This window comes from Lagenorhynchus albirostris, chromosome 6 (assembly GCF_949774975.1).
Source record: "Lagenorhynchus albirostris chromosome 6, mLagAlb1.1, whole genome shotgun sequence".
Classification (NCBI taxonomy): Eukaryota; Metazoa; Chordata; class Mammalia; order Artiodactyla; family Delphinidae; genus Lagenorhynchus; species Lagenorhynchus albirostris.
This window is the reverse complement of record NC_083100.1, coordinates 83071339-83143427: the sequence shown is the minus strand read 5'-3', so window position 1 is coordinate 83143427 and position 72089 is coordinate 83071339.

Here is a 72089-nt window from a genome sequence, read left to right as displayed (position 1 = left end):
CCCTCACCCAAAATTTGGTTCTGATGTTGAGACTGATAATGTCACACATACACCAAGAGGGTATAAAAAGTTTTAGTGCTTACATAATTGAGGAATCTGGGAGGAGCAGGGCAAACCTCTCAGGCAGGTTTGAAATGGTCTGAGAGGGCAAGGAAGAGAGACTAGGCACCTAGGCTTTCTTATCCAGATGTGGGCAATTAGCTTATCTGGCAAGGGGAAGAGAGGGGGTGAAGATTAAAAGCTATTAGGAAACATTTAAAAAGGGCTCTGGCCTACTCATTACACTGAGGCATTGCATATAGGAAGGTCTGGAAGTCAAGTGGGAGCACTGACAATGGGGACAGAGGGAAGTGATTTCTTAATATCACCTTAACACCTCAAATAAGGTTAGACTTTTTTTTTTTCTTTAAACTAATCAATACATCAGTTTTGAGGAAAAGAAAAGAGAAAAAAGGAAATAGGAAGAAGGAAACTAACATTTCCTGAGCTTGTAATATATTCCAGATGCTGCAATATACATGTCAAGAAATTTATTGAGATATTTGTGTTTTATTCTAAAATAATTTGCATATTTTTCTCTTCTCCTCTCCCAACTCAGTAGTAACCACAGCTATCATTTCTTTGCCTAAGGGACAAATTTGTGTGGAAAGTCCCAAAGAAAAGTTGTATGAAAACAATATTCTTTCCCTGGATTTTGCTTTTCAAGGTTTAAGTTGTAAGGATCAACCTAAATCATATCCATAGGAAAAGGGAAAGAGGTGGGTGCCCTAGGAGGTGCTCAGAGGAAGAGGCGAGTCTTCTGGGAGCAGAAGGAAAATAAGAATTATGACTTTGGGGGAAGGGTAGCAGATGCTCAAAGGTCTACATACCACCACCAAGGAAATGCTGGCTGTGCCAACAGCTCAATATCTGCAGGTCTTCTTAACAAGCCATGACTTGCTATAAATTTAACAAACTTAACAACCCAATAATCATAACAACCCCATTTTACAGATGAGGAAACTGAGGCTCAGAGAAACTGTACAATTTGCCCAAATTAATGTGATTAGTAAGAGTTAGTACCGACACTAAAATTTAAATCTGTCTGACATCGAAGATTTTTGCCTTTGTCTTAAATTATGTTACCACCCAATAAATTTTTTTTTTGGATATTACTGGACAAGATTTAGATGCGTTTACAAAGAGGATTAAAATGAAAACACAGTGTGATATTAAGGAGAGAGATTGTCTGAAGAGGAAAGAGGTAATCTTAAATAGCAAAAACCAAAGGAAATTCACGGGAAGCAGGACTGTTGATTTTTTTCTACTTCTGCCCAAGAGGGGTACCCAGGCAGGATGCAGGCTGGTGGATGGACTTGGCTTGGGGACTGAAAAGATCAGAATTATGTGGTAAAGTCTGATAACCTGGAGAAGAAAGAGCCAAGGAATGAACAACTAAGGGTCAAACAGACAACTCAGGGATACAGAAAATGTTAAGTATGGAGCCAGTCCCTGAGGAAAAAGTAAAGGGGTACAAAACCACCTGGATGGGGTGGTAGTAATAATTGGAACAAATCAAGGGGTCAGAGACAATGGAATAAACCTTCTAAACATAGATCAGTCACTCAACTGACTAAAACATTTCAATTGCTGCTAATTGCCCTTTTGATAAAATCCAAATTTCTTATTTTGGTATAGAGGGCCCTTCAGGAGCCAACCCAGTCTATTTCTATATACTTATTTCTGTCCAATCTGCCCTTACTCTTGCATCTACTTTTCTTTATTGGCCATGCTTTGTCCTGGACTTCACAGTTGCTATTCCTGTCATGTGTAATATCTTCAGCTCCTCAGTCTATAATAGCCTAAACTCCCTAGTCTAAGTTCTATCTGTTCTTCAATTATAATAAAAATTGCTCACTTAATCAACTGTTCAGTCCATTCTAGACATTATGTAAAGAATTTAATGCATTATAGCAAGCTTTGAAGATAGGTAGCTTTCGCATGTTATGGATAAAAAGACTGAGATTCCGAGAGGTCAAGTATTATATACATCGCCCATAAGTTACAAAGCATGGATTTAACTCCCAAGCCCTTAAATACATGATAAACCATTTAATGCTGCTTTTAAAGCACAAAATAAACCTCACCTATTCTGAATAAAAAAATGTATGAGAGACCACAATCAACTTCAAGTTCCCACTGGATTGTGTGTGTCTCATTAGCAAAAACATTAAGCAAACACAGTCCATTTCATCTGTAGAGACTGCCACTCAGACTGGGGAACAAATCTTCAAATCCATGATGCAAACCTCAGAAGAATCTTTTCTCCTAGATGTCTTAGAGAAGATCTTTCTATTGTCCATGAGCATAGTAAAGGCATAAGAAAGGTGACTCTTAGAAAATGTGTATCTACTCTTGGTTGTAGACATCTTTTCTATTTCTAATTTAAATAATGAAACAACTATTTAAATATAGATATTACAAGACCATTAAGTGAGACAAGTTATGGTTTTCTGTTAGATATTAAGTTACATATGGAAGTCTTCTGGTGCGCTAGACTGTTGCTCTTAAGAGTGTGCAAGTGCAAACTCTGATGAAGATAATAACAAGCCTACAACTGAAAAGGAAACTAAGGCACAGGAAGAGGCTTTCAATGGCATCACAATTATTAATAGTTTTTCCGACTTCTCATCATGGGATGATAGTACTGCACTTTCTCTTAAAAAGAAATTTTATACGCATAATTTAGCATTAGGTTCCAGAGCAATTTTCATTTGATAAGTGGTTAAATTTTTAATTATGCATTTCCCTTGAACTTAATTTCATATTAGATCCTTCCTGGCCATCCTCCCCTGAACTATGCCCCCAAAGTAATCACTATCAATGTTTATAGAATCATATAATTTTAAATAATCACTTACTAAAAGTCCCCTGTTTTAAATACTGGGAAAACAAGGCCCACAGAGGTTATGGGAGAATTTTAAAGTATAGCTGGGGGCCAGTACCATACTGTTTTAATTACTGTAGCTTTATAGTACAGTTTGAAATCAGAGAGCATGATACCTCCAACTTTGTTCTTCTCCCTCAAAATTGTTATGGCTATTTGACGTCTTTTGTGTTTCCATACAATTCTTTAAATTATCTGTTCTCATTCTATAAAAAATGCCCTATTTGGATAGGGGCTGCATTGAATCTGTGGAAAGCCTTGGGTGGTATGATCATTTTAACGATATTAACTCTTCCAATCCATGAGCACAGTTTATCTTTCCATTTGTTTATTTTATCTTCAGTTTCTTTAATTTGTGTCTTACAGTTTTCTGAGTATAGGTCTTTTACCTCCTTAGAGTTATTCCTAGGTATTTTATTCTTTTTCATGCGATTTAAATGGGATTATCTTAATTTTTCTTTCTGATAGCTCATTGTTAGTGCATAGAAATGCAACAGATTTATCCAGTAATCCCACTCCTGGGTATTTATCCTAAGAAAATGAAAACGCTAATCTGAAAAGATACATGCATCCTTATGTTCACTGCAGCTTTACAATAGCCAAGATATGTAAGTAACCTAAATGCCCATCAACAGATGAGTGGATAAAAAAGATGTGGTATATATACACAATGTAATATTACTCAGCAATAAAAAATAATGAAATCTTGCCATTCACCACAACATGGATGGACCTAGAGGATATTATGCTAAGTGAACTAAGTAAGAGAAAGACAAATACCATACAATTTCACTTATAAGTAGAATCTAAAAAACAAATGAACAAACATAACAAAGCAGAAACAGTCATAGATACAGAGAACAAACAGGTGGTTGCCAGAGAGGAGAGGGGTAGGGTAATGAGAGAAGTAGGTGAGGGAGATTAAGAGGTACAAACTTTCAGCTACAAAGTAAATGAGTCACCAGTATGAAATGTTTAGTGTGGGAAATATGGTAAATAATTATGTAATATCTTTGTATGTTGACAGATGGTAATTAGACTTATCATGGTGATCATTTTGAAATGTACAGAAATACCAAATCACTACATTGTGTACCAGGAACTAACGTAGTGTTGTAGGTCAATTAATTTTGTATCTATATAGAGGATGGATGTTCACTAAACTTATTATGGTAATCATTTCATGACGTATGTAAGTCAAACCATTATGCTCTACACTTTAAACTTACACAGTGCTGTGTATCAGTTATTCTTCTGTAAAACTGAAAGAAAAAATATAAAGTGTAGATTACCATATTTTAACAAAAAAAAAGTATAGCTGGGGGTGGAACCAAAGGTCCCTCATCTCCATCTACTATATTAAGCCACTAAGTACTAAGGGAGGGTAAGCTAGCCTTATTTCCTATATTGGGTAACATTCATTTAAATGAAACTATAAACAGCCCTCAAATTGCTAGGATCTGAATTAGATACAGTAGATAATAAGTGGCATAAATTTTGCCACTCCCCACGGAAAATGTAAATGGTTAAAAACAAACATGTAATTCAGGCAAAGAGGCTATCAGTTTCTATATGGCAATATTTTCCTTGTTCTGCCAAGGGTGACAAATTGACACATAGAAAATAGGATCAGTGTTAGTGAGCTGTTAAGGACTGCTGTTTATTTTTCTTTCTTTTTTTTCCTTTTTGTTGATAGAGAGAATCATCTAGGCATCGAACTGTTACAGTAACACTGGAATGGCAAGCAGCAATTAACAAGCTGAAACTGAGTCACATATAAACAAGCTTCAGCTGTATTTTCATGAAAAAATACTGACAAAATTAATTTTTAAAAATGTTTAGCTCCTCCTATTAATTTTTTTTCTGCCTTATCACTCAGACCTTCTTCTCCCTCCTACAGATCCAGCATCTAGATTCACCTCTCTCATAAGAGGTATCGTTTTCTTCTTTGAGGGAAAAACAGTAGTACAGGTGGCTTTAGTTGTGTTACTATCTAGCCCATTATTTCAGCATAATTGTGATATTTAGTACATAGATTAATCTGCTTTCCTTCATGGACTACCTTTATTCATTTTTGTATTTTATTTGCTCATCAAATATAATTCCACACAAAATATGATTTTCTTTGAATTTATTCCCTACCAGTTTGAGAAATTACAATATAATTTTTCATTGCCATGAAATACTATGTGACTAATTCACGTCCTACTTTAAAATGTATCGGCAGGTCATGGTAGCTAACAAGAACCTCTGACATAGTTTCCTGGAGAATTTTGAAAGATTTCATGTCTATTCTGAAGTGACAATCTAAATTATTATTGCTTGTTTTTAGAATTTCTTCTCAGACTTTAATGTATATAAGAATCATCTGAGAGCTTGTTAAAATGCAGATTTCTGGGTCCTACATCTTGGGGTTCTGATTCAGGAATGCCTGGCCTGGGGCCTGAGGTTTTGCATTTCTAACAAGCTCCCAGATGAAGCTAATATAGCTACTACTCTGTGCCTTTAGTTTCCCGGAAAAACCATTCAAATGTCCTTTTAAACATACACAACAAATGGACACTAAAATCCATCCTTGCACATTGTGAAAGGGGATATTCACCATTTAGTTCACATCATTAAATCTGTTAAATAAAATATGACATTGAGGAAATGGTAGCATCGTGGTTTCCACCAAATATATCACATGATGATCCTCTCCCACTGTAATTATGCCTCATTGTTTGAAAGTCACATATTTGTACAAGAGAAAACAATGACTTGTGCAGGAAACAAACCACTATAGAGCTCCATCTGTATTAAAACAGAAATGTTTGTAGATTCTCATTATTGCACTGACCCGGCTCCTCATTTCTAACATTTTACAGACTGAGTTGATAGGTTTATGGACAAATCTGTAGGCTACAGAACAGCAAGGGTAAATAATAAATAAAATATAAAAAATATCTATGTGCCAGTCAAGGGCATGAACATTTCAGGGAGAAGGGCTTTAGGTGCCATGGCTTAAGGAATGCCTCAGACTTCCTAGGGAATGGTGATAATATATTGGTTCTGTCCATTTCTAACCTAGGAAGACATTAAGGAGAAGCTGGAGCTTTCTGGGTGAGCTTAATAAGAGAGGGTTGACTAATGTTGAGGAAAGAAGCATACCCTCTGCTTTAGAAAAAGAACCGATTTGTTTTGATCATGCCCATCTATCAGTAAAATGTTTTTGAGCACACACCTAATATATGCATATTTATTTATTTCAAAGAATTTATGCTCACCATTCTAACATTATTATATATAAATACTATGAAACACACACTAAAAATATTTTTGAAAGTTGAGATAAAGATGAAATAAACACATTTAAATGTCTTACTTAGAAAAAGGTTTATCATTAGCAATATTATATATAAATCCATATTTTTAATGGACTCATTGACAATGTCATCTTTTTTTTGGGAGGGGTACGCGGGCCTCTCGCTGTTGTGGCCTCTCCCATTGCGGAGCACAGACTCTGGACGCACAGGTTCAGCGGCCATGGCTCACAGGCCCAGCCGCTCCGCGGCATGTGGGATCTTCCCGGACCCGGGCACGAACCCGTGTCCCCTGCATCAGCAGGCAGACTCTCAACCACTGCACAACGAGGGAAGCCTAACAATGTCAACTTTTTGAAAGACAACGTGTCAGTACAATTAGATAATTATTTTTTAGCTTCTTAATGTGGCCAAATGCCCATACTAGGAGTAGGAGAAACATTAGCTGTACCAACTTCTCAGCATTTGCCTATGTTTGCATATTATATTCATTTGTAGTTCTTTTGTGGGAATCTTTTTAAGCTTTCCCTTTAAAGCCCTAGATAGAAATTCTCTCTTTTTCTCCAACTTCCATCCTCACCACTCTTGGTATGTGCATCACTCTTCACCCAAATTATGATCAGTTACAGTCTGTGTATTTTGGGGCATCTTTTACTCCTTATTCTTCTCATTACCTACCATAGTATCTTAGCCATAGCAAGTGCTTAATAAATATTTATTTACTAATGAGTGATAGAGGGAGAAAACACATCTTGCTAAAGGACAGAAGAATCTTTTCATTTTGTTAGGAATCCAATCTACTAAATTTCTTTTAAAAGAAAGCCTTTAATTACAATTAATTTTCAGCAATAATCACGAGTGTTCTTCTATGAATCTCTTTGCCATGCCAACAGGATGATTACTCATATTCCACTAGAAATCTGGCACATCACATTACTTTCGCTTATTTTTATAGCATGTAAATTGTCTCACATCTGATAAGTCGGCAACAGAACTGCTCCCTAGAGATGGACTAAAATAATTCAGGAGAAGGCAAATGTCTCTAAATCTAAAAAATTTTCGGAAAATATCTGCTTTGAATGTTACAGAAAGAGGATAATTAATGTACATTAGCTGGTCTCTTTCACCAGTGTTTCAATATATATCTATACCTATAATTCTTGTGTTTCATGAAAGCATTGATGTTTTTACATAAATGTATTGAAAATACTAGCTTTGCCAATAGAAAATGTCAACTATTTCTCAAAACATCCCTAATATCACAAGCTAGGAAACTTTAATATAAATGAAATATAAAAAGTGTTGGAAAAAGTCTAAAATGACATACAGTGACTCTCTTGGAAAAGAGCAATAGAATCAATGAATTCACATAAACATGGCCAAAGCAAGCAAAAATAGTTGTTTAAAAAAAATCAGAAGCAATGTTCCACATGCATCAAATCTCCTTTCCTCTGAAAAATCTTGTCCTATGAATGATTGGGTTTGTAGGTTTATTATACAATTTTCAGTTAAAAGAAAGTTATCAAAAATTATTTTTTATTTAATAGTTAATTTAGACATGGCAAACTTAAAGTTCTCCAAAAATGTTTTATGATGGTTGTGTTGAGGACAGCTTGGGACTCCACTTACTTGAAATTCACCTACGTGATAGGGAGTCAAATAGCCACAGGTGTGCCTTAGAAGTTTTACTGAGGCCCATTAGCATTTATTTCCCCTCCATACTTATGTATTTTCCATTTTTAGCAGATCTGTGGGCACACAAAAGCATTCAGTGCAGCATGTGCTTCTAAATCCAATTTATATTTAATTTGGAAAAAAAAAAGATTTTATACTTTCCATTTTTAATGCCATTCTAATGAAGAATCAACACACCAAGTGAAAGCCCAACTGCTGATATAAGTTGGGAGTAAGATGTGACTGTAGTTTATGTTTGCTTTAGAGAGCAGCTGCTGCCAGTGGTTGTGAAGGTTAACGCAGGGGTGCATGAGACCACCAACATCCCTGACCTCTGCTGCTGAACTGGTAAAGGAGCATGACGTGGATAAAGAGATGAACAAAGGACTTTACCCATAGGAATCCCAAATGCTCTGGAATACAACGACTGGTAGAAGATCACCAAAGACCTCACTCAACAAAATATGGTTCTTTAATTCTACCACCTGCATATAATAACAGATCCTAAATAACACTCAATTGTGACACATATTAAGATTCTAGAGTCTTTTTTTTACCCTTAACATTCCTAATGCTCCCAGACAGAATCAAGCAAACTCGCTGGAATCCTGAATGACCCTGAGTTATTTGAGAAAGATATAGTCCCTAGAAGAGGTAAAACCACCATAGCTCTGAACATGCTAGGAGGGAAAATATGAAGATATTAAATCTAAAGACATATCCCTGCCCTTTAAGAGAGTTTTGTGAACTACACATAGACAGACACATATCATATATTCTAAATTTGTTCCATTACATAAGGTGACAGACAAGGGCAGATGACATGTCTTTTCAAACCTTCAATCTCAATCATTTAATTGATTGACAACAATTATGTCTCTCTTAGAAGGAATCATTAATAAGAAAGTATCTTAAGTATTCAGAGTCAAGGCACTTTTAAATGCTGGAATCAATACCCACATACTCATGTACACATACATTAGAAGAAAAAATAATCAAAGGGTTGTTTTTGGAAAGAATATGAAAATGTGAGAAAAGTCTTCACAGTAGATATTTCTAGCCTGTTATCATTCCTAGTTAGTTCGGTGTTATCTTTGAAACGTTCTCACTTAATCCTGGAAAACACTTTACAGAGCTTCAAAACCTAGTTGGAATTTGCCTAACTCAGAAAAAAATAAAGTACAACATCACCAAAGTCAAGATTTTTGCTGTGGGAAAACATAGATAAAATCAAAAATCATAAAAACCTGTCCGAATGATACGCATTTCAACTGTCAGCAATACAGCAACTTCTACCTACATTCAAATGAGACCCCTGAGAGCTGCCGTGGGGCATACATGAAAACTAAAGTAGTTGTTCCCAATCCCTGCAGAGGGAACAGCAGCTGTGGAATCTTAGGAAGAGGAAGGCTAAGAGCAGCCACGGTGGGAGCAGACAGAATCCAAGACAGAGTGAGCTTGGTTTTCCAATAACCTATAATCATTGATACTCACAGTGTGGTCCCTAGGCCGGCAGCATCAACACTACCTGATGTGGTAGACAGAAAAACGGGCCCACAAAAATGCCCATATCCTAATCCCTGAAACCTGTGAATATGTTGCTTTACATGGTAAAAGAGACTTCTGATTAAGATATGATTAAGTTAAGGGTCTTGAGATGGGAAGAGTATCTTGGATTATCCAGATGGGCCCAAATGTAATCACAAGGGTTTTTATAAGTGAGAAAGAGACCAGAGAGTCATGGGTCAGAATCAGAAAGAAATCTGAAGATGGTGGAAGGGGCCACAAGCCAAGCAATGCAGACATCCTCTAGAAGCTGGAAAAAGCAAGGAAAAATATTCTCCCTTAGAGCTTCCAGAAAGAGGACACCTCGATTTTAACACATACAGATCTGTTTCTGACTTCTGACCTCCGGAACTGTAAGGTAATACATTTGTGTTGTTTTAAATCACGAAAGATTGAGGTAATTTTTCATACCAGCAACAGGAAACTAAAATATCTGGGAATGTCTTAGCAATGTGAATTCTGAAGAACTCTCCAAGGCTTGCTAAATCAAAAACTGAAAGGAGGGACAGCTGTTTTAACAAGCCTACCAGGTCATTCTGTGCACACAAATGATGACAACTACTGTTCTATATCAAATCCTCTTACACACTGAGCTTTGCCTAAATATACAATACACGATATGCATTTTCATATCAAACTATGTCATACCGAAGAAATTAATCACAAAAGGAACCATAAAATTATGATTCAGGTATGCACTGTTTATCTATTTCTGTGTAATAAATTACCACAAACTTAGCTTGAAACAACACATTTACCTTACAGCTTCTATGGGTCATGAATTTGGGCAGTTTAACTGAGTCCTCTGCTTCAGTCTCTCTCACAAGGCTGCAATCAGAGCATCAAGCAAGGTTGAGGGCTTATGTGGAGGTTCAACTGGAAAAATATTCACTTCTAAACTCGCATGGGATTAGCAGAATTTCTGTTCCTCGAAGGCCCTTGGACTAAGGGCCTCAGTTCCTAGTAGGCTGTTGGCTAGGGGACTCATTTTCTGGCCATTTAGGCCTGCCCAGAAAGGTAAGCTGCTTCATCAAAGCCAGCAAAGCTCTTTATATACTATCAAGTATATATCAAGTATATATATATATTTTTTTTTTTGCAAGTTCATATTTTATTTCCAATACGTTTGGAGCTTTGAATTTTGCATTTTTGTAAGAAAGTTTTCACTTAATTCATTGAAAGTGCTTTTGTGCTGAGCCCAACAGGGAACCTGGGCCGGTCCAGACTCTTTGCAGCCCTCTTGCTCCCACCCCAGACCCCCAGTGCTGGGAGCAGGGTGGCTTCCCTCTGCCTACTCTGCCCTCCCACCCCCTGCTGCATCTCTCTGTACAGAACAATTTTAAAAATGGAAGCTAAGACACAATATACATTGGACAGGCATGCACACAGGCGTCTGCTCCAAGACTATAGAGTACAGCTATCAAGATGGAAGTTAAGAGTCTCTTGTAAGCCAATCATAAAATTGAAATCCCATCACCTTTGCTCTATTCTGTGGGTTAGAAGCAAGTCAATGGGCCAGCCCACATTTAAGGGGAGGGGATTATACAAGGGTGTGAATACCAGGGGGCGGCTATCGCTGGAGGCCAGCAAGAACCTGCCTGCCAAGGCCTCAAAATAATAAGATGCCACAATCAAATTAAAACATTTCAATATTTTACTAGTGCTCCTTACTATTACCACCTCTTCTTCCTGCCTTTACGGATTCTTTTAGGAAAATTCCTGTCAGAATAAAAGATTCCTAGCGTTCTTCCAGCAATTACATTCTTTGTCTTCCTCAGATTTCCCCTTAAGACTCAGACTTGACAGTCATCCCTCAAGACATTATACTATGTCATTTGAGCCTGACCCTGTATCTTTGGTGTATGATCTACCGGGCATTAAATATATTACCAATAAATGCAACGAGTTTCATGTAAATACATGAATAAATTGAAATATTATTTATAATCAAGATGAAATCTTATACAAAGATCCAGGAATACCACATTCAGAATCACATTCAGTAGTAACATATCTGACTCATAATCAAATGCCCCACTACTTAAAACAAATACCCTAGTCATTGAGATTAAAAATGTTTGAATCAGCATGCATTTTCATAAGGGAACTCTTTTCTATTCTCTCAGATCCATATCTTAAACATTTCCAAATGCTGACAGAATAATTCATCTTGTATGTAAACGACCAGAATTCTTATTTCCTATTTATATTTCCACTATATATTTAGTAGTAAGTAAAAAATACATATAGTTTAACCAAAAAAAAATACATATAGTTTATATTGAAATTGAGGTCATGTGCATAAATCGTTTAAAAAAAGATAGAAGCACCACGCTTGCAGGCTTTATAACTCCCTATCACCTTTGGAAAACCACCTAAGCTTCCATAGCTTGTCTAAGTCTTAAAGAGCTACTATAACTAGAATGCTATCTGAAGATCTCTTTGTGGCTTTGGAGGGTGAAAGAGGGCAGATTGGATTATCCTTGAAATCTCCTAGTTCCCCCAATACAGGCTGATGTGTGGTCTTTAAAATACTTTCTAGACCTTGTAAAATCACATGCATAAATCACATGGTGTTCTCAGTCAGCCCACCTACTGAGGCCATGTTTGGAAATCATGATACAAGGATTAGCCTCTAGGTGCCCCAGAAGGGCTTAGATCCTGTACATAATGTGTAAGAGAGGGGTGCCGCCCCTTCACTAGGTTGTACAGTGGGAGAGGGACTGCTTAATTGCTGACTGATTGTAATATTAGGACCTTTTCTCTAGATACTTTTTATATTGTTTAATACTGGGGCAAATTTGCCTCCTTCTTCTCGGTCCACAAGTCCTGAAATGGTGCTCGTTATTAGGGACCAAGGCAAACTCCCAAACATCACATATTCTAAGAATATTTCTAACGGTGCTCCACTGGGCAGTATAACTAACAGAAATAAACACACACAAAAATCAGTGTATTCCTCTTTAGCTAAAAAACTGATGACATTTGGACCCCTGGAACAGAGATATTGGGTTGGCCCAAGTGTTCGTTCAGGTTTTTCCTTAACATCTTACAGAAAAATCTGAACGAACTTTTGGGCCAACATAGTATAAACCAGATTAATCTCTTATTTTGGTAAGAGATATAAACAATCAACCTAACTCCATTAGAAGAAAATCAAACCTTTATGCTTTTAAATGAGTAAAAATAGGATCACATCTTAACAAGTCTTGGAAAAGTTATTTTTATATTACTTGGCAATTATGCTTGGTGGGGAAACTAATTTATAGCATGACTGTTTTAATAGCAGCACTTAATTTGATCATTACAACAGGACACAGAACCAAGACCAAACTACAGCATTGGAAGTTCTTATTTTAGGCATTTCGTGCCAAACGAAATACAAACATCACCTAGAGGAAAAATGTTATAGTCCTACTGCATGTTTTAACGTATATAATAAAAAAACTGAAAGTTCAAATGATTCCAACATTTTGCAATTAAGGGAGAAACTTTAGAGAAATGAGTTGTTGGAAAGGAAACACAACTGTAGCTATTTATACCCTCCATAATATTGGCACTTCTTTTTCAAATGACAGGACATGTAACACAAGTCAGTTTTCCTCAAACAGAAATAAAAATCAGATTGAAAGTTTATAACAAGCTTGCCAATATGAAAGCAATGGAACAGTACACATTTTCCTTCTTCCAGGAGAACAAGCTATAGAGAACTTTGGGGAATGCAGTTCCAAGAGCAAAATACTATAACACACACACACACAGAAGCACAAAAGGCTGAAATGTCCCAACATCTCTGCCCCAGAGGATGGCTAGAATTTTCCCCAATTCTGCTTTCTTATTACTTCTCTGAGGTCCTGTATCAACTTTTGCTGGTTTATGCCATGGTAGCACATGTTTCAGTCTGAACGACTTGACACAAGAAAGTTAACTTCTAATTTCTCACTCTTGTAATGTGTTCTACAACTGTTCTTCATGTACTCTTCCCTCCAAGATCCTGGATAAGAAGTAGCTGCTGTCTAGATATAACCCTTCCCAATGCAGAGAGAAAAGAGCAAAAGTATAGCCTCACAGTTATCCTTAAGGTCTCTTCTTGAAAGCAGTACACACCACTTCCGAAGGCAGTCACTGAGCCAAGCTTGATGGCCACAGGACAGGGATGCAGAATCCAGAAAGAAGGGAAAATATCGGACAATAATCAAACTTACTACAGATCATCACACCCAAATAAATAACTTGATATCAAGAGTGATCAGCTTTAGAGAAATTAGTGTAATTTTTTTGATTTTTTTTAGTTTAAAAATTTTTTAAAAAGTGATCAGCTCAGGCTTTCTTTCATTATGACCAAGAGAAGAATTGGAGTTGAGAATTTAGGTCTTAAGTATTCTTCCTATGTAGAAACACCTTCACCTCCGTCAGGGTGCAGAGTGCATTTTAGCAAAAGTGAGTCAGCTCCCCTTGGCTCATGACATCTATTTTTATTACCAGAGTTTTACTATGAAAGTAATATGTGCTCATGATAAAAAATTCTAATAGCAATAGAAAGCAACACAGCAACTTTTTAAAAGCCCACTACATCCTTTAGTCCCACTCCCCAAAGATACTCATTGCAGACAGTTTCAAATATCATTCCAGAAACTGTTCATGCATATACTCTTTGTTTCCTCATTTGAAAACTAAGAATAATAACACCGCAAATGATCTTTGCATCCAATGACTTAAAAGATATAAAACATTTAGAAGAGTAGCTTACACATAGTAAATTGCTACTATTATTATTTTTGCCACGCACTGTTCTAAGTGCTTTGCATGTATTAACCCACACACCCACGTACACACACACTCACACAAACTCCAGCACCGAATCACCACCCCCACCATCACACACACGTGCACTTTAATTATTACTTAACAATATTATCTTAGAATAGCTTTCCATGTTAACTCAAATACCTCCCACTCATTTTTGAAAGGCTATAAGTTATCCCATTAAATGTGTTTAACTTGATTTATTTAAACAGAAATCTTTAAGGATTTTCTTTCTTTCCATCATAAAAACACAGAAATGAACATGCTTGTGCCATAGTATAAATTCCTAGAAATGGAATCATTCAGTCAAAGCTATGCAGTTTTAATTTTGAGTGATTTTGCCAAGTTGTCCCTGAGATGGTCAATGGGGCTTTTACCAAGGCCCTAATTACCTCCCTCATTGAAATTAGGCATGGATATGTGATTTACTTTGGCTAATAAAATGTTAGCAGAAATAACATGCTACATATTTCACTATTAACCCACCCTCCCCTCACCACAGTGAAAGAAAATGTTCCAAATAGCAGCTGCTCCATTGGTTTGTTCATTTAGTGAGGACAATGCAAAGTGGAGCTCTTTCCCTGCTGATCTGAGAAGGGCATGTAGTGTGATCAAGAAATAAACCTTCCCGTTTTAAGTCCCTAAAGGTTCCGGATTGCTCGTTTTCACAAACAAGTTTGTCAAAATATCAGTAGCTATTACAATGGACTTGCTCTTTATAAAGAGATGACAATTTTTTTTTTTACACTTGGATTCTTATTCAGGAAGAATCAAATTGTAAACAGTTGCCTGCTCTAGGAAGTAGGAGATGACTAGGTATTAAAAGGTATATCTGAAGAAAGCATGTTCCAAACAGGATAGATTACTGTTAAAATTAGTCAAAACATAATAGTTTCCTTCTCTGTGATTACTTAAATTTTAAAGGAAACAGGTCTCTCAGTAAGTTACAAAGGGTGGTTTTAAGGTTGATGTTTCTTTTTTTACATGATATTCACTGCGTATCATAAAACTGAGACAAATACTTGTCACTTAAATCTATGTAGGCACATAAAAATCAACTATAAAGTTTTACTGGAGTGCCATAATCATCAATGGAACTAGAGTCTGGATACCATTTTCTGAATATGTGGGACAACATTGCATACCGATTCTTCCAGTCATATTTATGACATGCTACTTTCTGTATATTTTTCCTAGACAGAACCTTGTAAACCCAAAGATGATGTACTATGTATACAGCCGGACAAATTGAGAGAAGAAACCTCAAAATGCTTCACTGTTTTCCCATCTGAATTAAACTGCCTCCATTCAAACACTATTTTTGATCTGACTGGAGAAAACCTGAGTGCAAATATGTTAGGTCCAGGCCCAATCCCAACAGCAGCTGAGTTTTCTTAAACAGAAGTATATTGCTTCATGCCTCAGAGAATTCCAACATTCCCGATTTTTTTTTCCTGAGCTTGTTTATGACTTCCATGAGTGCCAGATAGTCTCCTTCTGCCCTCCAGAGGTGGGCAGCTTGATCCTGTTCATAATACCATCTGTCCCATGTCCCCACCAAAGGACAAGAGCCATGTTACCTTCATGTACCTTTTGCAACATTTCTGAACAGCACCACTGTGCACTTCTAGTCATTCTGGTTAAACTTTGTAAAACTGTAATTGTTCTCATAGCTCATTTCCAATATAGCTGAGAGATTAGAGGAAACATTTATTTCTTGGATGAATTTTTTGAAATAAGGATTTTGTCCAGATATTGCCTTGAGGTCTGCTATAGGAGAATGTCAATGTGATGGTTGGGCTGAGGTGGGAAGGGAAGCCTACCTTAAGAGTCTCTGCTCATGCCACCATTTTATTCAGCTCCTCAGATTCCATGCTGAAAAAGAAATGTTTAAATTTTGTTAAAACTCAAATTGGAGACTCAAGGAAAAAAAGTCTACGTTCTAACATGCATGAAGCAAAATAAATATTTCATGATGTTAAAGAAGTTCATGTTGAAGTACCTTTCATTGTAAGGTTGAACTGATCAATTTTTTGTTTTAAATTCTTATATACTTTACTTAATGTCAATAAAAGGCCAGAGAACACATATGGATGAGAACTTATTTGTAAATCATACACCACTTTAAGACTAAGCTTTTGCTAGAAAAAAAATTTATAAGTTATCCCCATACAGCTTTGCTTACAAACATAACTATATAACATATTAGACTTTAAAAAAATAAAAAATACTGTAGTTGTTTCCCTTTTGCATTTTCTAAGCATTGATTTTCCCAGATCTCAACTTGAAGTGGGTATAATCCCTACAACTTATATACACAAACATATCTGTTTATCTCAAATGTGTAATTGATTCTGTTACCACTATTCCAAAACAAATATTGGTTTCCTAAATGATGCACCAGCGACTATAAGAAAAATACCTAATATATTGGTTTTACATTACCAACTTTCAAAATTATTGTTCAATTATTTCTTGGCTTTATAATGGTATACTTTACTGAATCAATTAGAAATTAGAGCTGTTTTCTATTTAAATTAAAGTAAGCAAAGGCCAATTTGCATATATATGTACATATATATAAACTATGCTTCTTTTGTGGTAAAATTCTTAGTGAAGCTATCTAATATAACAGGGGATAAATACTTTTTATCATACATACTATATGTGTGTGTGAACTATAAAGGATTCTTGTGCTTTTAATTTGCAAACTTTTTAACTTAAAAAAATTAAGAGACCTTCAAGATGGCAGAGGAGTAAGACGTGGAGATCAACCTCCTCCCTGCAAATACATCAGAAATACATCTACATGTGGAACAACTCCTACAGAACACTACTGAACACTGGCAGAAGACCTTGGACCTCCCAAAAGGCAAGAAAAGCCCCTACCTGAGTAGGGCAAAAGAAAAAAGAAAAAACAGATACAAAAGAATATGGATGGGACCTGCACCTCTGGGAGAGAGCTGTGAAGAAGGAAAAGTTTCCACACACTAGGAAGCCCCTTCACTGGTGGAGCCGGGGACATGGCGGGGGGTGGGGGGAAGCTTCAGAGCCATGGAGGGGAGTGCAGCAACAGGGTTTCAGGGGGCAAAGCGGAGAGATTCCTGCACAGAGGATCAGTGCTGACCAGCACTCACCAGCCTGAGAGGCTTGTCTGCTCACCCGCTGGGGTGGGTGGGGGCTGGGAGCTGAGGCTCGGGCTTCAGAGGTCGGATCCCTGGGAGAGGACTGGGGTTGGCTGCGTGAACACAGCCTGAAGGGGGTTAGTGCGCCACAGCTAGCTGGGAGGGAGTCCGGGGAAAAGTCTGGACCAGCCTAAGAGGCAAGAGACCATTGTTTCAGGGTGCGTGAGGAGAGGGGATTCAGAACACTGCCTAAACGAGCTTTAGAGATGGGCGCAAGCCATGGTTATCAGCGCGGACACCAGAGACAGGCATGAAACTCTAAGGCTGCTGCTGCCGCCACCAAGAAGCCTGTGTGCAAGCACAGGTCACTATCTACACCTCCCCTCCCGGGAGCCTGTGCAGCCCGCCACTTCCAGGGTCCCGTGATCCAGGGACAGCTTCCCGGGGAGAACACATGGTGCACCTAAGGCTGCTGCAACGTCATGCTGGCCTCTGCCGCCGCAAGCACACACCACATTCCATACCCCTCCCTCCCCGCAGCCTGAGTGAGCCGGAGTCCCCGAATCAGCTGCTCCTTTAACCGCGTCCCGTCTGGGCAGGGAACAGATGCCCTCAGGCGACCTACATGCAGAGGCGGGTCCAAGTCCAAAGCTGAACCCCAGGAGCTGTGTGAACAAAGAAGAGAAAGGGAAATCTCTCCCAGCAGCCTCAGGAGCAGCGGATTCAATCTCCACAATCAACATGATGTACCCTGCATCTCTGGGATACCTGAATAGACAACGAATCATCCCAAAGTGAGGAGGTGGACTTTGGGAGCAACTTGTAGACTTTGGGTTTGCTTTCTGTATCTAATTTGTTTCTGGTTTTATGTTTATCTTAGTCTAGTATTTAGAGTTTATTATCATTGGTAGATTTGTTTATTGATTTAGTTGCTCTTTTTTTGTTCCTTTTTCTCTTTTTGTGAGTGTGTATGTGTATGCTCCTTTGTGCGACTCTGTCTAAATAGCTTTGCTTTTACCATGTGTCCTAGGGTTCTCTCTGTCCGTTTTTTTTTTTTTTTAGCATAGTTTGTAATGCTTATCATTGGTGGATTTGTTTTTTGCTTTGGTTGCTCTCTTATTTCTTACTTTCTTTTTCCTTCTTTTTTATTACTTTTTAATTTTTAATATTTTTTCTTTTTAATAATTTTATTTTATATTTTTCTTTCTTTCCTTCTTTCTCTCTTATCTTCTGAGACGTGTGGCTGACAGGGTCTTCATGCTCCAGCCAGGTCTCAGGCCTGTGCCTCTGAGGTGGGAGAGCCGAGTTCAGGACACTGGTCCACCAGAGACCTCCCAGCTCCACATAATATCAAACGGTGAAAGCTCTCACAGAGATCGCCATCTCAACGCTAAGACCCAGCTCTACTCAATGACGAGCAAGCTACAGTGCTGGACACCCTATGCCAAACAACTAGCAAGACAGGAACACAACCCCACCTATTAGCAGAGAGCCTGCCTCAAATCATACTAAGTTCACAGACACCCCAAAACACACCACCATACGCAGCCCTGACCACCAGAAAGAAAAGATCTATCCCCACCACCAAAACACAGGCACCAGCCTCCTCAACCAGGAATCCTACACAAGCCACTGAACCAAACTTACCCACTGGGGGCAGACACCAAAAAACAATGGGAACTACGAACCTGCAGCCTGTAAAAAGGAGACCCCCAAAACAGTAAGTTAAGCAAAATGAGAAGACAGAGAAACACACTGCAGATGAAGAAGCAAGGTAAAAACCCACCAGACCAAACAAATGAAGAGGAAATAGGCAGTCTACTTGAAAAAGAATAAGAGTAATGATGGTAAAGATGACCCAAAATCTTGGAAAGAGAATGGATAAAATACAAGAAACGTTTAACAAGGATCTAGAAGAACTAAAGAGCAAACTAACAATGATGAACAACATAATAAATGAAATTTAAAATTCTCTAGAAGGAATCAATAGCAGAATAACTGATGCAGAAGAGTGGATAAATGAATTGGAAGATAAAATAGTGGAGATAACTACGACAGAACAGAAGAAAAAAGAATGAAGAGAATTGAGGACAGTCTCAGAGATCTCTGGGACAACATTACACACACTAACATTCGAATTACAGGTCTCCCAGAAGAGGAAGAGAAAAACAAAGGGACTGAGAAAATATATGAAAAGATTACAGTTGAAAACTTCCCTAAAATGGGAAAGGAAATAATCAAGTCCCAGAAGCGAAGAGAGTCCCATATAGGATAAATCCAAGGAGAAACATGCCAAGACACAGATTAATCAAACTATCAAAAATTAAATACAAAGAGAAAATATTAAAAAACAGCAAGGGAAAAACAACAAATAACATACAAGGGAATACCCATAAGGTTAACAGTTGATCTTTCAGCAGAAACTCTGCAAGCCAGAAGGGAGTGGCAGGACATATGTAAAGTACTGAAAGGGAAAATCCTACAACTAAGATTATTCTACCCAGCAAGGAACTCATTCAGATTCAATGGAGAAATTAAAACTTTTACAGACAAGCAAAAGCTGAGAGAATTCAGCACCACCAAACCAGCTTTACAACAAACGCTAAAGGAACTGCTCTAGACAGGAAACACAAGAAAAGGAAAAGACCTATAAAAACAAACCCAAACAATTAAGAAAATGGAAATAGGAACCTACATATCAATAACTACCTTAAATGTAAATGGATTAAATGCACTAACCAAAAGACAGACTGGCTGAATGAATACAAAAACAAGACCCATGTATTTGCTGTCTACAAGAGATCAACTTCAGATCTAGGGACACATACAGACTAAATGTGATGGGATGGAAAAAGATATGCCATGCAAATGGAAATCAAAAGAAAGCTGGAGTAGCAATTCTCACATCAGACAAAATAGACTTTAAAATAAAGACTATTACAAGAGACAAAGAAGGACACTACATAATGATCAAGGGATCGATCCAAGAAGAAGATACAACAATTGTAAAAATTTATGAACCCAAACATAGGAGCACCTCAATACACAAGGCAAATACTAACAGCCATAAAAGGGGAAATTGACAGCAACACAATCATAGTAGGCGACTTTAACACCCTGCTTTCACCAATGGACAGATCATCCAAAATGAAAATAAATAAGGAAACACAAGTTTAAATGATACATTAAACAAGATTGGCTTAATTGATATTTATAGGACATTCCATCCAAAAACAACAGAATACACATTTTTCTCAAGTGCTCATGGAACATTCTCCAGGATAGATCATATCTTGGGTCACAAATCTAGCCTTGGTAAATTTAAGAAAATTGAAATCATATCAAGTATCTTTTCCGACCTCAACACTATAAGTATATATATCAATTACAGGAAAAGATCTGTAAAAAATACATACACATGGAGGCTAAACAATACACTACTTAATAACGAAGTGATCACTGAAGAAATCAAAGAGGAAATCAAAAAACAGCTAGAAACAAATGACAATGGTGACACGACGACCCAATACCTATGGGATGCAGCAAAAGCACTTCTAAGAGGGAAGTTTTTAGCAATACAATCCTACCTTAAGAAACAGGAAACATCTCAAATAAACAACCTAACCTTGCACCTAAAGCAATTAGAGAAAGAAGAACAAGAAAACCCCAAAGTTAGCAGAAGGAAAGAAATCATAAAGACCAGATCAAAAATAAATGAAAGAGAAATGAAGGAAACGATAGCAAAGATCAATAAAAGTAAAAGCTGGTTCCTTGAGAAGATAAACAAAATTGATAAACCATTTGCCAAACTCATCAAGAAAAAAAGGGAGAAGACTCAACTCAATAGAATTAGAAATGAAAAAGGAGAAGTAATAACTGACACTACAGAAATACAAAGGATCATGAGAGATTACTACAAGCAACTATATGCCAATAAAATGGACAACCTGGAAGAAATGGACAAATTCTTACAAAAGCACAACCTCTGAGACTGAACCAGGAGGAAATAGAAAATATAAACAGACCAATCACAAGCACTGAAATTGAGACTGTGATTATAAAAACCTTCCAACAAAAGCCCAGGACCAAATGGATTCACAGGCGAATACTATCAAACATTTAGAGAAGAGCTAATACCTATCCTTCTCAAACTCTTCCAAAATATAGCAGAGGGAGGAACACTTCCAAATTCATTCTATGAGGCCACCATCACCCTGATACCAAAACTAGACAAAGATGTCACAAAGAAAACTACAGGCCAATATCACTGATGAACATAAATGCAAAACTCCTCAACAAAATACTAGCAAACAGAATCCAACAGCACATTAAAAGGATCATACACAACGATCAAGTGGGGTTTATCCCAGGAATGCAAGGATTCTTCAATAAATGCAAATCAATCAATGTGATACACCACATTAACAAATTGGAGGAGAAAAAACAAATGATCATCTCAATAGATACAGAAAAAGCTTTTAACAAAATTCAACACCCATTTATGATAAAAACCCTCCAGAAAGTAGGCATAAAGGGAACTTACCGCAACATAATAAAGGCCATATATGACAAACCCACAGCCGACTTCGTTCTCAATGGCGAAAATTGAAACTATTTCCTCTAAGATCAGGAAAAAGGCAAGGTTGCCCACACTCACAGCTATTACTTAACATAGTTTTGGAAGTTTTAGCCACAGCAATCAGATAAGAAGAAATAACAGGAATGCAAATCAGAAAAGAAGAAGTAAAGGTGTCACTGTTTATAGATGACATGATACTATACATAGAGAATTCTAAAGATGCTACCAGAAACGTACTAGAGCTAATCAATGAATTTGGTAAAGTAGCAGGATACAAAATTAAGGCACAGAAACCTCTTCCATTCCTATACACTAATGATGAAATATCTGAAAGAGAAATTAAGGAAACACTCCCATTTACCATTGAAACAAAAAGAATAAAATACCTAGGAATGAACCTACCTGAGGAGACAAAAGACCTGTATGCAGAAAACTGTAAGCCACTGATGAAAGAAATTAAAGATGATACAAACAGATGGAGAGATATACCATGTTCTTGGATTGGAACAATGAACAACGTGAAAATGACTATACTACCCAAAGCAATCTACAGATTCAATGCAATCCCTATCAAACTACCAATGGCATTTTTCACAGAACTACAACAAAAAATTGGACAGTACTAGAACAAAAATTTGCCCAATTTGTATGGAAACACAAAAGACCCCAAATAGCAAAAACAATCTTGAGAAAGAAAAATGGAGCTGGAGGAATCAGGCTCCCTGACTTCAGACTATACTACAAAGCTACAGTAATCAAGACAGTATGGTACTGGCACAAAAACAGAAATATAGATCAATGGAACAGGATAGAAAGCCCAGAGATAAACCCACACACATATGGTCACCTTGTCTTTGATAAAGCAGGCAAGAATATACAATGGAGAAAAGACAGCCTCTTCAATAAGTGGTGCTGGGAAAACTGGACAGCTACTTGTAAAAGAAGGAAATTAGAACACTTCCTAACACCATACACAAAAATAAACTCAAAATGGATTAAACACCTAAATGTAAGGCCAGACACTATAAAACTCTTAGAGGAAAATGTAGGAAGAACACTCTATGAAATAAATCATGGCAAGATCCTTTTTGACCCACCTCCTAGAGAAATGGAAATAAAAACAAAAATAAGCAAATTTGACCTAATGAAACTTACAAGCTTTTGCACAGCAAAGGGAACCGTAAAGAAGACACAAAGACAACCCTCAGAATGGGAGAAAATATTTGCAAATGAAGCAACTAACAAGGGACTTATCTCCGAAACATACGAACAGTTTATACATCTCAATATCAAAGAAACATAACAACCCAATCCAAAAATGGGCAGAAGGCCTAAATAGACATTTCTCCAAAGAAGATATACAGATTGCCAACAAAAACATTAAAGGATGCTCAACATCACTAATCATTAGAGAAATGCAAATCAAAACTACAATGAGGGGCTTCCCTGGTGGCACAGTGGTTGAGAGTCCGCCTGCCGATGCAGGGGACATGGGTTCGTGCCCGGGTCCAGGAAGATCCCACATGCCGCGGAGCAGCTGGGCCCATGAGCCATGGCCGCTGAGCCTGCACGTCCAGAGCCTGTGCTCCACAATGGGTGAGGCCACAACAGTGAGAGGCCGGCGTACCGCCAAAAAAAAAAAACCTACAATGAGGTATCACCTCACACCAGTCAGAATGGCCATCATCAAAAAATCTAGAAACAGTAAATGCTGGAGAGGGTGTGGAGAAAAGAGAACCTTCTTGCACTGTTGATGGGAATGTAAATTGATACAGCCACTATAGAGAACAGTATGGAGGTTCCTTAAAAAATTAAAAATAGAACTACCATACGACCCAGCAATCGCACTACTGTGCATATACCCTGAGAAAACCATAATTCAAAAAGAGTCGTGTGCCACAATGTTCATTGCAGCTCTATTTACAATAGCCAGGACATGGAAGTAACCTAAGTGTCCATCAACAGATGAATGCATAAAGAAGATGTGGTACATATATACAATAGAATATTACTCAGCCATAAAAATAAACAAAATTGAGTTATTTGTAGTGAGGTGGATGGACCTAGAATCTGTCATATACAGTGAAGTAAGTCAGAAAGAGAAACACAGATACCGTATGCTAACACATATATATGGAATCTTAAAAAACAAAAGAAAGCGTTTCTGAAGAATCAAGGGGCAAGACAGGAATAAAGACACAGATGTAGATAATGGACTTGAGGACAGGGAGAAGGGGAAGGGTAAGCTGGGACAAAGTGAGAGAGTGGCATGGACATATATACACTACCAAATGTAAAACAGCTAGCTAGTGGGAAGCAGCCGCATAGCACAGGGAGATCAGCTTGGTGCTTTGTGACCACGTAGAGGGGTGGGATAGGGAGGAGGCGAGGGAGACGCAAGAGGGAGGGGATATGGGGATATATGTATACATATAGCTGATTCACTTTATTATAAAGCACAAACTAACACACCATTGTAAAGCAATTATAGTCCAATAAAGATGTTTAAAAAAAATTCAAGAATCATCTCAAAATTATTTCATTGTTTATGAAAAAATGACTGAATAAGCAATTATTCACAAGTAAACCCATGACAGATTTTTAAATGGTTCTTGAGAGGTACACTGTGATTTTGCTCTCCATCCTAATGAATGTGTGGCCTTTGTTATTATTCTGTACCTTCAGCCTTGAGTTCTTTGAACATTCTCAACTAAATTCCATATCTCCTTTGTAGAAGAATTTTCCATAAAAACACAAAATGAAAGTACAAAAAGCAAACTTAATAATGATTGGAGAATTGAGAGTCAAAGTAGTGAAACAACTAAAGACTTACACTAATTTACAGTAATTTCTGGGCTTAAGATCAGGTCTTTAGGCTTCAACTTTTCTGTGGTTTTTTGAAACAAATAGTTTGGCTCTCAGAATAATCTGAAGGCTTCTGTTAGAATAGCATTGGGTTAGAAATTCTAGAGATTTGTTCACATAGAACTTCTTAATAAAAGCCAAAGAACATGAAAAAAGTAATGATTTCATAAATCTGCTATCTTTATTATAAAATCATTATTTGTTTTGCTAATTTCCCATTGGGCTAAAACACACTTGTGTTTATTAGTCATCTGCTGCCTTTACTTCTGCTATCAAACTACTGAAATAAAAATCATACAACGTCACAAATTCATTCAACTTTAAAACTCATTGCCATAATTTCAACTGGACTTTGACACCTGCCTGACAATCCTTCTGGTTTTCTTAGTCAACTCTATTTTCTAATTTTCATAAACACTATTGAAAACTTCCATCCTACCACCTTTCTCACATTATCAGAAAATCTCCTAAAAAATCATGGGACATACTAAAATGATTTGGGGGTTTCTACTATACATGATATGAGGGCGAAACCATTTTTATTTGAATGGTTCAATATAGAATGGCCTCAGCAGGTTGGAGGGCCTAACAGCTAACTGGGTAACACTGACACATCAGATGAACATATCCCTGTTTCATTCTCTTCGTCATTTTCATCACTGCAGGAAAAGTAAAAATACAGTTCTCACCATCCTTAAAATAAGGTCAATTATCTAACAAACGTGGAGGGTGATTATTAATCTATCATTCATCAAATATTGCATGCCTGCTACTATATGTTTCATGTGAAATTTCTCAGTCAAAATAGGTTTTACTTTCACTGTAGGAGGAAAAAGAGTTCTCAGGTTGTATTATATAACTCAAACATTTCTATCCAATATACTCTTTTTCTTAATAACTGAAACTCACAGAGTTGATACCATTGACCTATACAGGTACTCTATTCCTCTTGTCAGCATGGCTAGTTTTTGAAGCAAGTGTCTCCAACAAATTTTTCCTACTTTAATAATTGCTGTCACAATGGGATATATCCATTTGTCCCTCGGTATTCACAGGGATTGGTTCCAGGATCCCCCTAGGATACAAAATATGGTGGCGCTCAAGTCCCTTATATAAAATGGCATAATATTTGCATATAACCTACACACATCCTCCCATATACTTTAAATCAACTCTAGATTATTATAATACCTAATAAAATGTAAATGCTATATAAATAGTTGTAAACACAGTTGACCCTTGAACAATGCAAGTTAAGGGTACCAAACCCTGCACAGTCGAAAATTCTCATATGACTATAGAGTCAGCCATCCATATCTGCGGTTCCACATCCATGTATCCAACCAACCACAGACTGTGTAGTACTGTAGTATGATTTATGAAAAAACTCTTGGTGTAAGTCGACCTGTGCATTTCAAACCTGAGTTTGTTCAAGGGTCCACTGTACAATGTAAATGCTATGTAAATAGTTGCCAGTGTGTGGCAAACTCAAATTTTGCATTTTGGAACTTTCTGGAATTTTTTTTCAAATATTTTCCATACATGGTTGGATGAATTCACAGATGCAGAACCCACACATATGGGAGTCCAACTGTATGTGATGTGAAACTAGATGCTACCCTAGATTAGGCTGGATACTACTGTCAAAGTCATATAAACAATTACTACAGCAATTTTTAAATGTCTAAGACATTACATGGTTAAACAAGCATATCTGAATACAGGTCCCCTTTGAGAGAATGTTCATAAACTCTACCCAATGTTGGGAGTGTCAAATCAATCTGACTGAATCCTCTTACAGAGCTGAAATACAGGATAAATCACTCAGCTCAGGGTGCTTCTTCAAAGGACAGCAAGCAACTCTCCCAATATGTTTATTTATAGATGGTTGCACCACTGAGACCACTATGTTTCTGTGTGATTGGTGGAGGAGGTTCTCTTTCTTGAACAAACTTCTACTACTATAAGAAATTTGTAGAGTGTTGAGAAAATTGACCAGCAGTTAGGTCAATTAATTATTACCAAATTATTAATTAAATGACCATATGATAAATTGAGTAGTTACTAATTTGTTATATAAAATATATAATAAAGGCAATTTCTACCTTTTTCAAGCCCTGTCACCTCATACTGATCCAATCTTACCCATGTACCTTCGAAATTTCTACATAGGATATTCACCTTGACAAAATTCAAGACCCTCAATAATCAACATTAGACTTCATTACCCATAGATTACAAAAATTAAGAAAATTAAGTTATATTTTTTACATGTATTTTTTAGATAACTTGTATCTCATGAGAGAAGCCCAATCACGAAGCTAATCAAAAGGAAGTGCATGATGAGAAGAGGGGACTTTAGACCATGTTCACCACTGAGATGGGACTCACAGAGGTTAGGTAGGTGGGTGTCCTTCCCAACAACAGGCTAAGCAGTGCTAATAAAGACTACAAGGTGGGTGAAGCATCAGAAGCCACTCCAAAGACAAATCCACAAGTCTGGATCCAACCTGTTCGTGTTGTTCAGAGACTGGAGGCAGGCAGGTAGGCGAGAGTCAGATTGAGAGATGCCCACTCCCAATCCCAGTCTACCGGAACAAGCAGACTACTGAGGAGACTCAGAGTAGGTTAATAATACATGCAGGGGGAAGTGAGCCGTGTGGTTAGGAAGAGTAAGTCCCTACAGAAGCAGAAAAGTTTAGTGAGGCTACAGCCATCCTTTTTTGGAAGTAATCATAATTACTTTGTTGTGTTTCTTGATAAAATAGTAATTGTAACAAAATTTACTGATAGCAATGTATAGTATAGTATGGTATATTGCAAAAACAGCAGGGACCTTTCTGCTACTCTCTATATCTATCTCTTTTACAATGTGACTTTGCAGCTTCTCACATCAAAAGCTAGAGTCCATTTTCCCTTCTCCTAAATCTTGACTGGCCCTTAACTTGTTCTGGACAGGGAAGTGCAGCAGAAGTGACGGTGTGACAGTACAATCCAAATCCTCAAATGCCTTGCTTGCCTCTGTTCATTCTCTTGGAAACCTGAGCAGCCGCTGTGAGAACGATCCCAGGCTATCCTGCTGCATGATGAGAGAATACATAGAACCAAGAGGAGCAGCCCCGGCAGAAGCCATTCTAGACTAATCAGCCCCCGGCTGACCCGGCAGCTGACTGCAAACACAGGTTCAGCTGAGCCCGGCCTAGATTAACGACCAACAGGATTATGAGCTAAAACATTTTTCAGTGGTTATTATTTTAAGACAGTAAGTTTTGTGATTTTTTTTTATGGGAAAAACTAACTGATGCAGAAATAATTGGTTCCTAGAACTGAGGTGCTGCCATGACAAAAATCTAAAATAAGCACCTTTGGCAGTGAGCACTAAGCAGAGGCTGGGAAAATGGGAAACAAACTCTTAGCAAATGCTGGGAAAAAATAAAGCAAATTGTTATTGGAGGTTAAAAAAATGGCAATCTGTGTTTTTTAGAATAAAATAATTGGCAAAAGAGCTGCCTACAGGAACTTGAAAGATAGCAAATGTATATAATTAACTTCTGATTTTGGCTAAAGAGATCTCCACAGAATGTTGAAATGTCAGCTGGTTGGTCCTAGCTGCATATACGTACAGGAAGAAAGAAATGGGCTAAATAAAGAACTAGCCAGTTTGCAAGGAGAAATTTAAAGGAATTTAGAGGGGACAACATTTTCTGGGATATAAAGGAATTTGTTTCTTATCTTTAGTCTTCCCAGCCAGTAAAAATTCTCAAAGTAAAACGAGGCCTGAGGAAAAAGATTTATTCAAGTGTGTAGCTCCAAAACACTTTCCTGAGAAATCTGAAAGAATATGTTGTCAAATAGACTCTCTCAAATAGACAAAACTGCTCCTCAGATTCTTAAGAGCATGGTTTCACAAAAGCCCAATTCCAAAGTGACAGTAAAAAAGCCTATATAGAGACACAAATCTTAAAAACAATCATGGCTATGGTTTTTTAACAAATGGAATAGGCACAAATCGAGCTCATTAAGTCCACATGACTTGGAGGAAATTGTATATGTAAAAGTGACATCAAGCTTCTTTAAGAAAGAATGACTTTACTCAAATTACAAAAGCCCTCTGGACACCCAACTTTCTACAATAAGGAAGCTGGCTAAGAAAATTTTTCGAAGGGCTAAGGAAGGAAATTGTAAAGGAAAGATGTTCTAGAGGAAGGAGCCAGGAGCCCAGAGGGCAGAGCCAAGAGCCACGAAAAACAAAAGGGGGAACATTATGTCCCAAGGAACATAATCTTGCTTTAATCAAAGAGTATTCATTATTCCAAGGTAAGGAGCCTGACAATATTCCCACCTAGATTTTAAGATTTCTGTGGACCAGTCACTGCTATGTATCTCTCATTTTTTCTCTTTTAGAATGGTAGTGTTTATTGAATTTACCCTATCCCTATATCAACAGTTTACATCAGATGTTTGTAGGACAGATAACTTTATATTTCATGAGTCTCTGAGTCAAGGAAATCCACATATGATAAGTTTCATCTGGACTTTACATGGATAATTTACATTCTAGAATTTAAGTCTGATGCCACAGTTCCATGGCATGACTTTTAGGGATACTCAGATAAGGAAGAATATATTTTTCATGGGAATGGATGTGAAAATTGTAGCCAGAAGACAAACTGTGGCAGATTCCAAAATTGGTAATACTCAATCATTCCTCCTTGTAATCTATGTTAATTGTAATGTGACTATACAGTTTTTCTCTTTAAGAGATTGGTTCTTATTTCTCATTGTCTTGAGTCTGGGCTGGACTTGTGACCAGACCAGCTTTGGTCAATAGAATAAAGTAAAAGGGTTGATGTACTAGTTAGAAGCATAAGACTCAAGCAAGCTTTGTTTACCACTTGTTCTCTTGGAACCCTGCTCAGCCACCAGGTAAATAAGCCCAGGCTAATGAGCAATTGCATGGAACAACAATGAACCATCATAGCTGAGGCCATTCTAGACTATGTAGCTCTAGCCAACTATGTAGCCATCTGACTACAGATTCATGCCTGGACCTGGCTGAGTCCAGAAAACCATACAGCTGAGCCCGTCCCTAATTGTTGACTCATAAAATCGTGATCTAAATAAACAATTGTTATTTTAAGCCACTTGATTGTGAGGGAATTTGAGATTCAATGAGCATGTCTCCTTACTTTGGGCATATCTCCTAACTTTTCTCAGTCTCTCTTCTTCACCCAAAAAATGGTGAAAAAAAGAGTACCTACCTATTACGTTAAGCACTTAGGATAATACCATGTATACAATAAACGTTCCCTTATTAGTGTTTTTAAGGAGAAAGCAATAGGTCTTCACCAATATTATATCAACAATAATAAATCTTGTTATAAACCTATGATCAGGCCACTATGCTTGGCACTTCACACATTATCTTTAATCCTCACAACAAAACTCTAAGTAGTTATTTTGATTTCCTTTTTCCATATGAGAAAATCAAGTAATAAAAATGTTGATTAACTACTTCCAGATCTATGACCAAGACAGTCATCAAGTCAGGGTTTGAAAATCATTCTGAATCTTTCTATTATACCATGACCTCTGTGGTATATTAAATAATGGTCCCAATTCTCTCCCCTGCACTGTTAACATTCATCCATTCCTTTATGATGGCCTTACAGTAGATGGCCTTACCCCTTGTGACTGGTATTGGCCATGTGACATGGTTTGGCCAATGATTAACAGATGTGACATGAGTATAGGCTTGAAATATGATTAGGCATTTCTTCTTGTCCTCTTGTGCTCCTGTCATAGCCACGAGAAGAACAATCCCCAGGTATCTGCTCCCCCTCCATTTGGGTACTCTAAAGGAGACAAATGCAGCAGAGTGGCCCCAAATTACAGATGCAGAACAATTACAGCCAATTCACAGGCTGCAAGTATGTCCTTTCTTACATGAGCAAGAAGTACTGAGTGTTGTTTGCCATGGAGATTTTTGTTGTCACATGTTGCCTAGCAAAATCTGACTGACACAGCTTTCTAGAGTCTTCAAATGTTGAATAATATAGTAATAACGAAACATTTCATTGCCTGAAATATTCTATAATCTGGTGGAGGTAGACAGAAGATAAGTGAATGTCAACCAGAGGGGGGAAAACAGTTCTTCCATATGTGAGATAAAATTTTAGTCTCAAGTTTGAGCTATTTTGCTTAGGAAATTATGGATAGATATCTTGTGAGAAGTTTAGATTCCTAGTTTTGAGCGATAAAATATGCTTATGCATAGAGGAATTGATTCAGTGGGTCTGGGGTTTTCAAACCTCACACTTTCCAGATAAAGGTTTGGTACTTGACTAACTCCAGGGAGATAACCTCTATGCCTTTGAAAGGTTCTGCCTCAAAGAGTGTCTTTATTTATCTGGTGCCTTGGTCCAATCTAGATAGTTTATGGTGGGGGCTTTTGGGTCACAGGGTATTAGTTTGACTTTTGGAGGGACTGGAGACTAAGATCAACTATATGGGCACTCCTTGTCTACATAACTAACCCCAGATTAAATCCTGGACACCAAGTCTTGGGTGCACTTCCGTGCTTAAGAAAACCCATACGTGTTGTCACATAATGTTGCTGGAAGAATTAGATGCTGTGAGACTCCACTAGGAAAGGCCACCTAGAAGCTTGCACCTAGTCTATCCTGCACTCTGCCTTACATGCCTTTCACCTTTGCTGATACTGATCTGTATCCTTCCAGTTTAATAAACCATAACAGATTTTCTGAGCTCCATGAGCTCTCCTAGCAAACACCTGAAACTGAGGGTGGTCTTGGGGATCCCTAACAATATTATTGGCCTCATAAATTCTTGAAACCAGATTACTTGCCAGGCAAAGGAAAGAAAATAGCAAATGTATCGTGTAGGTATGGTTACTAAACCCCTAGTGAAGGGTGCTGCAACATGTCTAGGAAATCCCTCTAAGTATCCAAAACTTGGCTACCAAGTAGCAAATCTTGGTAGCCAAGCTCTCCTTTTCTTTTATAATATTGGTCCTGAGGAAAGTATACTTCTGGATTAGATAAAGACTGTCCTGGGATTGGATAGCCTCTGGTATAACATTAGAAACATCTGGTTCTCTGAGTGCTGTGAAATCTGAGAAATCTAAACATAGTGAAACTGTTTAATTTCCTAAAATGAGACCAATATTTCAATAGCATTTGTGTGATAAAGCATTTGATCATTCATTATTTGATAGATAGGACAATTCAATGAAGATAAAACTGAGTCCCTGAGTCACATTATATGTTGGGGATAGGGCGTAGGACAGATAATTTTTCTTTTTGGGAAAAAGCTCAAAGACTCTAGATCAAAAGGTGCCACATCTGAGGGCTTACAAGCTGGAAATGAAAGACTACAGACTCAAAATTTTATATTCTTCTAGAAAGCAGAAGACTGAAGAGGAAGGCTCTCAAAATTATAATGGCATACTTATTGCCAACAGAGAATTTTACACATAGCAAAACTATCAAGACAGTTGGAAAAAACAGTATGTGTCAGAAACTACATGTGGCCTTTAAAGCCTAAAAATATTTACTGTCTGATCTTTTGCAGAAAGAGTCTGCCAACCTCTGTTTTAGAAGAACAGCCCTTATCTTTGCCAAGGGAGGTAGGGGTAATAACTAGAAGGCAGTGTAAGGGGACTTCTAAAGTTCTAATGTTCTGATTCTTCATATGAGAACTACTTACACTAGTGTTCAGTAAAAAGAAGTTCATCCAGCCATACACCTATGGTATGTGCTTTTATATATGTATATTATATTTCAAAAAATGTTTCGGTGTGTGTAAATGAGTATGTATATATATATGTGTATACACACACACACACACACACACACACACATATATACATATATAAGGATCACCTCTACCACTACTTTATTCTACACCACCCGAATCTTTCACTTGGATTATTACAATAGCTTCCTATAGATTCTTTACTCCCTAGAGTTGATTCTCCCCACAGCAGCAAGAGAACTCAACGAATCTGTTCAAAATCTTCCTGTGGCTTCTTGTCTCTCTCTCCAAGCAAATTCTGAAGAGCTTGCTTATGACCTACAAAGTTCTATATGATCTACGTCTCCTCTCCTTCCTTGACCTCTGCTCCTGTTATTCTTCTCCTGTTCATTTCAATCCAGTCTGAAGGTCCTCCTTGGTTGTCCTTACTAATGCCAAGCATAGCGTATTTTCACATCAGGGTCTTTGCATGTACTACTTTTTCAATCTGCAATTCTCTTTCCTTAGATATTTTCATGACTCACTCCTCACTTTATTTTTGACTCTATTCAAATGTCACTTTATCACAAAGGACAAATAGGAAGAATGTTATTCATCTGCACAGTTACACTCTTTCTCTTTACCCTGCTTTATTTTTTTAATAGAACTTACTTCTACTATACATAACATAAATATCATATTTGTGCTATCACCTGTCCCTCCCCATTAGAATGCAAGCAGCATATTTGTGACTTATCGGTTTTGTTCACTGCTTACCTCAATACCTAGAACAGTGCCTGAGACATAGCAGGTGATCAATAAATATTTATTTTATTTATTTATTTTTGGCTGCACTGGGTCCTCGTTGCTGCGCACGGGCTGTCTCTAGTTGTGGCAAACAGGGGCCACTCTTCGTTGCAGTGCACGGGCTTCTCATTGCAGTGGCTTGTCTTGCTGTGGAGCACGGGCTCCAAGCATGCGGGTTTTAGTAGTTGTGGCACGTGGGCTCAGTAGTCGTGGCTCACGGGCTCTAGAACACAGGCTCAGTAGTTGTGGCACACGGGCCTAGCTGCTTCGTGGCGTGTGGGATCCTCGCAGACCAGGTATCGAACCCGTGTCCCCTGCATTGGCAGGCAGACTTCTCAACCACTGTGCCACCAGGGAAGCCCCTAAATATTTATTTAATGAAGTATAAATTTGGATGTGGTCATGGAATGAGGATCCCTATAAACAGTAATAAAATTTAGAGGTCTTAAGAAAAAAAAAAATTACCAGGTAGATACCCTGCCTCTGTAGAGCATAGGTCCCTCCTGCATAGATATGTGAGATATGTGGCTTCTGCAAAACAATAATCCTGGTTCAAGCTTTGTCTCTGCCAAGTCCAATCTTGGTGATCACAGTCTCAGTTTCCTAGGCTATAAACTGGAGATAATTCTAGCAGCTACTTCATGATGTGGTTGAAAGAGTCATATGAGCAAATCCATATAAAACACTTGGTTTAGACTTGGTACAAGTAAGCACTAAATATATACTAACTGTTTATTATTACCATTATTAGGATTAGTCTAGTACTGACTGAAAAGTCAATTTAAAATGGATGATAATGAGGCAGAGAATACTGGCTTACACATTCATGTTCTAGGCTGAAGCAGTAACCAGGATAAAATAAACTGAGGTCAGTTCTGGAGGAGGGGTGAGATTGAAGGGAAATGAAGAATAATAATTAGCAGAGATCAAAGGAAGTTTGAGAAAAGGAATGAAGTAGAGTAGAAGGAGGTCAGCCAGGAAAAACAGACTCTAGCTAACAAGCTATAGAAGAAATTACTAGCAAGGTGGTCAGAAAGCTGTCACCGACTACCAGTAGAACCAGACTGTAGTGAAAGAAAGAAGCTGAGCTGGCTAGGCACAGAAGGTAAAAAATCCCTCTGGAGATCAACTGAGCCAATATTTTGTTGATTAATTTTAAAGATAGTTGCTCAGGGCTTCCCTGGTGGCGCAGTGGTTGAGAGTCCGCCTGCCAACGCAGGGGACACGGGTTCGTGCCCCGGTCTGGGAGGATTCCACATGCCGAGGAGCAGCTGGGCCCGTGAGCCATGGCCGCTGAGCCTGCGCGTCCGGAGCCTGTGCTCTGCAACGGGAGCGGCCACGGCAGTGAGAGGCCCGCATACCGCAAGAAAAAAAAAAAAAAGATAGTTGCTCAGTATTTCTTAATTCTGGGCAATGAGAAGAGGGTTGAAAAAATAAAAGGGAAGAGGGGAGCTTCTCCCACTTGTGACCAAATTCTCCAGTTAGTAGATTTGACCATAATCTTAGTGTAATCCATTTTCCAAGCAAATTTATTGACAATCAAACCGTCAAAAAATTGAATTAAGTTCCAGTATGAATATAGATATACATATATATAGAATTTATAAATTACTAATAATTTAACTTAAAACAGTTAATTGTTTTAGGGAGATAGAAAATTAATACATCAAGGATCATCCAATTTTCTAAAATAATGTTATATTTGCCTAAATATTTCAAAACTTCTATCTTCTGGGCTTCCCTGGTGGCGCAGTGGTTGAGAGTCCACCTGCTCATGCAGGAAACACGGGTTCATGCCCCGGTCCGGGAGGATCCCACATGCCGTGGGGCGGCTGGGCCCGTGAACCATGGCCGCTAAGCCTGCACGTCCGGAGCCTGTGCTCCGCAACGGGAGAGGCCACAACAGTGAGAGGCCCATGTACCGCAAAAAAACAAAACAAAACAAAAAAAACCTTCTATCTTCCTTGAACTTATTAATATTTCAGAATAAAGTTAGTGTTATAGAAAAAGGAGGGCATCTTACTTTTCATAAAACCAGAAAGAAAAACAATGACAATAAAATTAAAATATTGTGATTTCATAGTGTGTGATGCCCAATAAAGTATACTTCTAAAAAATCTGAGATAAATTTGTTTCCTGCTACCATGTAATATATTACACTTACATAGTAAAAAATATACCTGTTTAAATATAAAGATTTTTACATAGAGATATTATTTCAGCATCATAAATGCTGAATTCCCAAATTGTCATTCAGTTATTAAATAATTTTAAATAAAAGGGGCCAATTATCTAACATGGAACTCACTCTCTTCTCAAAGTAATTTTCCATACTATAAGTTTTATATCACAAGTGATGCAGAAAATGCTTCAGACACTATATATCATTTCCCAGTATAGTTTATAAATATTCAAACTAACAGAAATTACTCAAATTTTGGTTAATCCGTTACTTATTTAAAAGCTGGAAAGTATTTTCCAGTTTAACTACAGACTATGTTCTACACAAACTCCTTTCAAATCTAGTTGACTTGACAAAAAAATAAACAAAACAAAAAACTAACTCGCAATGCTCTCTTCTGAAATAAAATGTGAATCTGAAGCCAGTGGATGCATCCATAAAAACTTAAGGATCTGTCCGAACAGATAACAGCAAGTGCATAAGCTATGGTTTGAGTTTTCCATCTGCATTAGTGACTAATCCACATCGCATAAGACATTGCGGAAACAGTAGTCTGAACACTCCCATGTGTTCTCATATTCTGGAGAAGGAGTGAATTTGATATTTAATCCATAGCTCATTCTTGAGAGTGTAACACTGTTTATGTCTGCCTCTCTAATATACACACACACACACACACAGAGCTGTATGTACATTTAACTAATTATATGAAGGAATACATCTGAAAAAAGGTCCATTTTATAAAAAGCTAAAGATCAAAACCACCCCATCAAAAAAGCTCATCAGCTTACCTGGATTTATCACCACTGGTTGTTATCATAAAACCCTCTGCACAGATAACCGTTTTCTGAACACAAATAGCAAATTCATCAACCAAAACATCTTTAGGCCAAAGTACATCTGAATAGATCTTTCAAGAAAATCTGCAACACAGTCAAGGCTTGTGACTCCTAAAGAGTGCAGCAACTGATAGTTAGGGTTAGTGAGCAAAAGGCTTCCGGTTTCTGAGTTTTCATCAGAAATACACATACCTATCACACTAATACATTGTGAAGAAAACTAGCAAAAGAGGTCCACATGAGTTTGCCTTGATGACTTAAAATGCTATATAAAAGTATATATTATTGTACATATGTGCCACATCTTTATCCATTCATAACACATATATATGGAATCTAAAAAAAAAAATGGTACTGATGAAACTAGTGGCAGAGCAGGAATAGAGACCTAGACGTAGAGAATGGACTTGAGGACACGGTGGGAGGGGGAAGCTGGGGCAAATTGAGAGTGGCATGGACATATATACACTTGAGGATATGGGGAGGGGGAAGGGTGAGCTGTGACAGGGCGAGAGAGAGTCATGGACATGTACATACTAACAAACGTAAGGTAGAGAGCTAAGTGGGAAGCAGTCGCATGGCACAGGGATATCGGTTCGGTGCTTTGTGACTGCCTGAAGGGGTGGGATACGGAGGGTGGGAGGGAGGGAGACGCAAGAGGGAAGAGATACGGGAACATATGTATATGTATAACTGATTCACTTTGTTATAAAGCAGAAACTAACACACCATTGTAAAGCAATTATACCCCAATAAAGATGTTAAAAAAAAAAAAAAGACAGCTAGTGGGAAGCAGCAGCATAGCACAGGGAGATCAGCTTGGTGCTTTGTGACCACCTAGAGGGGTGGGATAGGGAGGGTGGGAGGGAGCCTCAAGAGGGAGGGGATATAAGGATATATGTATGCATATGGCTGATTCATTTTGTTGTACAACAGTCACTAGCACAGTATTGTGAACCAATTATACTCCAATAAAGATCTATTTTAAAATAAATAAAAAGTATATTTTAGCAAAGAATTGAATGCTGTACTGTCTGACCTATTCATGCGAATTTGTACATTCTTAACTGAAGCTAAATCTAGCATTAATTCACTGGACCCATTTTGTATAAAGATTAGAAAATATTTCAGTTATACATAACACATAGTTTATTTACTGAGACCTCAAGGTACATTCTCATTATGAGGCAGTATGGTGTTTATAGGTATTATTTAAACATGATCCCTAATTGTCTGTTTCCATGAATATTTGGCCTTAAGTATTCATATGGACAGAAGGAAGAAACTATATATTAGCCTATTGGAGTTACATCTGGCTATAGGGAAATTCAAGAAGCATTTATTAGTTGTCAATGACTAACAGAGTAGTTATTAGGCCTGCTTATATTTTAGGTATAGATTTTAGATTTTTCTTAAAATTTAGATAGTGCTCTGATTCCTAACTCAGTCTTATTCCAATTGTTAGGCAAATGAGTGTCACTATACTTGATTTAACAGAAAAAGAGGGTGTCCATTTCTTTTGTTGCTATTATTGTTTAAGGTGAACCTGACATGATGTCTAAAAAGGTTTAGCCAGATGTGAAGATGATCAGAAACCTCAGATGAAAATGTCATCCCTTATCTACATTAGTCAATCCGTACTCACTGGATAGCAAGAGATGATCTGTTATAGCTCAGGTGGGGAGTAATAAATGGAAGGAAACTTCATCTCTACTTCCCATCACTAACTAACCAGGGTTTCTGATGCATCCCACTCCATTTGTAAACATAACATGTTCTGGAACATTTAGAACACCTATGAGCAAAAGTGGTGTTCCTCAACCCTGCCCCTTGCTTCCCACCTGCTCATATACAGTTTTATTATGTCAAGTTCAAAAATAAAGTCATTCTTGCCATTTATCTTTAACGATTCACTCTGCTTTATGAGTTGTAAATTAAAATCTAGAGAACTTTACCTAAAAAAAGTCACCGATTGCCCAGAAACCCAAATCTTTACTCTGAAGTTGAAGAAAAATGGGTACTTTGTTAAACATAATTCATTAAAAAAAAAGAAATACCTAAGAGAAAAATTCAAATTATATCTGTTTCACTTCTTATTGTATGCTTATATGCACATGTTGTATATATGTAATTTTGTCCAATTACCAAAGTTTCTGAAACTCTGTGTTATTTATTAAATTGATAAATGAATTGTAATCAGCAGAATTATTTTGAGGAATAAACAAACAAATGCATGTAAATCTCAAAGGAAAAAACTGCCTAAGTTTGGGGAACAATTCGAAAATAAAACCAAAATTGGGAAAGGGGGAGACAAATGAGACTATGTAGGATTTTGCTAGTTCTTAGTAACTCTAAGATTGTTGATCAAACACGGAATTCTCCACAACAGCATAGAAAAGGCACTAGGAGATTTATACTTTTACATGGAAACATATTTCAACAGACAGCTGTGCAAAATGCCTTTCTGATCAACCAAGGGTGGAAGTCAGCTATACTTTAAAAAAGAGGAAATATATAAAAAAGAAAAATCCGAAGTAATTAGAAAACGTTTTCAAATAATAACATACTTATTATTTGTACTCTTCTACTTGACAGTACCCTGTTAGATTAATTTACTTTTTATCACAATATGTTCCATGCTACATTTACCCTCAGGAAAATGACACTGACATACTAACCTTCCTTGAGAATTAAGCTTCTGTGACTTTCATTTAAAGGTGTCTCAAGCTTTTGCCTCTTAGTGTTTTATGTCCTTAGTTTTTGTAATTTCACTTGGTTAAAATATTATATATATTATTATTTATACTAAAAGGATATTATGAAGATAAAAATCTATAAAGTACTAACTACTTTTGATACAGAAGGTTTAAATAATATTTAGACCACAAAGTAAACAAACCTTCCTAAGGACAATATCTATACATCAAAAAACATGAACAGTTTACATCCCTAGTAAATTAAAAATGCTTGAAAGGACTCAGAAGAAATTAGTTTAGGACTATAATAAGGATTTCATTTCATGGTCTTATTCATAGAAGGTAATAAGAGTTGAAAACCATTTTCAAGAATAAAAGCAGATTCTATGAATATAGGACTAAAATACTAACAAATAAAAAAAAACTGGGGATAGATTATTCATGTAACTTCCACCACTGAATTTTCACCTTACAATTGAGATGACATTTCACTGACAAACCTTAAACACTGTAACATTCGCTTAAGGAAAATCATAGAAAGGGACTTCCCTAGTGGCGCAGTGGTTAAGAATCCACCTGCCAATGCAGGGGATACGGGTTTGAGCCCTGGTCCGGGAAGATCCCACATGCTGCAGAGCAACTAAGCCCATGTGCCACAACTACTGAGCCTGCACTCTAGAACCACACCACAACTACTGAGTCTGCGTGCCACAACTACTGAAGCCCGTGCGCCTAGAGCCTGTGCTCTACAAGCCACCACAATGAGAAAACCATGCACCGCAACGAAGAGTAGCCCCTGCTCGCCACAAGTAGAGAAAGCCTGCGTGTAGCAAAGAAGACACAATGCAGCCAAAAATAAATAAAAGTAAATCTTTGAAAAAAAATCACAGAAGTATTTCATAACTGAAAAATGTCATTAAGCAAAAAATAAATATTTCAGCATCAAATTTTGTTAAGGTTGACTTCTGAAAACATTCTGAAGGTAATAAATATTTCTTTATAAAAATATGTAGACGGCTTCCCTGGTGGCGCAGTGGTTGAGAGTCCGCCTGCCAATGCAGGGGACATGGGTTCATGCCCCAGTCCGGGAAGATCCCACATGCCGCGGAGCGGCTGGGCCTGTGGGCCATGGCCGCTGAGCCTGCGCGTCCGGAGCCTGTGCTCCGCAATGGCTCGAGAGGCCACAGCAGTGAGAGGCCTGCGTACCGCAAAAAAAGAAAAATATGTAGAAAGAAAACATAACTTATGGTAAAGATGTACTAATACTAATGGAAGTTTTTCTCTTAAATCCCCGTCAAATAAAATATTATTTTCAAGACCTATCAAGATAATTTAAGACAGAGGAATCAAATATTCCATATGGGATGCTCAGGAAGCACAGCCATTCTTTAGAGTATGCCAAGGCAATATTCTAAGTCAGAAGAGATGCACATAAAATGTGTAAAAGTCTTCCATAGTACCCAAATCACAACAAATGAATTGCTAAAATGTGTCTGATTTTCAGCACGTCTTAACCCCAGTGCTCATTTCCATTTTCTCTCTCAGGCAGGGAGCTGGCTGTAACCCATGCTTTTCACAACCACAAGTTCTTTATCCCTAAATAACCGAATCCTCAAGAGAGCTGCAGACAGCAGAAGACAATTTATTTAGAGAACTATTATGTGAGGAAGAAAACAAGTTGCCATTTCCAATTTGGAACATAATTAGGCAGACAATAGCCTCCTGACTGATGCGCTTTGTTCACTTTGGATATTTACGTAGGACAGTAATTGGAGTGTATTTTCCTGTTTGATTTCACATTGTCTAGGAAAGGGTTTCTCATGCTCCATGACTTTCTAGTTGGATTCAGAAGAAAACATCTTGCAGCTACTGCCCTGTGCCACGGCCACACATCACTGCCTTCTAGACACTGTCAGCTGCTGAAACTTTTCCTTTTAATTCTGCCAAACAGCTGAGTTAACAGGACTGTTAGAAGGAAAAGGTGATGTCATTGGATTTGGGTGATTGAGGGCTTTCTATTACTGGGAAGCACTGGAAAAGTCAGCCACTCTTTCAAACAAAAAAGAAAAAATGGACATATATATTCCAAAATTCAACTGATGTAAGTATCCGTACATAAATATATCAAAGCATTTGGTCAATGACCAAAAAGATAAAAGATAGTATTGAGACCCATTACATTTCCAAAGAGATCATTTCAAGAGTGGATGGGGACAACTACCTCCATATATATGCAGAAAAAATCATTTTTCCTTATCCTTTGCCTGTGAACTGTCTAGCTACTCATGTGGGAAAAATCTTCATTGGCTGCCATCATACTGTCCAAGTAATAGGCAGTGGGGCAAGGGGATAGACTCATTTATTATTTATTCAATACTATGAAGTAATTACTAAGAAACTTCTCTGATCCAAAGCACCTCATTTGTAATATTGAGTATAAAATTTTAAATAAAAACCCAGCATATATATTGAGCAACTACTTTGACAAGCTGATCAAACCTCACAACAAATTTATGAAGTAGTTATTAACCTCAGTTTTTATAAGCTAAAATTGGAATTTAAAACTTAGTATTTAAACCAACTAATACAGCTATTAAGAACTAGATTGACCCTTTTGTTCATTTCCTCATTTATTTCACTGCAGTATATTTTCCCCAGATAAGTCAGTGCCTTAATCTTACACAGCCTGATTTTGAAGAATTAAGAATACTTTGGGGGTTTCCCTGGTGGCACAGTGGTTGAGAGTCCGCCTGCCAATGCAGGCGACACGGGTTCGTGCCCCGGTCCGGGAAGATCCCACATGCCGCGGAGCGGCTGGGCCCATGAGCCATGGCTGCTGAGCCTGCGCGTCCAGAGGCTGTGCTCCGCAACAGGAGAGGCCACAGCAGTGAGAGGCCCGCGTACCACAAAATAAATAAATAAATAAATAAATAAATAAATAAATACTTTGGATTCTCTCTAATAGTATCAATTTTTCAAGATAGTTTTAGAAGTGAATAAGATATATCTATAAGCACCTGAACAGAGCTAGGCATATGTCTACATTCAGTGGACTGGTTCATATCATGCTTGTAAGCCTCAGGAGAGAAAACTGCTGATCAGCAGCCCTACCAGATATTATGTAGACAAATCCCCACCATGGTAGTGGCTAGCCCTCCATGCCTCACAATCTGGAATGTGATGAAATCTTATAAGTTTTATGCTATATAATAAACCCTGATATAATCAGAAACATATTAAACCAGTTCAATCTTCTATTTTCTAAGATGCATTAAATGTTAAGATCATTTTCTAATAACTATTGCTTTCTAAGTGTTTGACAAGTTGTGGACTTTAAAACTTAATATATTTTTTTCATATTTAATATTGGATACATTATTCAGAATGGGATATGTTAGGCTATAATAATAAACAGCCCCCAAATCTCAGTTGCTTAACACAGTCAGTCTTTTTTAAACAGTTTTCTTTCATTTTATTGAAATATTTGACATATTATTGTATAAGTTTAGGGTATACAACATGCTGATTTGATTTATATATTGCAGTATGATTGCCATTGTAGCAACAGCTAGCACTTTTATCACTTTACATCGTTATTTCTTTTTTGTGGTGGGAATAATTTAGATCTAGTCTCTTAGCAAGTTTGATGTTTATACCACAATATTGTTGTCTGTAATCACTATCCTATATATACTGGGTTTTTTTTTTTCCCACACATTATATGCCCATCAGAGCTTTGGTAGAGGCTCTGTTACTTATCATCCTCATTCTAAGATCCAGGCTCACAGAGCAGCTGGTGTTTGTAATAGTGCCATTAGCCATGGGAGAGAGAGAGCATGGCCAATCTTGCACTGGCTTTCAGAGCTTACAAATAGTGTAGCATATACCATATCTCTGCTCATATTTCATTGTTCAAAACCAGTCACATAGCCATACCTATTTATAAGCATGGGAGAAATATAATACCACCACTTGCTCAGATGGACCAGAAATATTTGATAAAGAACTCTAATGACTAAAAAGCCTGCTTCACTCTTTTTCTTGCATGTAAATACACTCACCCTCGCCAAAGGAAACACTCCATGTGGTCATAGTTTCAAGCTTAAAGTCCAGAATCTCCAGATAATGCCTGATGCCTCTTCATCAGGTCCAGTTATAGCGCCTCGTGATCAGCATGAAGTTAAAAAAAAGACTACTATACTACTTTCTAACATACAGTGTGTTCATACTTTGACTCTGTCATTTGGTCTTTAAGTTACAGGAGGTTAAAGAGGGATTTGACTAGTCTAGAAAAGGAATGAACATCACCTAGAGATAGATATGGTGACATACAGGACTTGGTGTCCTCCCTTATTCTAGAGATGGTGATCATACTTTTGATCATATGAGGGATATGTGCATATATGTGTCATGTTAATACCTTGATTTGTTGTTGGTAGTGGTAGTGGTGGTCAGAAGTTAAAATGTGGGTGAAAGGATGTCACGGGATGCTGAGATGAGATATGATTGGACTGTGCTGGATTAACTGCTGTCAAGTCAATATCACCATCATCGCCTTTGATGGTCTTCTCTGTATTGCAGAGAGACTAGTGCCACATTCCTTAGAATCCTTTTTCCTGTATGGTGTCCTGTAGGGTTAGATTCTATCACCAACAGTCACCTGTGTGAACTTTGGAAAATGAAAGGGAAGAAGATATTATTCAGTGGAGGCAGATGCAGCCAGACACATGAGCAGGTATCAGATGTGAAGTTTGCAGGTATTTCAAGGTGCACTTTTGCAACGTATCCACTTCGGTGCTAAAGGCAGCTGACATAGCTGATAAGGCCTCTTGGGAATCACTCACTCTCACTTCAGTGCAGCTGTCTGATACAATCATATGGCGCTTCTTAGAGGACCTGGAGTTCTGCAGCAGCTCTACCACAAGCTCTTGAGAGCCACCACTTCCATTCTGCAGGCTAAGCAAGTTAGGGACAGCTTCTGTCTTTCTCTTCTCCGGCATCCCACAACTGTGGATGTCTCTAATTCTGTGTATTATCAAAGACAGGTATAATGCCTTCTGTTTTTCTAAACAAACACTGACTGATACCCTGAGTAATACTGAAAACCATGGGGAAGACATCTGACATGTACCACAGATTACATTCTATGGCTGTTCAAGAAATAGATTTTTTTTACTACTTAAATACCTGTAAGAAGAACTGCAAGTACTATAATAACAAAAATTTAAGTATACATTTTTGTTCATATTTTTATGATTCGGTTATCAATAGTATTACATTGTCAGGAAAAATATTTTTATGAAATCAACCTAAAATTTCTCACTGAATCTCTAAGTATAAACCCACAAGAAAGAAATGGGTAATCTAGATTTGTTTTTATTGATTTTAATTCATCTGAAACTCAGGCAGAAATAACAATATTTGAATTACTTAAATGCTGATGTTTTTGTTTCAAACAAAATAAAGTCTGTTAGGAATGATACAAAATTCTACTTTTAAGCATTAAGGAATCATAGATGAGGGATATGTAGAATTTCAAACTATCCAGCATCTTTCACAAATGACATGTCTGAAAATTTAACAAGTAGCTACCACTCTTAGCAGATTATCACGTTCCTATTTAGTTTCTTATTTGTCTCTGTCAGGCTGATCCATGGGTTTAGTCCCCAAGTCATCAAAATGAGACTTGGCATTGATCACTGAAATTTATAATACTTTGAAAGATCGCACCTGATTAATGGCATAGCCACACTTTATGTATTTTCATAGCCATACTCATTCACAGTCAGTGCTGGTAGCATGTTGAGACTGTGGGAGGACTTTTACATAAACTGGAGATTGGCATAAATCCTGGATCTCTATCTCTTTACAGTCAAAACGCTGCCACATTTCTTCAAGGAGTACCAAAGGCCTGAAGTATGTTTCACCCAATAGATGCTTCACTTTAGTAACTTTTGAAATGTTTTTAAATCATTACACTCCTAAAGTTTAAAAACTGGCACTATTTTATAGATTAAGTCTTGTTCACCAATCCCACACTTTTGCTTCTTTTCTTCCTCTGGGAGCTCTGTCTTAATGAATTAGCACCCATGAGCCTCAGTTTCCTGTGTGCAAAAGGGAGGTGTACCTTTCAGAGGGTTGTTATAAGAGTAAGTGAGGGACTTCCCTAGTGGTCCAGAGGTTAAGACTTCTCCTTCCAATGCAGGGGGTGCGGGTTCAATCCCTGGTCGGGGAGCTAAGATCCCACATGCCACATAAAACAGAAGCAATATTGTAACAAATTCAATAAAGACTTTAAAAATGGCCCACATCAGAAAAAAAAAAATCTTTAAAAAAAAATTGTAAATAAGATAGTCATGTAAGTTACACAGCCTGTGCTAGGCATTTAGTAGCTATTAATAACATTACCTATTAATTTGCTCAATTATTAATTACCTTATAATATAAACACCAAATAAAGATTAAATAAAATAATTCATGTATAGTCAAAGGTCATCAAACAGTTTTCTAACTTTCCCTATCTCAATTTCAGGTGTTTTTTTTTCGTTTCCAGCTTAAGAATCCATATTATTTCATGGCTTTCTTATTGCCTCAGTAAATGTGGACTTAAGGGATCACATGCACAACTCTCCTAGGTGGTCTTTTTGCCCCCCACAACCTAAATTTGGACTAAACTTTGCTCAGTGCATCACATCTAAGGAGACTGCAGTGCAGGCTGGTATGTCCCTAGGCAAATGAATGCAATAAAACACAATAAATACCTTATGAGGAACAAAGTAAAAATCAATTAAGTGAATGTGAACAAAATTCTTGGAAGTGATATCCACATTCCCTGAGATTCCTTTTTATCAATATTTTATCAATATTGGTCCCCTCATTTATGTGTGTCTAGTTGAAGTTTTCCTTCCTTAAACTACTGCTTCCCACGGTATTATGTAGTAGACCTCCCAAGCAACTTACATGTGGGAAATTTGAGGTCTGTGCTCACCTGTCTTCTCCGCTACATTCCATAAAATACGAGCTCACCCTCCACAGCTTTCAGGAGTTTTTGAAGTTCTCTTCATGTATCCTGTCATGCTATTAAATTGTTTTAACGTGTTATTTTCCTTAAATAAACTATATTGTTTTGCCTGTAAAACTGCCAAAGCACAAAGGAATGTCTCTAACAAATTTCAAAGATCCTTATTTTCATCATACAGAAATAACTTCGAGTCCTTCTAAAGTTGACAAACTTAAAAATTGAGGTGGGAACGAGCACCTACTGTGGTGCCTAACTTCCACACCAGGAATATTTATTTTAAGGTATCCCTTCTCTGTTCACATCAGATTTTGCATTTTTCCACAAATAATTTCTGAGCCTTGCCACCTGAGTTATTTTTGATGATAGAAAACAGGTTACCAGACCCCATGGATAAAAACATCCTACAGTAAAAAGGGAAACATATGGTAATTCAAAATGGCAGTTACATGGACACTATGGGCAATTTAAAGCAAAACACTTCTGATCCATGACTTATCTTGATCATCTTGAAAAAGGCTAAAAATGCAAATAACTGGAGATGCGAGATTTTCTAGACCTGAGTGATAGGACAAAGTTAGAACCCTATCCTTCTTCTAAAAAGTACACGTTTTAAATGAGTATTTTTCTTCAACTCATGTAAATAAAGCAGATGTGTTGCTTAAGAAATTTTGTTCTGCCTTTTGTGAATGATTACAGATCCCATCCCTGAAAACAGAGCCTGCACAATTCAACACTGTTTAGTAGCCAGTTTATATCTGAAACTTTTCCAACAGGAGTTATTATGGTAGACAGAAAACAAAATAAAATATAAATTTCGAGTCTGGACAGACCTGGGTTCTGATTTCATATATTAACTGTGTTGTGCTTAATGTCTACAAACCTCATTTTCTTCATCTTAAAAGTGAAAATAGGGCTTCCCTGGTGGCTTAGTGGTTGAGAGTCCACCTGCCAATGCAGGGGACACGGGTTCGTGCCCCGGTCCGGGAGGATCCCGCATGCCGCAGAGCGGCTGGGCCCGTGAGCCATGGCCGCTGGGCCTGCGCGTCCGGAGCCTGTGCTCCGCAACGGGAGAGGCCGCAGCAGTGAGAGGCCTGCGTACCACAAAAAAAAAAAGAAAAAAGAAAATAATGATCATTATTTTGCAGTATTAGGATTTTTAGGACAAGGGAAACAATGTTATTTTCCTTCTATCAGCCTTTCTTAGCTCCTCACCCTTCCCTTACGGCTGGTTTGCCTATTCTATTCCCTGACTTCATCATTTAGATATTTTACAATTGTAATCCTCAAAATAGCCCTCTGAAGTAGGTAATTTTATCTCCATTTTCAAAGGGGCAAATGGGAGTTTATAAAGATATATCAGTCAGAGTCTAGTCAGGAAAATAAATACCACTCTAAGTATTTCCAGCAGAGGGAATTTAAACTTGGGAATTATTTACACAGGTGATGGAAAAGTAGAAAAAGCTCTCACGGGTAGCTGAGAGAACCTAGGAATTAGCACAAGAAAAAAAAAAAAAGATACACCCTTCCTCCCCACCCAAGGTTGGAGATCAACAGGAAAGACACTCAGAACCAGGGCCATCCTGCATGAGCTTCCTCAGGGAGCTATTAAAGCCTTAGAATATGCAGCCACTGTGGAAGGTACTGAAGTTAGAGCGGGAGAGGTACAGTTACATTCCTGAGGTCAAATAGCCAGTAAGCAGAAGATTCAGGATTGATCTCCAGATCCTTTTAACTCCTTTCTTATGAAATGAATAAAATTTTATATGTAAAAAGGTTCATAAATTATAATTCACAATAGATATTTAAGGTAACGTAATACAATTTTAAAGAGAAATTTTGGAATTCGCTTCAAAAAAGAAATCAGAAATAATCCTTGGAACTTTCAGTGAGAACTTACTCAACACTGTTTCCTGGAGTGATACCATCTATTCTCACGGCTTTGGGTCAAAATCAGGCCTTTACTAAAGGTTTTTTGGATTAAAGTGAATCCAATGGGGTTTTGCCATGGTTTTCATTATGTTATCTTTTCAACCAATGGATTTGACCATGAACTTTCATTTCCAAACACAAAATCAGAAGACTGGAGGAAATATAGAGTAAGATAGCAATTTGAGTAGATCTTTGTTTGTTTAGTCATATCTGTGGTTCAATTAAAATTTTGAAAAAAATTAAGTAGAAATGTTTGAAGCTATGGACAATAAAACTGGACTTCTGAAATGTAGTTCACATCCACCTATCTCCTAAACCAAAATACTGAGATAATAAAGGGCTTTGCAATGAAAGATACTCAATCCAGTGTGTATCAATTATTCATATATTTCAATTGGTAGTGAAAATAGCAAACATGTTCAATGAGTAGTCTTTATTTCCGCAAAGTAGGAAATGCATAATGGGTGGAAAAATAAAGAACTCACTTTTCAATACTTGAAACAGCACAGTACTAGAATGCTCATATGTAAGTAAAGTTTTCAAAGCATTTGTTGAAATTGCTGATCAAAATACCCCCAACTACGGTTGAACTTCTGCCATCAATAAAGGGCTGTGCTGCAACTCCATTTCACAGTTTTTGGGTTTCATAGCCTTTAGGCAAGCACAGTTCATACCCATTACTATGCTTGAAAAGATCCATTTCAGCAACAGTTACACAAACAGAGAAGCTAGCACGCATTGTCCTAAAATGCTGTGTTTAACCAAAAAAAAAAAAAGCCTCTGAGTTTTTAAAGTTCTATATGGTGCACCATTGGGAATTGCATATGAGAAATTTCAAAGCATTAGTATCTACAAGCTTTGAAACCCCAAAAGTGTTAATATTTTCAGTGATCTGAAATTTAAGTAACTTTTCACATTTTTCCAACTAATCTGTGAATAAGAAATAATATTTTGTTGTATATGCTTTGTAAATGATGAAAGCAGCTGGATTTTGTATGGAAGGCAAATTGTTGTTTGAGCTGTGAAAAAAGGACAGACAAAACTAGAAAAAGTAACCAAGAGCTATAATCATGTGCATTATGACAGCAAAATCTCAGTGAATTTCTTTCCATTGGAAATAAAAGGTATCATTTTCTTCACAATAATTTGGCTAAAATATTAATGTTGACATTAGGAAATTTGAGATTTAAATATATAGGCAGTTCACCTTGAAGGAATATTTAAGATTTAATTACAGATAAAGTTTGTAGAAAAATCCTTGGATTCAGATCATTACAGGGAAGAAAAAAACACAATTGGGTTAGGCATAACACACAGTAGGGCCTATAAAATGCTGAACAAGATAAAAGTAACTTCTTCCTTGGCAAGGAAGACAATACCAAAAAGCAAAAAAAACACAGAAGAAAATAATTATTGCAACACAAATAAACAAGTGCATTACCAGTAACACTGTTTTATTATATGATTTTGCAGGTAAAGCCAACTTGGGTTTTCAAGTGATGAAAGTAACTGCAGCTGTAAAAGAGTGCTGGGTGGGGATGATTTTATTAGATGAGACCGTTAGAATTAGTGCTTGCCCTGTGGTCTTATGATTGTTTTAGGATTGGCATCTCCTTCTCCTCCCATCTGCATGGCCAGTGTGAGTCTTATCCAGTTATTCACTGTCACCTCAAGTACATAATGTTACCCGATTCCTCCTCCAATCTGGGGCATGTCACCGACCTCTTTCTAATTGTAGGTATAGTGTGTTATTATCTTAGTTACTGTATGTCTCTCCACCTATACAGTAAACTCATGAAAAGCAGGAACTATTTTGATAACCTCAGTTCAAAACACAGGACATGGAACATGATTTACTAATTAACCATGTGAAAACTCTCTTTATAGAAGAGAGACTGGTAAAGAATGAACCTTTCTAATTTGCCAGACCTTGTTCTACAACAATTTTTAGTTGATGAATTTTGTTTCATTTCAGCCTAAATTTTAAAATACTGGTTGTTCATGTTAGGAAAAACCAAGCCTCCAAAATTTTTAAATGAGGAGACCGAAGTCTAAAGTCATTATCTTTGTCAGTTGCTAAATTTATATAACTGAGTAGACATCAAATATTAATGGAAAATTATGTTTAAGTATTATCTAAAAAATACTGAATATATCATAATGCTAGAATAAATCCCCTTAAAATGAAAAGCAAAGCAAAAGGAGACTGCATTAATAAAAAAATAAACTATTCTAATCCTTTACATTTTATATTATTTACTTCTGAAGTCTAAAATTCTAACTTTGAATCTATAGGCTTCTCAGTATTTGAGAGTACCTGATGAACTGTATTCTTAAAGAATGTTCTTTTGGCTACTCAGGATAATCATGCTTAGTTTGTTCAATTCCTTGTGACTCCATCATCACAATGTCACCTTGCCTGTCAGGCTCAATAAAGGAGGGATGAGCATGGGCACTTAACTGCTTTCTCTCTTGCTGGAACGGGCAGATATTATTAAGAGTCAGTACACATGGGCACGATAAGCCAGGGGAGATGTCTTAGTCTCGGCATATATGCTGTACCTGAAAAAAGAACTTTGATCTTCAATTCTGCCAAGCTGACATACCTCATGGGCATAATGTTCCCTAAAAAATTTCAAAACAAAAACAAAACCCTCCCATCTGGCATTACTGTCATATAATTTCTATATCTTGCTGGCTTCAAAAGACTGAATTCTTTAACATGCTATTTCAGTCATTTTAAAAATAAGAGGATGGAGTCTTGGGATGATTGCCCCACACAGAAACTCAGCTGGACAATGATAAAGCTTCTGAATTTTAACAAGAAAGTATCCATGCTTTGCATAGCCACAAAATATCCATTCAGGATATAAGAAAAAGAGAATTCTCCCAGTGAGATGTCTCTCTGAACTAGTTATTTAGCTAGTTATAGCCTGATGAGAAGTAGATAGTAGTTTTCACATAGATTTTGTTTAAGGTTTTACTTGAAGCTCAGAGTTTGTACACCTAATTCTTACTGTGTCATAAATATCTATACTTGCTCAATGGAGTAAAAAGGATATAGAGTTTGGGGGAAAAAAACTGACCATCACATCCAAAAATTCAGAATCCATATCCTAGTAATGATAGAAATAGTTACTTCTTCATATTTATGTAATTATATGTATCTATATAGATATGTAAATATCACTAATCAAGATATAACTGTAATACTTTCATGACTGATCTCTCCTAGGCAATCCTGTAAATGAAATGGTTCACATAAGAAGAAAAGATGTGGAAGGGAAATGAGGGGAAAATAGCACTGGAAAGATCCCAGGACAAATAGTCTGAAGATCATGGTTCTGGTCCCAGCTTGATGAGGAACTGACTGGCTTTCGATTTTAGTTAAGACACTTAACCATCTGGATCTATATTCTCACATTTAAAATGAAGATGATGACTGTAGTCCAGATCTAACATGCTATGATTTGGTGCTACTAAGAAGTGTGAGAGAGGTATTTCTCTCTTTATTCCAGGAATCAGTGAACATTAAAGTAGGTAGAAGTGCTCCAGAGTTAATATACTTGCCTAAGTATAAACTATGAACCTGTCACTTTCTCACTGGGTAAGTTGGCAACTTAGAACTTTATACATCAGTCAAATAGGTATAATAACAATTTCAGCTTCCTAGAGCTGTTTTCTAAGTTTAGAATAGGTTGGTTTTTTTCTTTCTTTCTTTTTTTTTTTTTTTGAGGTATGCGGGCCTCTCACTGCTGTGGCCTCTCCCGTTGCGGAGCACAGGCTCTGGACGTGCAGGCTCAGCGGCCATGGCTCACGGGCTCAGCCGCTCCGCGGCATGTGGGATCTTCCTGGACCGGGCCACGAACCCGTGTCCCCTGCATCGGCAGGCGGACTCTCAACCACTGTGCCACCAGGGAAGCCCTTGTTTTCTAAGTTTAAATGAGAGAATACATATAAAAAAGATAGCATGGTGACTAAGTAATAGAACAGTTCAATGAATCTTAGCAGTTATTTGTAGTAATACTAATGGTAGGCAAAGACATAGTAGTAGCAGCAACACACCAAAATCAGTCACGTTAAGGAGAGAGAATGCCTTTAAGGTTAACAAAACTTAGAACCTGAGTGAAGATAGGAACATAATTCAAAAAAGCAGATGTTATACCAAAGCAAGATTATTCAGCAATAGAAGCATAGGTACAGAACAGCCACTGAAAAAACACAGGCACTGACCAAGTAAGCACTATCAACATGAGAGAGGTTGTGTCAGATACATGTGAGTATAGGCCTATCAGACAGGTACATTCCTATCAAAGGAAATGACATATCAAGTTATGAGGTCCTGATGACGTTAAAACTCAAAAAATTGTAAAACAACACTTCTTGTTATTCCAAAATAGTCAGACAACTATCTGATAATTTTTCTTTTCATGTATTTATCTATGTAGAGAAAATGTAATAATCAGTCTAACAAGAGAATTTGTTCCTTCTGCCTGATACATCACTTACTGTGAATCAACAATCTAACATTCTGGACTTCTACTTCAGTCTCTGTGAATGATGACAGCAAGAGACGGCACCTGAGTTTGATCAAGACTTCAACATCAAAAAGTACAACAGTTTATGCTGTAAAGTCAGACTCTGGCCTATATTAAATTCATTTAAATGCTGCTTTAAAAACGTTCTTAGAATTTGACCACTTTTTCTTTTTTGACACCCAAACCGCTTTAAGTGTGATTTTTTTCCTAATACAATTCAAACATCATACAATCCATTAGCCTATTAGCAAATCATCACAATATATATATGTAATATGTATAAATATATAGTAAATCTGTATCCTACTTTATGTCTTAATTTAACAACTGAAATCAATGTACTACCCAATACTAAATGCTAAGTGATAAAATAACAAATCAATATCATTCAGAGAATGATGGGGGACACCTAAAAGACAAATACTTTGGAAAGGAATGTTTTTCATGTATGGCAAAAATGTTATTAAAAGGAAAAGGCCATATAAATTCATAGTATATGAAAATCTATAATTATGCAAAAAAATAATAAAACATGCACATGAAAACTGACTAAAGTCTCACAACATGGTGGACTGAAATATAGGCTTCTACCTCATTCCAAACACTTAAAAATCCTGAATAAAATATAACAATTAAACAAAAGAAAAAAATAGTAGGTGACCTTGAAAGAAAAAAAAATATCTCGAAGTCAGAAGAGCAAAGCATAAGGTAAAACTTAAATAAGAGATCTAAAATATGAGATGAGGGAAATATAATATCTAAAATAAGCCCAACATGAAAAGAGCAGGACATTACTACATAGACAGGGGCAAGGGACATGGTCTTGGTTCCAGAAAAGCCACAGAGTTGGAACTGCAGTCCCTAACTGAGGCTTGGACCCTGGGAAATCTTTTCTCTTAATGAAAATGGAGTTATAGAAATTACATCCTCAGGCCCAGAAAAGTCCTAAGTCTGACTAGGATTCCACATATACTTATAAATACTTATACATATATTTATATTTATACGTATTTATAGATATTTATACTTAAAGAAATTAAAAATACGGTTATTAAAACTAAGAGCTTGTTTAATAAAGAGTTTAACATCAAATAAATTTTGATTCAGGAAGACTATCTAAACTGGAAATTAGATGTAACTATATTATCTAGGAAGCAAAAGAGAAAGAAGGTAGACGATAAAAGATAGGAATTGCAGAGGCTTAAATGAGAGGATCCAACTTATGTTGCATAGAAGTTTCAAGAGAACAGATTTAATTGGAGCTAGACAAAATTTCAATAAAAGCTAAAAAGTTCCCAGGTGAAAGACATGAACCTTGGATTAAATAAGCAAAATGAGTCCTGATTCTAAGAAATAAATATAAATCCAAACCAAGATACATTTTATGGTGAAAATGAAGGATATACATATATTTTTAAAGATAGGTAAAAGTATTAAAGAAAATAAAGTTTTAAAGAAAAAAATTTATCACTTAAAGAAAATTTTATGACAGCTTGTTTCTCAGCAAAAATGTAAGATGACAGTGGAAAATATCTTCAAAATGCTGACAAAAAATAACATTAGACAAAAATTCTAAAGTTCCAATGAAATAATATCAAATATTAATGCAAAATAAAGGCAGTTAAGAGAGAAAATGAGATCATTTACTTGTGAATGTTTACTCATAGATTCTGATTGAAAGGTAGAGATAAACTGATTGAATGTAAACATTAAGACAACGGGGCATGTTAAAATTTTAAGATCACTAAAATAATGAAAAAATAATTTCCAAACAAGTAGAATTGGAAAGGGAGGAATAAATAAATCAACAACCCAATAGAAGGTAGAAAGGTGGAAAAAACAAGCAAGAAAAATATATGGTCAAAAGAAAGCACAAAATAACATAGACATAAGGCCAAATACAGAAGCAATTACAGAAAATTTGTTATCAAATTCAACTCAAAGATTGAAGGACAGATTCTCAAATTAACAAGAACAGCAGAAATTCAATTGTAATCTGACCACAAAACTAGTCAGAACAGACTAGACTGTGCCGTGATAAATTAACTCTACAATCTCAGTGGCTGAAAGAAATAAACTGTTATTTCTCCCATGAACTTGAAATACATTAGTCAGCTATTTTCTATCTGTGAGACACAGTCACCACACCAGAGGTTACTATGGCTCACTGGCCAGGTCTGGTCACAATTGAAATGAGGCTTGAATAAACAGAGATGATATTCATAATTTTCTGAACACTATCACTTTCACACACATTTAAATGTAACTCAGAAATATTGAAAAGAAAGGGACAGAACATACAACTGGCAAATATTAACCAAAAGAAAGCCAATATACTCATCTAATAACTATGAAATTGATTTTAAATTAGAAGAAATCACTCTTAGGAAAAAGAGACAATTTACTAGGAAGATATGATAAATTTTTGTGTGTGCTTAACAAGACAGTCTCAAAATACATATAGAAAACATAGAAATATAAAGAAAAACTCAGTAAATCCACTAACAGAGATTAAATACATCTCTCTCAGCTATGTATTAGTAATTATATACACCTAAAACATACTTGGATATGCATATTTATGTATAGTAAAAGGTTTTATTTGAAAGACAGAAAGTACACAGTGCACATAAATGACACAATAAAAAATGTGATCTAACAGATGTGCATTTATACACGAGACCACATTTATAGAATGTACACTTTTCCAAACATACATAAAAGTTACAAAAATTGACTATGTACTATCTGTGAAACAAGTCTAAACAAACCCAAATTCCTGATCAGACCAAATCCTCTTGCCAAAACACAGTGGAATTAGAATTTTAAAGTCTACGCACAAATACATTTGAACATTTAAATAACATCTGTAAATATTTCTTTGGTCAAATCACAATGTAAATCATAAAATATTTAGAATTGAACAATAATTAAACTACAATGAATCAAAACTTGTGGGATACAGTTAACTTAGAATTTAAAGTTTTCAAGAGACATATTTGTGACCTAAATACTGGATTAAAAATACTAACACAAAAAATGTGAAGAGAGCAAGCCCAAAGAAAACAGAAGAAAGAATTAGTAGAAAGTATCAGTAAAACCAAGAGAAGTCTCTGAAAAACACAAGTAAAAAGACTGATTTAGAGACGGGGCAGTTCAAGACGGCGGTGTAGGAAGATCCTGAACTTAGCTCTTCCCACAGACACAACAAATCTGTTGTGTCTACACAACAGATTACATATGGAACAATTCCATCTGGGAAGGACTAAAAAACTAGCTGAAGAATCCCCCCATAACAGTGGATAAAGGGGCCACATCCAGACAGGTAGGAAAAACATGTGAAAAATGTGGTCTCACCAAAAACCCCACCCCCAGTGTAGCGATCTATAATCAGGAGGAATCTCATGAAAATGGAGCTTCTCCCCGAGGAGTAAGGAGTTTATGCCCCATTTCACAGACCCCAACCCCTGGGTCTTGCACCAGAGATGAGCTCCCAAAACAACTGGCTTTGAAAACCAATAGAGCTTGCAGGCAGAAGGACCATGGGACCATACGAAACAGAGATTCTGCTCTTAAAAGGACTTGCATGCAGACTCATTCACCAGGCAATCTAGCACAGAAGCAGCTGTTTGGGAGGCACCTAGACCATACGTGAAGGAGATTTATTTGTTAGTCTTAGAGCATCTACTAGAACATCAGAACCTGTTGGGACTCTCTCCAGGGAGACAGGTGATGGCATGTACCATTTTTGCGTTCTCCCTCTACCTTGCTAGCACAAGCACTAGCAGGCACCACTTTTATACTCTCCCTCTAACTTGTTAGAGTAGATGTGCCCCACCCCCATGCCACTCCCAGAGCCCTGATAAAGCCACCTGGCCCAGTGCCCTGGCCCTAAGCTGCTCCAGTGTCCCCCCACCCCAAGTCAGCTGGCACATGCAGCCCACATAGGGGATGCCCCTTGACCACCTGGCTCTGGGTGCCAGAGGGACTGCTTTTCTGGGTCTCATGGATCTGAAATAATTGAAGAGACAGCTCTTGACACCGTCACAAACTGGGCCCTAACAAGAAAAAAATCAGGCTTCTTGGACAATCACAAAGGCTCGAGAAACAACCAGTGACTAGGGAAAGGTTAAAAGATAAGTTTCATCTCCTACACAAGGCCATTCCTTCAAGACTGTGAGAGAGAGCACTTTCACTTAATACATAAAAAACAAACACAGAGAACCAAGCAAAATGAGGAGACAAAAGAGTATATTCGAAACAAAAAGCAAGATAATCCACCCCGGCAGAAAAAACAATAAACAAACCCTTAATGAAACAGATAAGTAATTTACCTGATAAAGAGTTTAAAACAATGGTCATAAAGATGCTCACTGAACTTGGATGAAAAATGGATGAACACAGTGAGATATCCAACAGAGACTGAGAATATAATAAAGTACCAAACAGAAGTCACAGAGCTGAACAGTATAATAACTGACTGAAAATTACACTACAGAGTTTCAACAGCAGACTAGATGAAGCAGAAGAATGAATCAGTAACCTGGAAGACTGGACAGGAGAACTCATCCAAACAGAGCAACAAAAAGAACAAAGAATTTTAAAAAGTTAAGATATATTGAGGGAACTAGGGGACAAAATCAAGCAGAATAACATTTGCATATAGGGATCCCAGAAGGAGAAGAGAGAGAGAATGGAACAGAAAACTGATTTGAAGAAATAATGGCTGAAAACTTGCCTAACCTGGGGAAAGAGACATCCAGACCCAGCAAACCAAGAAAGTTCCAAACAAAAAGAACCCAAAGAGATGCACATTAAGAAACACTGTAATTAAAATGTCAAAAATTAAAGATAAAGAGAAAAATCTAAAAGCAGCAAGAGAAAACAACTTGTTATATACCAGTGAGCCTCCATAAGACTATCAGCAGATTTCTCAGCAGAAACCTTGCGGTCCAGAAAGGAGTGACATAGATATAATCAAAGTGTTAAAGGGAAAAAAAGTCCACCAAGAATACTTTACTTGCCGAGGTTATCATTCAGAAACAAAAATGAGATAAAGAAGCTCATCACCACTAAACCAGCCATACAGGAAATATTAAAGGAACTTTTTTTTTTTAACATCTTTATTGGAGTATAATTGCTTTACAATGCTGTGTTAGTTTCTGCTGTATAACAAAGTGAATCAGCTATATGTGTACATATATCCCCATATCCCCTCTCTCTTGAGCCTCCCTCCCACCCTCCCTATCCCACCCCTCTAGGTGGTCCCAAAGCACCAAGCTGATCTCCCTGTGCTATGTGGCTGCTTCCCACAAGCTAACTATTTTACATTTGGTAGTGTATATATATCAATGCCACTCTCTCACTTCGTCCCAGCTTACCCTTCCCCCTCCCCATGTCCTCAAGTCCATTCTCTATGTCTGTGTCTTTATTCGTGTCATGCTCCTAGGTTCTTCAGAACCTTTTTTTTTTTTAGATCCATATATATATATATATTAGCATAGTTGTTTTTCTTTCTGTCTTACTTCACTCTGTAGGACAGACTCTAGGTCCATCCACCTCACTACAAATAGTTCAATTTCATTTCTTTTTATGGCTGAGTAATATTCCATTGTATATTTGTGCCACATCTTTTTTATCCATTCATCTGTTGATGGACACTTAGGTTGCTTCCATGTCCTGGCTGTTGTAAATAGTGCTGCAATGAACATTGTGGTACAATACTCTGTTTGAATTATGGTTTTCTCAGGGTATATGCCCAGTAGTGCAATTGCTGGGTCATATGGTAGTTCTATTTTTAGATTTTTAAGGGACCTCCATACTGTTCTCCATAGTGGCTGTACCAATTTACATTCCCACCAACAGTGCAAGAGCATTCCCTTTTCTCCACACCCTCTCCAGCATTTACTGTTCGTAGATTTTTTGATGATGGCCATTCAGACCAGTGTGAGGTGCTACCTCATTGTAGTTTTGATTTGCATTTCACTAATGGTTAGTGATGTTGAGCATCCTTTCATGTGTTTGTTGTCAATCTGTATATCTTCTTTGGAGAAATGTCTATTTAGCTCTTCTGCCCATTTGTGGATTGGGTTTTTTGACTTTTGATATTGAGCTGCATGAGCTGATTGTATATTTTGGAGGTTAATCCTTTGTCGGTTGCTTCATTTGCAAATATTTTCTCCCATTATGACAGTTATCTTTTTGTCTTGTTTATGGTTTCCTTTGCTATGCAAAAGCTTTTAAGTTTCATTAGGTCCCATTTGTTTATTTTTATTTCCATTACTCTAGGAGGTGGGTCAAAAAGGATCTTGCTGTGATTTATGTCATAGAGTGTTCTGCCTATGTTTTCCTCTCAGAGTTTGATAGTGTCTGGCCTTACATTTAGGTCTTTAATCCATTTTGAGTTTATTTTTCTGTATGGTATTAGGGAGTGTTCTAATTCCATTCTTTTTTTTTTTTTTTTTTTTGCAGTACGCAAGCCTCTCACCATTGTGGCCTCTCCCGTTGCAGAGCACAGGCTCCAGACACACAGGCTCAGTGGCCATGGCTCATGGGCCCAGCCACTCCACGGCATGTGGGATCTTCCCAGACTGAGGCACAAACCCGTATCCCCTGCATCAGCAGGCGGACTCTCAACCACCGCGCCATCAGGGAAGCCCTCTAATTCCATTCTTTTACATGTAGCTGTCCAGTTTTCCCAGTACCACTTATTGAAGAGGCTGTCTTTTCTCCATTGTATATTCTTGCCTCCTTTATCAAAGATAAAGTGACCGTATGTGCATGGGTTTATCTCAGGGCTTGCTATCCTGTTCCACTGATGTATATTTCTGTTTTAGTGCCAGTACCACACTGTCTTGATTACTGTAGCTTTGTGGTATAGTCTGAAGTCAGGGAGCCTGATTCCTCCAGCTCCGTTTTTCTTTCTCAAGACTGCTTTGGCTATTCAGGGTCTTTGCGTTTCCATATAAATTATGAAATTTTTTATTCTAGTTCTGTGAAAATGCCATTGGTAGTTTGATAGGGATTGCATTGAATCTGTAGACTGCTTTGGGTAGTATAGTCATTTTCACAATGTTGATTTTTCCAATCCAAGAACATAGTATATCTCTCCATCTGTTTGTATCATCTTTAATTTCTTTCATCACTGTCTTATAGTTTTCTGCATACAGGTCTTTTGTCTCCTTAGGTAGGTTTATTCCTAGGTATTTTATTCCTTTTGTTGCAATGGTAAATGCGAGTGTTTCCTTAATTTCTCTTTCAGATTTTTCATCATTAGTGTATAGGAATGCAGGAGATTTCTGTGAATTTTGTATCCTGCCACTTTACCAAATTCATTTATTAGCTCTAGTAGTTTTCTGGTAGCATCTTTAGGATTCTTTATATATAGTATCATGTCATCTGCAAACAGAGACAGTTTTACTTCTTTTCCGATTTGGATTCCTTTTATTTCTCTTTTGTCTCTGATTGCTGTGGCTTAAAGGAACTTTCTTTAACTTGAAAAGATACGGCACTAACTAGTAACAAGAAAACATATGAAAGTTATAATTTCACTGGTAAAGGTAAATATACATAAAGTAGTGAATTAATCACTGTAAAGCTAGTATGAAAATTACAAGGGGCTTCTCTGGTGGCACAGTGGTTAAGAATCCGCCTGCCACTGCAGGGCACATGGGTTCGAGCCCTGGTCCAGGAGAATCCCACATGCCACAGGGCAAGTAAGTCCGTGCGCCACAACTACTGAGCCTGCGCTCTATAGCCTACGAGCCTAACTACTGAAGCCCGTGCGCCGCAACAAGAGAAGCCACTGCAACGAGAAGCTGGCGTGCACCACAATGAAGAGTAGTCCCCACTTGCTGCCACTAGAGAAATCCCACGCACAGCAAGAGACCCAACACAGCCAAAAATAAATAAATAAATACATTACTTAATATAAAAAAAGAAAATTACAAGGCATAAGTAGTAAAAATAACTCTATAATAATTAGAAAATGGATACACAAAATAAAAAGATGTAAAATGTGATATCAAAACAAAACTTGTGGGGGGTGAAAACGTAGAGTTAGAGTGCCTTCAAACTTAACTTGCCATCAACATAAAATAGACTGTTATATACATATAAGCTGTTAGAGATGAGCTTCATAATAACTGAAAAGCAAAAATCTATGGTAGATACAGGCATATCAGTGATAATGCAGGTTCAGTTATAGACCACAGCAATAAAGAGAATATCATAATAAAGTGAGTTAACACGATTTTTTTTTGTTTCTCAGTATACATATAAAAGTTGTATTTACACTATACTATAGTCTGTTAAGTATGCAATAGCATCATGTCTAAGAAAACAATGTACATACCTTAATTTAAAAATACTTCATTGCTAAGAAGTGCTAAACATCATTGCAGCCTTCAATGAGTTGTGATCTTTTTGCAATAGTAACAAAGATCACTAATCTTAGATCACCATAAAAAATATAACAATGAAAAATTTTGAAATTTACAAGAACTACCAAAATGTGATACAGAGACATAAATTGAGCAAATGTTATTGGAAAAACTGCACCTACACTTGCTCAGTGAAGGGTGGCCACAAACCTTCAACTTTTAAAATGCAATACCTACAAAGTGCAATACAGTAGAGAAGCACAACAAACAGAGATAGGCCTGTACACAAATCATAAAGAGAAAGGAAACTAACTATGCATAACACTATTGAAATTCATCAAACACAAAGCAAGAAAGCAAGAGAAGAAAGGAAAAGAGAAAAGCTACCAAACAGCTAGAAAATTCAATTAACAAAGTAAGTGCATAACTATCAATAATTATTTTAAATGCAAATGGTGTAAATGTTCCAAACAAATGACAGAGTGGTTAAATGGATAAAGAAACAAGACCCATCAATATGCTGCCTACAAAAGACTAATTTTAGATATAAGAACACACATAGACTGAAAGTGAAGGGATGAAAAAAAATGTTTCCTGCAAATGGAAATCAAAAGAAAGCTGGGGTAGCCATATATAGACAAAAAAGACATTAAAACAAGGTCTGTAATAAAAGACAAAGATGGGCACTACATACTGATGAAGCTGTCAATCCAGCACGAAGATATAATATTTGTAAATATTTATGTACCCAACATAGGAGAATCTAACTATATGAAGCAAATATTTATATATCTAAAGGGAGAAGTTGATAGCAATACAATAATAATAGGGGACTTTAACACATCAATGGATCGATTACCCAGATGGAAAATCAATAAGGAAACATCTTATTGATTATAAGATGTATAATAAAGGACACTTTAGGCCAGTTGGACTTAATAGATACATTCCATCCAAAGCAGCAGAATACACATTTTTCTCAAGAGCACATGGAACATTCATTCTCCAGGATAGATCATATGTTAGCTCATAAGGAAGTTGTATATGATAGCTCATAAGCAAGTCTCAATAAATCTAAGAAGACTGAAATCATGTCAAGTGTCTTTTTTGAACAGTGGTATGAAACTAAATCAAATACAAAAATAAAAATGGAAAAATCACAGATATGTGGAGATTGAACAACATGATACTGAAAAACAAATGCGTCAACAAAGAAATCAAAGGAGAAATTTAAAAATACCTTGAGAATACAAATGAAAATGGAGATACAACATACCAAAATCTTTGGGATGCAGCAAAGCCAGTTCTAAGAGGGATGTTGTATAGCAAAACAGGCCTACCTTAAGAAACAAGAAAGATCTCAGGAAATCTTATCTTACACCCAAAGAAACTAGAAAAAGAACATATAAAACCCAAAGTTAGCAGCAGGAGGGAAATGTAAACAATTAATAAACCGAAACTTCAATTAAATAGAGTTGGAAGAACAGAAGGGGGAACTCTCATGCCCTGTGAAAATAACAAAGCCTAACAGGAAGAAGAAGACTCCTCTTCTTGCTTGGGAAGGACTCAGCCAATGAAAAGCTATGGACTCTTTGTTTAATAAAACCCTCCTATCTTTTTTTTTTTTCTTTCCCTCTCTGTAAAAGTGTTCTCCTTCCCTTGTCATGCAGGGACTTGCTCACAGCTTGACCCCAAATTGAAATTCTCTTCTGATCCTGAATAAATGCATCTTTGCTGGAGAAATATTTGGCAGTCTATTTGTTTCAGATCTACAGAAATAATATAGATCAGAGCAGTAATAAATGAAAGAAACAAAAAAGACAACAGAAAAGATCAATAAAACTAAGAGCTGGTTCTTTGAAAGGAAAATAAAATTGACAAACCTGTAGCTAGGCTAAGAAAAAAGACAGAGGGCTTAAATAAATAAAATCAGAAACGAAAGAGGAGACATTACAACTGATACCAAAGAATAACAAAGGGTCCGGATATTACACACAATTATACACCAAAGAAACATACAATCTTCTAAGATTGAATCAGGAAGAAATAGAAAATCTAACACACTAATCACTACAAAAAGATTGAATCAGTAATAAAAAAAAAATTAAAAAGCCAACAAATACAAGTTCAGGACCAGGCAGTTTCAATGGTGAATTCTACCAAAAATTCAAATAAGATTTATTACCTATTTTTCTCAAATTCTTCCAAAACTTGGAGAAGGGAACACTACAAAACCCATTTCACAAGGCCAGCATTACCCTGATATCAAAACCAGACAAGAACACCCCCCCCAAAAAAAAAGAAATAAAATTACAGTCCAATATCCCTGATGAACACAGATGCAAAAATTCTCAACATAATTAGCAAGCTGAATTCAACAATATAAAGAAAGGACTATACACCATGATCAAATAGGATTTATCCCAGGGATGCAAGGAAGGTTCAACATCTTCATATCAATGTGACATCATATTAACAAAGTAAAAGATAAAAATCATTTAATAATTTCAGTAGATGCAGAAAAAGCTTTTGACAAAACTCAACGACTATTTATAATAAAAACTCTCAACAAAGTGAGTATAAGAAGGAGTGTGTCTTCACTTAATAAAGCCTGTATATAGCAATCTTACAGCTAACATCATACTCAAGGGTGAAAAGCTGAATTTTTTTCTTTTATTATCAGAACAAGATAAAGATAAGAAAAATGGTTCATCACTTTTATTCAGCATAGTATTAGGACTATTAGCCACAGCAAATGGGCAGAAAAAAAATCATACAATTTGGAAAGGAAAAAGTAAAACTGTCACAATTTGTGAACATGATTTTATACACAGAAAACCCTAAAGAATCCACCAAAAGACTGTTAGAAACAATAAATGAATTCAGTAAAGTTGCACAGTAGAAAATCAACATATAAAAATCAGTTGTATTTTTATACACTAACAATGAACCATCAGAAAAAAAGTTAGGAAAAAATGCCATTTACAACTACATCAAAAACAATACCCAGGAATCAATTTAACCAAGGAGAAAGATCTGTACACTGAAAACTCTAAGATACTGATGAAAGAAATTGAAGGAGGCACAAATAGATGGAAACATAGTCTATGCTCCTGGATAGGAAGAATTAATATTGTTAAAATGTCCATATTACCCAAAGCCATCTACAGGTTCAATGCAATCCCTATCAAAATTCCAATGGCATTTTTACTGAAATAAAATTTAAAAGCCCTAAAAATTGTATGTATCCACAGAAGATCTCAAATAGCCAAAGCAATCTTGAGAAAGAACAAAGCTGGAGGCGTCATGCACCCCAATTTCAAACAGTACTACAAAGCTACAGTAATCAAAACAGTATGGTAATGACATAAAAACAGACACATAGATCAATGGAACAGAGTAGAGAGCCCAGAAATAACCCTTTACATATATGGTCAATTAATTTATGACAAAGGAGGAAAGAATATACAGTGGGGAAAGGACAGTCTCTTTAATAAATGGTGTTGGGGAAAACTGGACAGCCACATGCAAAAGAATGAACTGGATCACAATCTTACATCACAGACAAAAATTAACTAAAAATGGATTAAAATTTTGAATGCAAGATCTGAAACCACAAAACTCCTAGAAAAAAACCACAGGTGGTAAGCTCAACTTCATACTTGGCAATAATTCTTTAAGATCTGACTCCAAAGGCAATGGCAACAAAAGCAAAAATAAACAAATGGTATTACATCAAACTAAAAATCTTCTGTGTAGTGAAGAAAACCATCAACATAATAAAAAGGCAATATACTGAATGGAAGAAGATACTTGCAAGTGATGTATCTGATAAGGGGTTAATATCCCAAAAATATAAAGAATACATACAACTCAATAGCAGAAAAATACTCCAATTTAAAAATGGGCAGAGAATCCAAATAAACATTTTTTCCAAGAGGATATATGGATGGGCAACAGGCACATGAAAACATCACTAATCATTAGGGAAATACAAGTCAAAACCAGAGTGAGGTATCACCACACACCTGTCAGAATGGTTATTATCTAAAGGACTAGAAATAACAAGTATTGTCGAGGATATGGAGAAATGGGAAGCCTCATACACTGTTGGTGTGAGTGTAACTTGGTGTAGCTACTATGGAAAACAGTATGGAGGTTCCACAAAAATTAAAAAATAGAACTACCATATAATCCAGAGATTCCACTTCTAGGTGTTTACCTGAAGAAAACAAAAACACTAATTCAAAAAGATATATGCACCCCTATGTTCATTGCAGCTTTATTTACAGTAGCTAAGCTGTAGAAACAATCTAAGTGTCCATTCGTGGATGAATGGATTAAAAAAAGATGTGGCAAATATATACCATCAAATACTACTCATAGCCATAAAAAAGAATGAAATCTTGCCATTGTGAGAACATGGATGGACTAGAGGGTATTACGCTAAGTGAAATAAGTCAGACAGAGAAAAGACAAATATCATATGATTTCACTTATATTTGGAATCTCAAAAACAAATCAATCAAAATGGAACTCAGATACAGAGAATAGATTGGTGATTGCCAGAGGGGATGGGGGTTAACGGGTGGGTGGAAAGGGTGAAGGGGACAAAAGGTACAAACTTCCAGTTATAAAATAAGCCATCAGGATGTAATGTACAGCATGGGGACTATAGTAAATAATCTGGTATTGCAAATTTCAAAGAAAGTAAATCTTTGCTAATACAGTAAACCTTAAAAGATTTTTATCATAAGAAGAAAAATAATGTTTTAACTTTGTATGGTGATAGATGATCATTTCTCAATTCATACAAATATTGAATCATTATGTTGTACACCTGAAATTAATATAACATTGTATGTCAATTATATTTCAATAAAAAATTGATTTAGAAATAAGTTAAAACAAAAACCTTGGTTTTAAAACTGGACAATAACAGAATAATAAAGGAAAAAAACAGGCTAATAAAAGTTATAAGCACATATACAAAAATCCTAATTAAATGATTGGTAAATCAAGTTATGAAACACATTTTATGATGAGAAGGGTTTACTCAGTAATAAAAGAACATTTTAAATTTAGAAAATCTATTAATGTAATTTTCTACTTCAAGTTATCATGTGACCATATACTTATCTCAATAGAGAAAAAGCACTTTTAAAAATAGAACTCTTGGGCTTCCCTGGTGGCGCAGTGGTTGAGAGTCCACCTGCCAATGCAGGGGACACGGGTTTGTGCCCCGGTCTAGGAAGATCCCACATGCCGCGGAGCGGCTGGGCCCATGAGCCATGGCCACTGAGCCTGTGCTCCGCAACGGGAGAGGCCACAACAGTGAGAGGCCCGCGTACCGCAAAAAATAAAAAATAATAAAAAAAATAGAACTCTTAAGTTTGATTCAAAACTGAGAGTAAACTAGTAACACTAGGGAGTTTCCCTAGGTATTTAACACCAAAATATAGTAAGTATCACACTAAATGGTGAAATTTTAGATTTATTTCATTTAAATCAGGACCAAAGCAATAGTGCTTATTACAACCTCTATTAAACATTGTATTAATTATATTAAAGAACCAAGGTAAAGGAAAATAATATTGAGGAATTTAAAAAATAGGAACAGTAAGGAGAAATTGTCCTCATTACTAGGTAATATGAAGGTGCTCTTAGAAAAATTTTTTGTAAATCTCCGAACAAAATTTAAATCTAATGAGAGAATTCAGTAAGTTTAGATAAAAGAGAAACACATGAAAACATCTCTTATTCATCAGAAAATGTATTATTAAAAGGAATTCTACTCATTAGTAGGACAAAAATATAGAAAGTACCCAAGAGTAGATTAAACCAAGTAATTTTTGAAAAATTTTTATATTTAAAATGAAAAAAAGAGGATCTGAATAAATGTAGAGAAATATCATTTTCACAAATGGGAAGATTCAGTATTGTAAATATGAAAATTCTCCCTAAATGAATCTATGTTTACTTTAATACCATTTGCTATAGTACAGAAACTTCTCAAGAATTTGAGAAGCAATTCTGAGTTTACTGTGAAAAACAAAGGGCAAGTAGAAGCCTAGATGAGGTTAAAGAATAAAAATGGTGGATCATACTCTAAAATATTAAGCATTTGTATATAGCTAATCTAAAATATGTATATATATACTTTAATTTATAGTATATAGTATATTTAGATATTTAGATAATTATATAATGCCTATATTATGTACTATATATATTATAAAATTTATTTAAATAAAATATTTTATATTTTAATATTTTAAAATGTATAATATATAGTTTGCATATGCAAACTATAGTGAATGTAATTAAATTTTTTAGCAACTGAATGGTTGAAAAGTGACACTGAGTAGTACTTAAATGATTAAGAATTGGCACCTTAAAAAAAACTAAAAAAGGCAAGTTATCAGAAAAAAAAGCGCCCATGAATAAAACAGGTAAAATATGACAAAACATTACAAATCAATTAGAAAATGAGTGATAGCTGTATTAGTCTGGATCTAATCAGGAGCCAGCAAGTACACATAAATTTAAACATGGGAAACCGATGTACATTTATCCCTTGGTATCAGCAGGGAATTGGATCCAGGACCCACTATGGATACTAAAATCCATGGTTGTTCAAGTCCCATAGTTGGCCCTCAATGTCTGTGGTTCTGAATTCTAGGATTCAACCAACCTGTATTATGTAATACTGTAGTACTGACTGAAAAAAACATCCACATGTAAGTGGACCCACACATTTCAAACTTGTGTTGTTCAAGGTCAACTAGAATTACTTTTATAATAGAAGAGTAACTATAAAAGTTATTCTGAAGATACTTTAGAGCTGAGGGAGAGTACCCCAGGAAGAACAAACTTGGAATGAGAGTCTCCCTCCTATAGTCAGGGATCCAGAAGGTTTGCTTGAAGGCTACCTGTCAGAGAGGTCCACTGGATTGCCCAGGCCAGAGCAGTCCTGAAGCATGTATAGTGTCTGCCTCTGAACCATCTGGGAAGCTGGTCACTAGACATGGGCCATGTTGGAGCAGTTGACAAGGGACTGAGAGCTCTGGGCACATAGATGAGCACCAGATTTCCCCTACACCCATATCATTGACTGGCCATGAAGCAGGGGCAAAAAGCAACAGAAGGAAACACACACAGAACCAGAGAGAGGAGTCCCCTTCCTACTGGAATGCCCTTCAAGGACCATCTCCTGACAGCTTAATGCTGTGCCTGCCTATTACAAAGCAGAAATGTTCCTGATTCCATTCATTATGACTGAACAGGTACTGGCAAATACTGAATCTTCACAATTTGAAATACATATGTAATATTAAACATTTGAATACTAAATTCAATATTCAGAAATTGACTACTCAAATCAAAAAATAATACATCATAAAATATTTTTAAATTAATTCTAGATGGATTAAACACTTAAAATTTAGAGAAAATTTATAAAACATTAGAAGAAACTATAAACTTTTTAATCTGGCTAAGAAAATAGTTTTAAAAGACACATAAAAATGGAAATTTTGATGAATTAGACTGTTAAGTTTAAAATTTTTTGCCTAAAGGACCCATTAAATAAAATTTGAAACAAATCACCAATTGGGAAAAGATATTTACAACTCATAACTGACAAAGTTTTAGTTTCAAGAAAGAAATTCCACAAATAAGAAAAGGTTTACTAACAGAATATAGTATAAAGAATTTAAAGAAGAAAAAACAACAAATGAGTCAATAAACACATGAAAACACGTTCAATCTTACTACTTTTTAGGGATGCTCATTAAAACATCAATGAAGTGCAATCTCACACTCATAAGAAAAAGTTGAAAGGCTGAAGTTACAAGTATTTGATGAGACTTTAGGAGAGGAGAGCTCTCATGGAATGTGATCATAAATTGTTATATTTACCACTAAGAGCAATTGGCAAAACTGTCTAGGTACGCCTTCTAGAAAAAAACTTTCATGCATGTGTAAAAGAAAAAATGATGATTTTCATTTCAACATTATAACAATGAAAAATTAGAAAACAACCTACATATATATCTACTAACAAATTATTGTACATTTATATGAGATGTTATATATCCATTAAAATAGTGTACCAAATCTATATGTACCAACAGTGAAATATCTAGAAAAGAAAAATCAGTGAAACGGAAAAATCAAGTTTCTAAAGAATAACAGTATGATAACATTAGAAGTCTTATTTGTAGATACATATACGTATATAAGATAGCAAAAACAAGTTATTTAACATTTACTTATGTAAACAATGTAGACTGTTTGGTTCATGGTATGAGAAAGACACTCAGTTATATGTATGTATGTAGGTAGGTAGGTAGACAGATAAACTGATAGAACATGGACACAAATTATCCCAACAATATGGATTGACTATTTTATTCCTTTCTATATTTTGAAAGCTATTTTTCTCATGTACTAAATTCCAATATATATGTTGATATATTTCTTGGCTTTCCATTTCTTTTCATTCATCTTTCAGACCCTGCAGCAATACTGCACACTTTTAAATACTATAGTTTAAAAGCAAGCCCTAATTTTAAGTAAATCATTTTTCCTTGTTTTACAAAATTATCTGAGCTAATCTTGACATTTTCTCAGGTGGTCATTTTCTTCTCTACAATTCTTTAAAGAATAGACTGAACCAGACTCAAATCCATCAGACATTTACAGAGCACCTACTGTGTCAGGACTGGCACCAAGTGCTTTCCAAATGAAACCCAAATATCTACAGACGTGTAATAACATTTTAAAGACTAAATTTTAAAACAGAGTGTAAACCCTGGAGGCAAGGAGAAACAACTTTAGAATTCCTTATCTAGGAAAAAGATGTTTATCTTAAAGACAAATTTCGAAGTCCACTCATCTGATTTAGATGAGTGGACTCAAAATGTTCAAAATGGTTCTCAAAATGTTAGTGCACACAAGGAAACTGTATGCCATTACATACAAACTTTACTCATAACTTTAAAGGATAGTTTTAAATATACATGCATTTCTAGCCAATCTGCTGACTTTAGAATCTGAACTTTGGATAAGTTACACTGATACTTTATAATATTAAGGGCTCAATTTTGTGGTATACACTATGAGGGAGAGAAGTGTTGTAGAAAACCAAATAGAAGAATGTATATTGGAGTTCAATTTCATGACTTAGCTTGAGGTAAGAGTTGGACTTTCCAAATAAAGGAAACACTCTGAGTGATGATACACAAGCAGGTATACGGTGAAGTACTTAGAGATCTAGTGTATACATACATACGGTTATACAGGTTGGGTAGTAGACAGTACAAGAAGGTGCACTGACATTGTAGTCCATGTGAACTGTGCAGTGCACAAGGAGTGCAGCAATATCCAATAGACTTAATTACTTGAAAAATAATGTAATGTTAATCTCATCTATTTAGTTAAGTAAGATGGCCAATATCAAAGAACTGTAAATCTTAAGACTGGAAGAGACACAGACAAATAAGATGCTGCTGACATTTTCAATTTACACAGTGTACAAATCATGGGATCATAGCCATAGAAATAGTAAATGATAGAAACGTTGACTTCTAATATTATTCTATAAACAGTGATTGCCTTGCCCATTTTTTCTCTGAAGAAAATGTCCTTTGTTAGTGGCCGATACTTAATCACGTCATCTTTCTACCACTTACCAGCTATTCATTATTAGACTAAGCACAGTTGACCCATAAGCTAACAAGCATCAAACTATGTGTCATAGAAAGATAAGCTGAGACTGTCAGACACTCAACCAGGAAATTTAGTTACCAAGAACTATCTACATATTTTCCTCTCCATTTTTTACTTCCCATTCAGTTTTTAAACACTACACACACAAGCACACATATTGTAAAATATAGTGTGTGTGTGTGTGTGTATATATATATATATATATATATATATACACACACACATACTTTTTTTTAATTAGACAACATAACTCCACTGTTTAATAACCAGAAAAGCCTGGAATCTCAGTGGCTTAATACATAAAGGTTATTTCCTGTCTGTGCAAAGTCCATTATATGTCCTGTGGCTCTCTAGGGCAGCTGCTTTCCAAACAGTGATTTAGGGATCCAAGCTAATTTGATTTTGAAATGCTGCTATCTCAACATGTAGATTACAGCATCACTCAGCAGAGGAAATAAGAGGTATTGAATTCATACCTATCCTGAAGGGCCTTGATCTGCTCATATCTATCTGGTCAGAAATAGTCACACTGTCGAGCCTAATTCTAAGAGGGCTGAGAGGTCTTCCCCCCAACTAGAAAGAAGACGAGACCCAGATACAGTGAGCACTAGTCATATATGTCACCTCTACACTCTACCTGCCACAAACATGTATGTAGAGTTGAACAAATAGTTATAGAGGGAACATCCATGTACCAACAGTATGAAGAACACTGCCTACAGCACAAAGGGTCCAGGATGTCCTTCTCAATCACAAGATTCTCCCCCACTTCACAGAGACGACCACTCTCCTGGTAGGTAATCACAAAGTATGGCCATAGCGAACAACTGACTTCAAAGTTATGAGCCAAATGAAACATATTAGTGTTAAACTCAATTAAGCTTAAACTTAACCAAGTTATTTTCTAAACTGATATAATATTTCAGTTTATTTTTTAACTACTGAACAAATTTTTGATGACAATTTCTTATTGGCATTTAATATGCTATTGTTATACAAAACCACATTTTCAATTTATGTTAAAGATAATATTATAGATTAAACATAAACCTTATCAAAGTATACCATAAAATTCTGACACTACCTCAATCATTTTAGTATTTTGTTTTAATTGTAATAGAAATGTGTAAAATGTAGATGGGAAATGTGTGAAAATTGGGTAAAACTTACATGGCAATTACTTAGAGATTTTATATACATATATATCCTTTTTCCTCTTTTTTTTCCAGTTGCTTAAATAACTTGGATTTAGATTTACAGTGTGTTTAAATGAATTTCCTGTTAATATTATCTAAAGACAGTACCCGAAAAGGGAAAAGATAAAGTAGTATCTAACCACTCTCAGAGAAGCACTGAAGAGGGCACT